At 53.2% G+C, this 60948-nt stretch overlaps 3 protein-coding genes across 4 annotated transcripts in view; 2 read left to right on the forward strand and 1 right to left on the reverse strand.

The window, feature by feature from the left end:
• Positions 1–5893, reverse strand: part of LOC119093580 (serine/threonine-protein kinase PAK 3) — a 6673-nt gene extending 780 nt beyond the window's left edge. The window contains exons 1-2 of one of the 2 annotated variants that reach the window (XM_037216555.1): positions 5849–5893; positions 1–1586 (exon numbers count right to left, since the gene is read on the reverse strand). The exon at positions 1–1586 is cut by the window's left edge and continues 780 nt beyond it. In XM_037216555.1, coding sequence (XP_037072450.1) covers positions 1–1573 — 1573 coding nt within the window. In that variant the 5' untranslated portion in view covers positions 1574–1586; positions 5849–5893. Of the gene's footprint in view, positions 1587–5658 lie in introns of both variants that reach the window. The other variant, XM_037216554.1, reaches the window with a different exon arrangement.
• A 21554-nt stretch (positions 5894–27447) lies between these two features.
• Positions 27448–35760, forward strand: LOC119093676 (uncharacterized). The gene is made up of 2 exons (XM_037216676.1): positions 27448–28019; positions 34174–35760. The coding sequence occupies exons 1-2, from the start codon at positions 27455–27457 to the stop codon at positions 34707–34709; spliced, it is 1101 nt and encodes a 366-aa protein (XP_037072571.1). The 5' UTR covers positions 27448–27454; the 3' UTR covers positions 34710–35760.
• A 22524-nt stretch (positions 35761–58284) lies between these two features.
• Positions 58285–60066, forward strand: LOC119094597 (mucin-1; the record flags this gene model as incomplete). Its single annotated transcript, XM_037217662.1, has 1 exon — positions 58285–60066. A coding segment is annotated over one exon (1782 nt), but the record flags the coding sequence as incomplete, so codon positions are not given.
• Positions 60067–60948: the final 882 nt, after the last annotated feature.

Genomic DNA, 60948 nt, shown 5'->3' on the forward strand with positions numbered 1-60948 from the left:
CCGCCTGCGGCCGCCGCTCCACGTCCACCTCCAGGCAGAGGTCGAGGAAGTCCTGGAACGGCCCCGACAGCTTCTCGCGCTCCTTTACCTCTGGCCGGCCGTTGGTGGCGATCAGGTAGAGCGCGCGCAGCGGGTTTTCGTTCAGGTAGGGCGGCTCACCCTCGATCATCTCAATGGCCATGATGCCCAGCGACCAGACGTCCACCTTGGGGCCGTACTGCTTGCGCGTCACCACCTCGGGCGCCATCCAGTACGGCGTGCCCACCATCGTGGTGCGCTTGGTCTGCTCGGGCGAGATCTGCGCGCAGAAGCCGAAGTCGGTCAGCTTGACGGAGCCGTCCATGCCGAGCAGGATGTTGTCCGACTTGATGTCGCGGTGGATGACGTGGTTGACGTGCAGGAACTGCAGCGCCTGCAGCACCTCGCGGCACACAGCCGCGATCTGGCCCTCGTCCATGCACGTTTCGGTCACAACGTCCGTCAGCGAGCCGCCCGGCAGGTACTCCATCACCACCCACAGCTCCTCACCCACCAGGAAGCTGTCCAGGTAGTTGACCACGTTCGGGTGCTTGTTCTCGCGCATTACCACGATCTCGTTGATGATCAGCTCTTTCTTGGGCTGCTGGGACAAGTTCATCTGCTTGATGGCCACCTCGACGCCGGTGGCCGTCTCAATGGCCGTGTAGACGGTGCCGGACGCGCCCTGGCCGATCTTCTCCATCTTCGTGTACTTGCGGTGCGGATCGCCGACCGTCACGATGCAGCGCAGCCGCTCTAGGATCTCCTCGTCGGTCATCTTGCTGCGCGCGCGGCCGCCCTCACGCCGCGCCGGCGTCGGTGGCGCCGCCGTCGGGTTCTTGTTGGTGTCCAGCGCGCCGTTCGTGGGCAGCGCCGCCTCCTCCTCCTCGATCGGCTTGGTGTAGATGGACTTGGTGCGCTCAGGCCGCGCGGCCACCGGCGGCGGTGGCGGCGACGCGTCCTCCTCCTCCTCGTCCTCGTCCTCTGCCACCTCGGCCGACGCCGTATCGGGTGTGCTGGCCGTGGTCGCCGACGTCGACGACGTGTGTCGCGAGCCCGGCAGCGCGGCGCCGGCCGTGCTCGACGGCTGCGAGGCCAGGCTGGGCCGCGGCGAGCGGCTCGACGACGACCACGAGCCGCCGTGCTCGGCCGCCTTCGGCACCATGTACTTGTGCTGCTCCTTGTCCTTGGTGGACGCGTCGTAGTAGTTGAGCACGTCGATGACAGCCTGTGGGTTCTGCTGCCGCTCCTGCACGCTGATGTTCGAGCTGGAGAGCAGCGATACCCACGAGTCGGGCATACCGCTGAACTCGCCCGTCACCGGGTCGAAGCCGACGTGCACCGTGTGCTCGAAGTTGGTCGGGTACGAGATGGCCGGCTTCTCGGCGTGCTTCTTAGTCTGCTTGGCCTTCAGCCGGCGCTTGCGCTCGTCGTCCGGCTCTCGCGGCAGCGGCCGCGACAGCTGGCCGGCTAGCAGGTCGGCCGGCGCCCGCTCGCCACCAGCGCGCACGCTCGCCATGCGCACGGGCGGCGCCGGCGGCTTGTCCTCCATCATGACCGGCGGACCGCTGCAACATAGCGACAGGTCACGCACAAGCAGGTCCAGCGGGCCTGCGCGGTGGTGGCCGGCGCGGCCGCAGCGTGAGGCACGTCGCAGGCGCAACAGCCAACGGCACAACCCGCCAGCGCCCGGTCAGGGAGGGAAGGACGCAGCCAGGTAGACGGCAACGCCGGGCAGCGGGTCGGCCGTCACCCAGAACACGGCCGAGCGAACCGTGTTCAGGACACTACAGAGTGAGCCGCTGAGACTGACGAACGAGCTGTGACATGAGCCAGGGGAGAGCACGACTGAATCACAGACGGCCGGACCACTGAAGCGGCAGCGGCAGGGCGATCCACGGCGTAACTGGGTTGCGTGATGTATTCGGTTTGTGTGCGGTGTCAACAGCCGCGTTTGCGATAATGTGAGATAGATGGCCGCACAAACCTTCCCGGTGACGTCACACATCAGTGACGTACAAACAGCTGCAAAACGTGTCAATGGTTCGTTCAGAAGTTTAAATTTGAAGGGCCTGTTTAGCACGGTTCGGACGTTATTACCGACACTCGGGGTGGGGGGGGGGGGGGGGTGGAGGGGTTACTCCCCCCCTTTCTCTCCAAGGCTGTCTCGGATTAGGGCTATATACACAGCAACCGCATCTAACCATGTTTTGACGGCCAATGGCAGTCCCAGTTTCGTTGACCAGCCCAGTACCCTTCACAAACTCAGGATCCATGACCATCTCTGGACTCCAGACCATTTCTGTGGTCATTTGGTATATCGGAATGACATAATACCAATATCAATGCTCAGAACCTCTCAGTTTTTTCTTAGCTCTCTATGGACCATCATATGTCCTAGGCCCCACACACTCGAAGGCTCTATTACCAAATGGCATTTCAGCGTCTTCAGTGCCAATTGATCATTTAAGCACTTTGGGCCCAATTACCTCTTGAGGCATATGACTGCACTGGGTCTATCAGCATAGTGAGCTGCCCTCACTTCTGGATGTGTTCTGGACACAAAAGGGCACTGCTACATTTGTGGAGGCATGAGCATGACTGTGGTGCTGGTCAAACCTTCAATGGGGTGTGCTGTTCTGCTGTGGCCTGTACCACATAGCTATGCATCATCACGAAAATACTGCACACTACCTGATCTATTTTGTCATCCTATCGCAATTTATTCCACATTTTTGATCTGATGCTTTACTAAACCTGAGCCTTGGTGCCTCATGCATCATTGCCAACATTACCTTCTTGCATTTGTGAGAATTCACATGCCAGACATAAATTACAACACATTTAGGCCGGATGGAAAATGCAAAAGACTATGCACCAATAATCTGATCAATCTGGCATGCTGAAAATGTAAAATCATTAATGACCTATTCAATAAGACCACCAAGCATGCACATGCATCCATTCTCTACACTGTGTTGCTCAAGTCCACAAGATATATCAGGGCATAATTTTTGTGAATGTTAATGACCAATATTCCACAAGCATCATGAGCATCTTAGTTTTTAGAAATCAGTCAATGCATTTTATTAGTTCAACACAAGTGACCACATAAACACCCCAGGCAATGTACCAATGCCTCACAACAAGTGGGTAGCATATTGTTCCAGGATACCAGGGACGTCGGCGCACATCACTCACAAAGAGCACTCCCCCAGAATAAAAAGGAGAAAAGCCATGTATGTAATCAGGTACTTGCCTTGTGTGTTGTTCAAATGGGGGTATAAGCACAAATGACAGAACATCAATGCAGTCTCAGCAGTGGTGCTGCCAGCAGATCAGGAAATTTCATTATGTGACCCATGGAAGTGCATTATTATGCCTGAAGTTGATGAAAGCTGAACATTAATATCTAACCTTCAAAAATATGGTCACACAAATATCAAAATGGACTGCCTCATCTAAGGAAAATATATATCACATAATTGTCAGAAATTCAATCCAGCACTTCAATACAGAACAATTGAACTTGCAGCAAGTGTTGAGCTGTTTATTCAGCAAAACTAGCAATCAGGGTTGTAGCTCCCCATTCAGTAAGGGGGCTTACAGTGCTCCCTGGATGAGATGAAAGTGGGTCAAGTGGGGAGAGAAGCATCTTTTTGATGTATTTTGTGGCCAGCTTTAGTCATGTTTTTCTGTTCATACCTAATTTATTTTGAAAGCAACAGCCCTGCAAGCAGCCATAGCATGTGTCTTTGGTGATGGCAGGTTAGGTGTCTAATCCATCCATATTGTTACTCCTGATGAACATGAAGGCATTCCTGTTCATCTAAAAAAGCCTTTATGCTCGGCCTTGGAGATGAATTGGTAGTGGGTATCAGTAGTGTCACAGGGGGTAGGGGTGAGTGTTAGCAAGTTATCTATAGGCAAAATGGCTGAATGTTAAATGGAATGGAATCTGTTGAACTGGAATCAGCCAAATCAAAGTCTGAGTAGCACACAATCAGCAACATATACTAAGCTGGTCAGGAAATATGGGTCAGAACTTAGCACACTTAATCTACACAAAGGTCAGACCATGGATGATGAAACCTGAAGAATTCACTTCCTCTCATCTTTGGGAAGTGTCAAAGTCAGTCTTTGCCTCTTTACCAAAAGCACTTGAGAAGAAAATCACATCATTTCCAGTTCAGAGGATCCTCTAACAGTGGGTGAGTCCAATGCAGCAGCCACTTCACAGACACAATGAGATGTCCACTTGACATCTGGCAAACATGCCAGCTATGGGAACATTTTTTAATGCATGTGTAAACAACATTATTAAAAGATATACACTGTCTAGGTGAGTATCAACTAAGTGCAGCATGAAGATCAGCACCTGATTCCTGTGCTGTGTGAAAGGGAGTCACAAATACCTACACATGTGGGATAAAGTTACACAGCAGTTAAAGTTACATAAATTTATACAACCAGCCTGCAAAAGGTGATAGTCCAATAGACAAGATGTTTGGGGCCAGTGTGATCCTGCCCCACCTGGTCTGTTCTGATCCCAACATATAATGTTTTGTGTCACACCTTTGCACCATCATCACATCATCAAAGCTTCTATATGCAAAAAAAAAACACTGAGCACTTCACTATGAAAACAGCAATACTTTTGGAGCCACCACACTAAATCCTATCTGATATATGCTTATTGGCTTGTTAGCTTGTTCAACACAAGCAACAAAAGCTGGTAAGTGCAAAAAGCTTTATACTTGCAGATCCAGTGCTTGTTTTTCATTGGTGGATCTCTGGCTACAGGTAATGCATGGGCAGCTGGATACAGGATTGCACAGGATTGGTGGCAGCAGTTAGGAAAGTGATCACAGAGTTCAGGAACATCTGGTGCATTTAGCCTTTGGGCTTTCCCTTTCTTTTTATATTGCTACTCCTTTGTTTGCTATACACTGTGGTGTGTTTAGAGGTTCTAAACAATCTCTGCTCCCATTCAATGCCTCCCTAAGACACCAGGCCTATCTCCTGAAAAGTGAGCTAGGGGCATTGTTTTGCAAAACAAGCTGGAAAATGTGTGTGTGAAGGGGGAGGGTGCAAGAGGGACTATGCAGTGACAATTTTCATAACCTTCTCCTCAAATTGCCAACAAATTAAGTTTCTCTGTAGATTTGGCCCACCTCCCTCTCTCAGTTTGTCTAAGTCTAAGTTTGAGGGAGTGAGCTGAAGCCTAAGTAAGGGGGGGGGGGCTAACACCCTTCCAGCTGAATAGGAAATTACACCCTCGATGTGAGCTGCCCCAATTGAGGAATTTCTATCCAATTTGTTTTCAAATCTGCCCCAAATGAACATTCTTGCCCTGCAAGATCCTGTGAATAGCTGCTTTTTGGAAGACCAGACAGTTGGACTTAAAAATGTATTTCTCAGCTGGATGATTTAAAGATAACAATGAACTTCAAACATAAGTGGGACAATGTAAAACCCACTGCTGGACCAGCATCATTCCCATATTAACTGTGATGTAGTTCAACTTGGGGCCACCCAATTAGCTGTAGTTCATTTATTTTGAACATGTATGAATGCCTCCACATGGCAAGCATCAATTAACATGATGAAAAAATTCACTCAGCCTGAATAATAACTGACCGTGTGTGCAAGGAAGTAAGGGTCCTTCCAAACCGAAATCGGTTTGAGTGTTAGTCTTAGTGTCGGACCACAACAGCGCGAGCCTGTTTGGTGACTGAGTGTGACATATAGGCGTCTTCAAGAGAGTAGAAGATTAGTTATTAGCATGCTACAAGTCACTCCCTCACCAACCAATACTATGGCTACCCACCAGTGCCCTTAATCAGTAATTCCAATCTCTCAAAACAGAATAAGATCATGGCGTATTTCAATTGCAACGCACATTTGACGAAATAAGGAAAACAAGCTTCTAAAACACCGTTACTAAATAGTAAACATGAAATTACAAGAGAAAAAAAGCTTTTTGCAGGTAAATTTGTAGGAATTACACATTCCACAGTGCAGCACGTATATATAAATATATATATATGCATACACACACACACACACACACACACACACACACATACATATACATATATATCGTATCTCTCCTTCTCTCTCTCTCTCTCTCTCTCTCTCTCTCTCTCTCTCTCTCTCTCTCTCTCTCTCTCTCTCTCTCTCTCTCTCTCTCTCTCTCTCTCTCTCTCTCTCTCTCTCTCTCTCTCTCTCTCTCTCTCTCTCTCTCTCTCTCTCTCTCTCTCTCTCTCTCTCTCCTCTCCCTCGAATTTTAACTTCCCTATTTCATAGCCGAAATAGGAGTACGCACTGTCTCTAGGACTCCGTCTCCGAACAGGCCCTCTAACTGACATTTGAGATCATGACCCAACGAGTGGGCGTCCTCAACATTACCCAGAGCCAGCCCTTTGAGTTCTTTCCCCCTCCAATCGGGCCCTTGGTGTTTGGCCCCGAAGGGCTCGTCGGGCCTCTCTTCGGGCCCTCTCAAACACGGCTCCTGACGTCTCGGGGCCACTTGCCGACATTGGGCCACTTTTAAGGCACTGTGGGCCGTTGAAAAACGCCCTCGTTGTTTCATGGACCCCGACTAGTGGCAGAACAACAATGGCTTTCTTAAAATGATAACAGAACAGCAATGGATTTCTTCCTGCCCCCGAATATGGCAGTACCCCATTGTCCTTGCAGTATGTATATGTATGGGAACAGTACGCCATATGTATGGGAACGTTTCAAAAAGTGGGTGTGCCGAAACCTATTTGGAAGCTGTTTCTTTATACGTGTCGCTATATGATGCATATACGTATAGAGCATTCCCGGAAATTTAAGGTGTGGGTACTATGCTGCCATGGGATTCACACTTTCCTACGCCTACGGTGCTCGAAGATGGGATTCCCCCACTGCGGCTCCCGCGATCCGGTTAGAAGAAGACTTGGAGTGATCCATTGCGAAATCCATCAACTTGGATCTACCAATTAACTTGGAGGAATCCATTTTGCTGTGGCGTGATCCCATATACGTGGGGCATGATCGTCATGATCGGGCCTGGAGTGATTTCCTATCTCCTTGTAGATGCTTGTAGATGCCAGCCACAGTGCACTACTGGGTAGTAACAACCCTACATGAGCCCAAATATGTTAATTACCAATTGAGAGCTCGGGATCGCCAAGGGCGTTGCCAGGCGGAGGAGAGAGCAAGGCTTGGAGCTTGGGAGAGCTAGGAGTCAGGAGCTAGTGTGAATTATGTTGTACCCGCCGTGGCGCGGTGCTCGCGCCCAGCTCTCGGTCAGCATCGTGTTGGCGAACGGGGCCGCTGACAGGCGTTGCCGTTCGTAACGATATGGCGCGGTCCTGGCGGCACAGCTTACCAACGGTCAGCTGATTCGGAGAGTTGACGCCAGGCGGCGGTGTGTTGCTGCCGACTGGCCGGACAGGAGTCGTGGCCGGCTGCCGAGCCATGAGGAAACAGAGGATAGGTAACAAGGCCTCGTCGGTCACAAAGTCTCAAAGAGTTGGTCGGATCTCTCTTCGGGCCCCCTCAAACACGGCTCCTGGCGTCTCGGGGTCACTTGCCAGCATAGGGCCAGCCGTTAGACACGGTGGGCCCCTCACAGACGCCCTCATAGTTTCATGGACACCAACCAATACTGCGTGCCCAGCGTGGTTCGTACTTAAGAAATTAGCCTGTGGGACTCAGACCGACACAGAGCTAGCTGTTCAGTTTTGGTGAGCAGTAGCGGAATAGAGGGTCGCACTGTCCCGCAAGTCCCCAAGCGATGCAAGAGGCCCTCAGGCTGAGATTTGAAGTCACAACCCTACGGGCGAGGACCGTCCTTATTGTGACCCACAGCCAGTCCTTCGGGCTCTGCGGCCCTGCCAGCCTTCCAATCGGGCCCTTGATCTTGGGGCCTTCGGTCCCTCTTCAGGTCTCTTAAAATTAAGCCTATGTCGGACTCGGGACCACTTGCCGACACATGGTCCCTTGTTAGGTATCGTGGACCCCTGACCGATACAGGGCCCGCACATTGTCTCGGAGTCCTGAATCAGCGCAAGAGGCCTTCTGAATAATATTTCAGGTTCGCCCTACAAGACGGGCATTCTTTGTGACCCTCACCAGCTCTTCAGGCCCTTGTGCCCTCCAGTCAGGTTCTTGGTCCCTGATTTCGGTGGCCCCCGGGCCCTCCTCGGACCTCATTGAATACTGCCCTTGGTGGACTCGGGGACCATTGCCAACACAGGACCCCTGGTAGACCCTGTGGGGCCCTGGCAGATACAGGGGCCCCAACCGGTGTAAATCGCTGGCCCAGCTTTATGGCTGCTTGGGAAGTAAACCTTCGGGTTCACACCGACACAGAGCCGACCATACGGTACTGGTGGTGCCTGGGCGCCACATAGGCTCTTGTCAACTCAAGGGGTTCCCGATCGGCGCAAAAGGCTCTCTGACTGTCATCTGAGGCCTATCCCCACAGGCCGGGCTCCTGAAGGAGACTCCGTCTTCCCTTCGTGTCCTTAAGCTCTCCAATCGGGCCCTCGATCGTCAGTCCCGTTGGGGCCTCCAGATTCTCTTTGGGCCTCCTCGAAAACTGCCTCTGGCCAACTCGGGGCCTCTGCCAACACAGGGTCCCCTGTTAGGCATTGGGGGGGGGGGGGGGCTGACAGCCGTTGGGTTCCGACCAATGTAAATTGCTGACCCCCAGCTTTATCCCTGCCTGGAAAATAGGCCCCCAGGCCCATGCCGACGCGGAGCCGGCGGTGTGGTACTGATGATGTCGGACCGACATATAGGCTCTTAAAGACTCAGAGGGTGTCCGATTAACACAAATGGCCCTCTGGCTGGCATTAGAGTGCCTGGTCCTGCGGAGCAGGGCCCCTGAATACGACCTCCCGCTGGCCTTTTGGGCCCTTCGCGCCCTCCAGTCAGGTCATCAATCGTCAGTCTCGAGGGGCCAAAAAGGCCTCTCGGAGCCAAAGAGGGACACCCCTTGTGCCAACCCCTGCCTGCGCAACTGGCATCCACATATGTCACCTCAGCTGACATAGCATGGACACAAGCACTTGGGGTTAGTATCAAAAATGTGCTGGACATACCTTGTAGGAAGTGTAGCTCGAGAAAAAAAACGCTGCGCGTCGGATATCAGACACATAAAGATGCAACATTTGTGTCTCATCTCCCACGTCAAACGGTACAGTGACTGTCCAACAACGGCAATGGATGTCGAGCCGCCGTCCTGGCACGCGCCAGACGCCTGGGGCAACTTTACCTGCGACATTGCATCCAGTACAGGCTTACGTAACACACTCGTCGTGGACCAAGTGTCCACCAAACAGCTGCACGGTGTGGCAGTTATCTCAGCAGAGAAGATCAAGTTCCCGTTGAGAGGAGCACCGTCAGATGTCGGAGGGGAGGCGGGCTCGCTCGCCACACCAGAAGGCTGTATGCCGAACAGCACCCTCGTCCGCAACACATCCAGCTGCTGAGACAACGACCCCGCGCGGGTGTGGCTCGGAACACCGCCACTCGTTTCCCGGCCCAGTCACCGGCCACGCTGACGAACTGTATCCCCTCTGACCACGCCGGAAACAGACGCTTTACAGGTGACGACAGCTGACGACCGGGTGTGCAGGACTGCCGCACCCAAAGCAGGCACGAGCTCGGGGGAGCGCTCTCCGCCGCCTGTGCGGGAGACGCGCGGGAGATACCGTGCAGGGAGCCGACGGCGGATGGCGCGAGTGAAGCAGAGTCCCTTATTGTGGCGATGTTTCCAAACTTGTCGAAGCAGACAGCCACATCTTTGATTATTGGATTATGGGGTACAAATTAAGCTGTTTTACATGCAAACACCAAAAGATTCAAAGTCACGTAGAAAAATGGTTCTGCGTGCATTACATATATTCGCAATGCCACAGTCAATATTTTTTTTGGAATGCCCCAGGCAACGGTAGTTGAGAGCCCAGAAAAAATACTACACGACCAAAAAGGAACTTCTTGCATGCTTGAGGTTAGTCCAACAGTTGGCGCACCACTTACATGGGTGACGGCTCAGGCTATGGACTCATCATAGTGGCTTGTAGATTTCCAAAACCCGTCCGGAATGCTGGCCAGATGACTGGAGATTCTTGGCGACTTTCCATTTCACGTTATGTTTCAGTGCTCAGAGCCCTGCCGCCGATGGGACCCGCCGCAGACGGGTCGCAGAGACGAGCGATGACTGGAGATTCTTAGCGACTTTCAATTTCACGTTATGTTTCAGTGCTCAGAGCCCTGCCGCCGATGGGATGAGCAGACGGGTCGCAGAGGCGAGCGATGACTGGAGATTCTTAGCGACTTTCAATTTCACGTTATGTTTCAGTGCTCAGAGCCCTGCCGCCGATGGGATGAGCAGACGGGTCGCAGAGACGAGCGATGACTGGAGAGATTCTTAGCGACTTTCAATTTCACGTTATGTTTCAGTGCTCAGAGCCTGCCGCCGATGGGTGAGCAGACGGGTCGCAGAGACGAGCGATGACTGGAGATTCTTAGCGACTTTCAATTTCACGTTATGTTTCAGTGCTCAGAGCCCTGCCGCCGGATGGGATGAGCAGACGGGTCGCAGAGACGAGCGATGAAGCTCGTCAGGGTGACTCAGAAGCCAGGTGTCTCAGAGGAGTGACTCAGAGGCCAGGTGTCGACACGTTTCTGCTCGGGGCTGGCCTTCAGGACTGGCTACATTCCGTCTGCTCAGAACGGAGATGAGGCCACCGCAGGGATGACACGTGGCATGACTGTCGGTTTGCGTCCGCAGAGGCTCGCCGCGCCTCCAGGAGTGCGGGTTGGGCTCCGGCGGTGGCCGCAGCTTCCTTTACTGGACGGAGCGTTGTTCCGTGTGCACAAGCGTCTCCCCCACGACACTGAGTGGCTGCAGGTAGTGACTTCCGACAGTATCGTTCCTGATATGTTGACCTCCGTGCATGCTGGGTCGTGTGGTGGGAATTTCTGACCCAAGGAAATGTCGGCTCAGCTGCAGCTCCGTTATTACTGGCCTTCGGCGGCCGCTGATGTGCAGCAGCTTTGTCAGGAATGTGAGATGCTGTTGTCGTAACTCCCTCGCTCCGCAGCTCCGCACGTCGGTCGGGAGCTCTAAGCCTCTCAGCCCTGGAAAACTGTCCCGATCGATTCTGTACTGATGTACCTGTTACAGATAACGGCAACAAGCACCTGCTTGTATGCTGTGATCAATTGCGTGTGATCAAAAGGCGCAGATGACGTGATCAAATCAACAGCGCCACTGTGATAAAAATCATTCTGATTGTACGGCTGGTTTGAGAAGTCGGCTGATTGCCGAGGTATGTCGTCTGGTGGTTATATAAAAGATGAGAAGACCAGCTTTCACCCGCAGAGCAGCAGCCGCTGTGAACAATTAAATAGGACGACTCTGGAAATGCTCTCAAAGCATCTCTCCGAGAACCATTCAGAGTGGGATGAGCATCTTTCCCTTTCCACGCTGAGTCCGTTCTAAGGCTCTCGGTGGGGTACAGTACACTTTTCTTGCCATTTGTTCAGGATGCTCGTTCGCCGGCCACCTCCGGGGTCAATGCCCCTCGCGGGTTGAAATCTGTGCGGAGTTGCGAAGGGGCTACCGGGAAATAGTTCACGTGTCCGACGCCAGTCATGTTGGAAACAATAAGTTGTATCAACAAAAGCTGAACTCATTTGGCTACAGTCCCAGGGGATGAAGTGTTTCAAAGTCCTCCTCGTGGAAGGGCATGTTCTAAGAATTAAACCTGCTCTTGTACCGCGCAGCTGCTGCATCTGAAAAGTAATCCATTTTTAATATCGCAAACGGGGCTTCTCACTTCCTGTAAAAGGTACTGCAGAAATGTATGGATGACAAAAGTGCTATGCCTCATCGCATTTGACAGCGCGCAATAGCTTTTATGTGTGATCTGTCCAGGATCTAGTCAATGTACCACGAAGAAATGCAGCGTGCATTGCGGTGCATTGCGATGCAGGACACAATGTTCACGGGATAATACTACTCGCCTCTCCTCGTCACCCTTTCAGGAGGGTGGCGAGGAGAGGCGAGTATTTTAAACTTATACGCCTCTGTAAGCCAGCGCTGTGGTTTCCAAACTCGGCAACCCTTTCTACGAAATATTTTTGGTGGATGGCAAAACGTTAATGATGCACCAAAGCTGGCTGAAGTCACGCTACGCCCTCCAGCAGAGCTCCGATCAGCAACCTCAGGTTTCAATGAAGCAGAGAGCAGCATCCACCTCGATCCAGTTTCACAGCCGCGACAGAACGTACCATCGGTACGGGTCACGCCCAGCCCGCACCCACGATGAGAGGAGAATGGGGTGGGACTGTTGTACAGCCGAGCCGGGCTTGTGCTTGCACTAACCGATCCCGACGGCTTGCAATGGGACGAGTGTGCACGCGGGATAATATGCCGTTATTACGGCTCCGAGCCAGCCTGTTGCATAAGAGCGTCCGGGATTGTAAGCTCCGATTGCGGCTGTGACGCGATGTTGTGACGCCGAGACGGTCTGAGCGTGTCAGGCGCGCACCCGACCGGCTCACTTATCAGTGTTTTAGGTTGTGCGGTGAAACGGAGTTCACTGTTAGCGTTCAAACGTTACTGAAATGCAGCGTCCGTGCCGCGTCCGTTTGACCGCCTCATTCATCAGCTATGGTTGTTTGCTAAGTTGTGCTATGTAGTGCGGCAAGACGTCAGGCAGTGGGGTACGTTCCTTGTCGTGGTCCTTCATGGGCCATGTACCGCCGTCTGAATGGCATTGTTCGAGCACCGCTGATAAGATGTAGCCCCGCCGAGAGCGTTGGACATCGGATACCGCCGCTGTCCTTTATGATTTCGGTCGGGAGTCGGCCCGTACAAGTGGAATCTAGTGGTCACAGTTGTCACTTTAGTCGTAACCCAGACGAGGTAGCATGACTGAGCTAGCGGTGTCTGTGCTGAGCAGAGTCTGTACAGTCTGTGCTGAACAAAGGCGCTCAACAAGGTGGATATATTTATATCCAAAGGCGCTGCTCATACAACAACGCGACTGTGCTGAACAAAGGTCGTTCAACTTAGGATGCATCTCGGCTGTTTGCAAATGGATCCGGACTGGAACCTGTGTTGCCGATAACTTGTTATCCGCTAACTGGGTCGGTGTCCGTTGGGACACTGACGTACCGAGTATTCTGGTTCGCGGGTGGTAAGCGGCGCCGGCAGACGACTGACCTGTTGTTCGCTTGGGTCACTGCCAGCCGCTCATCCTGCTGCTTCGGCCGACCGAAGAGTATTGGCCAGCCTCGGGATGAACGGTGGCGTCCCGTGTCCTGCGGCTTTTGCCATGTGGGGAACGCTGCGCTGCGGTTGAATTTTGAAAGCGGGGAGGGTGTAGCGCAGGCGTGCATGCGTCACCCGGTGCCCCGCGGGTTGCCTGTGTCGGGGGCGGTCGGCCGGCTCGTGCCCGCGGGCACTGCCGGGTCGAGACAACGAGCCAGCGAGCGGCGACTGCGGGTTGGGCGGCTAATAAAGGCGAAACGTCGTTATAATGTAATGGCAACGTCTACAGTTGCTAGTCTATCACTCTTTGATCCAGCGGGATGGGGGGACCTATTTCGATATCATCGTTTTTCTTGCTTTTCGAACATGCCAAAGAAAAATGTGTAAGTTTCGGTGCAATTTCACATGTGACGGTGTACAAGATGGTCAACCCAGTGGAGCCGTTGATAAGATGCGGCTGTGCGTTCCTGCGTTCTATACTCTACACCGCATTGTGTTGGCTTTTTTGCGTCGGTGAGCACCGACAATAGGCCAGGCGTTTGCTGCACGTTTCATGAGCATGCAGTTTTTTCATGTTTTCTGATGGCATCGCTTCAGTGCCCAGCCCAGCATCTCAGCTGACCGTGTTTGTGTACCCCGGACATTGGTGACTCACGCACGGCACGAGCAGTGAGGCCAGCACCGTTATATCCACAACAAAGAGAGGAATGATTCAGGCGGCCAGAGCGTGACACTGATCATGCAACACTGCGATAGCCTTCGATACCAAATACCAAATACACCAGGTGTAGTCATCTTGATGCGAAGTTCCCTCTTTGCAAACCATTCGTGAACAGCTCACGCTAGTTTGCGTTCGTTCGCGACTGAGACCGCCAGCTGCCAAGTTTTCGTGAACATGCCCTTTCGTCGTTTATTAATTAAAGCTGGTGAACAGCCAACCGTTTTTTTTCCAACAATTGCAGTTGGGTGTGCAATCTTTGTTCCAACAGATTTAGTGGTTTGCGCGCAGTGTGATAAGACGATACATTGTTCGTTGTTCGAGTACATGAGTGTGCACTGTAATGGAAGTCGGGGTATGCATAGTGGTTCAAGGACACGTCGATTTCCAGGACCGTTATGTAGCCATAGCTCATTCTTTGGTTAGCTCACTTATGTGATGAGCTGACATCACACAATTCGGTTGATGTTACAGAGCAGCCCAGGCCTGAGCTGATTTGGCACTTGTGTCACTTGGCTGGACTGTAGATGCCCTTAGGATTTCTTAAGTTATATGTAACAGAGTAAAACTAAGTTTAACTTGATTATGAGTTCATAGTTCTTACGCTGTGTTATCGACCTTTGATATGCCAAGAAACATTAATTAACGACATCATAGAGCAAACATTGGTCACATTGACAGTACACGACGTTTCAAGCCGTACTTCTGATCACGGGTAAAAGAATGTGCATCAAGGTTCAGCGATATAAAAAGGACGTAAGACTTAGAAAACCAATACACATCGTTTCAGAAAAAGCTCCGAATCTGTGCAGACACTGGCACTGAAAGGTTCAAAAACAACAAATCATCCGAGTTGCCACATTCTAAAGTCAGACACACACCCGCACACCGGTTCCAAACTAAGCACTGAACGAAACACAAGCGGCTAATGAGCCATACCTCCGGCTTTACGATGAGCCATACTCTCGGCTTTACGATGAGCCATAATTCCGGCTTTACGATGAGCCACACTTCCGGCTTTACGATGAGCCATACCGAACATTAGATTATATAGTTCCCACGATCATCAGGCACCGTGAGCGTCGCCTGAACCTCACAAACATCATAGGAATTCAGGTTTTCAGGTCCTAGCTCTCAATACACGGCACTGCTAAGAGCTGCCCGAAATACAGGCCGCTGGGCCAAGAGGTTTCGGTATACAAGTGGGAATAAGCATTTCGGCATGTATGTATGTCAGGTATTTTTATAGATATTACAAACTTAAAAATCACTTTGAGAAGCCTTGGAAGGGGTCAGACATTGTCTCTCTCCCCCTCCCCCCCCCCCCCCCCACCGAGCACGTGTTGACAAAATCTTATCTCCTTCAGACACAAAAGAACAGCGTTGTCTGGTTTGAAAGTGGATAAATCGAGCAATCACACTTTTACCGAGTTTTGCACGAAGTTGAAACGTAAAGTCAGCTTCTGTCAGTGGCCCATGGCCTCAAACTGCAAATGATCCGCAACAGAACAGCAAGTGACTAGGTTGGAGTATTTTGTAGAAACTTGTCACCCACCGAGCCATGTTTTGGTCACCTACGCCCTAGCTTCCCCACTTCTGGGGCTATACCAAAGAATGTCGAGGGGTCGAAGGCTTAACCCCGTCGTTGTGACCGCCTCTAATTATGCGAAAAGGCAAGTGCGCCATGGTCCAGCCGGATACATTCTCCCAATAGTTAAGTAACGTATGAAGATCCTATAGCATAACGTCGCAGATATATGACCGTTCAAAACCACAACTCGAGTGAAGGGCGCAGCGAGACGGGAGCACCAGACATGACGCGGACATGCAGCATTTGCTGTTCACGCATGAACAGCGATGTCTATAGAAGCGTACCAATTTCCGGTACAAAGCGTTATTGTGATGCTTCGAAATGTTAAGCGTTGTGCGTTTTGCCATGTCTAAATGCTCATTAGCCCGCCATGCACAGGCGGAGCGACCGCGTGCGAGGCAGACAAGTTCCGAGACGTTATTTTGCCAGTAGGTGAAAGTCAAACGGCCTCGATGTGTACTGGTTCTGGGCTGTTGACATGCCCTAGAATATCCGCTTTAGCTAAATCCTGACGCGAAAACATGCGGCAGCAACCGTTTCACCCCCGTTAACTGCGCCCGGAGGGTAGGGGGGCACTCAGGAGCGTCACAGATCCGGACGCGATAACCCCGTTTCATCGACCCGACGCCGGAAAACAGGGACGGATGTCAGTCAATAGATCCCCCTTCGCGGCCAACGGACCAAACACGTCATACCTGACCTCACATATTGAGTCCATGCGAGGTGCTTTGCGGCGAGATGTTGTTGACGCCGGTTCTGAGCGAAACCTTGCGACACGTCGCTGGGTGACCAGGAAAGAAATGTGCGCGAGAATGTTAACGGGGGTGCCGGTACAAGGAAAACCTACCGGGGAGGGGACACACTCGGGTGCGAAGCACTCCTCGGCGTAAACGCGTGCTCGCTCACACCCCGAAACGCGTTATGCCCTGTAGCGGAGGGTCGCAGGGAAAGGGGCTAGGATAATCAGTGCTCCGAATTTTCCGAGCTCCCAAACTCGAGCTCCCCTAGACGGTTCACCAGATCATTACAGTCAATGCAAACAACAAAGAAAGTCACCTTCCGCTTGGCTTAACAGTGGAACGCGGAACTCCTCATCAAGGACCTCGTTTCGAACCACAGCAAGGCTAAGAGGAAAACTAGAGTTGTAACGCAAGTTGGCAAAACGCTGGACACCATCCAGCCCTTCTCGGGACGCAGTGACGCCTGGCGGCAGTCGGATAATTAACGAGAATTAACTGAAGCAATGTGCACATGCCAACACGCCAGACGGGATTGCATGTCTGCACAATTGTTCCATCCGTCATAACGCTTGTGTGTTCAGCCTCTGACGAAAGTTGCAGGTACGTGGCGATTATAATGTCATTTGAGCTGCCCTGTATTGATGCACTTAATTGCAACGCCGCGCGTCTGTCTGTTGTGTGTTCTAGTGCCGTGTATGTGCACCGTGAACATGCGTCTCTCAGGTGTTCATTAAACCAGTCGCGAAGGAAACGTTGTTTCTCCTACATAATATACCCCTAAACAGAGATTACCAGAGATCTTCTACGTTCCGCTCTTCCACGTGCACATTCCTTTCAGGCGTTTAACGCATTGACATTATTTATCTAGGGAAATGCACTCGGAGGAATGTGAAAGATACGACCTCTCGGTAATTTCGGCCCGAGATATGTTAAGCAGAAGAGACAATATATAGCTTTTGTAACATGCACAATGAGCACTCTGGAGACGCCCGTTTACGAGTGTATACACCACTTAGGCACAGGTGGCAGCCTAACTCGTGGTAATGGAGGATAGTGCGATAAATACCAACTTTAAAAGTAGAGATCAAAAGCAGCAGAAAAGTACAGCATGGATCTTAAGGTAATTGAAACGCTCCATATTCCTTACTTTCAGTCGGGGTCAAACATACCAAACACATCGTGCCTTGTACAAACGCCAACTTCGGGCTCAGTTAATCCAACGCTGTTTCCGTTATGTACGTTTAAGTTTATGCAAGTTTAAGTTTAAGGGTGAGTTTTTCTGTGCTATTCGTTATTAAACTTACGGCCGCTGCCAAGTATCTTTCCATCCATATTCTCCGTGCGTGTCAGAGACATCCTTCTGCTCAGTCGCCTGCTCTTCAGGCAGCCATCAGCAGTGCTGTACATTCGGTGTTTAAACGTGAGTCTGAATCGCTGAAATGTTCTTGGTGTTCGCACCACATTTCTGCTGCCTGGTGCTCGTGGTAAGTAAGGCTTCAGCCTTATACTCGGTGCGGGTCATCGTCACATTCCTGGCTGGGCCGTTGGTGCTGTGCGAAGCCCTCAGCCCTCAGTGCTATCGGCTGTTAAGATGACGGAGCTCGAATGATGGATCGTTCTGATATTTTTGCATGGGCAGCGTCTGCACAGATTGGAACATTTTTCGCACGTCATGTGACTTGGTGTTTGAATGATAATTTGTTGCTTAACATAGTTTGCCCGTGACCATGAGCACAGGTCCGAAACGTAGAGGTTTGTCTCTACAGCCAACGTTGCTTGATGTCGTCTGGGTGCTTGATAGTGCTTCCATACAGATATACTGCCTGTCAGTATAATGTATGCAGGTGTATTGCCTGTGTGTATAATATAGGTGTATAACCTGTCGATTATTTCCCACGTGAAAACTCCCAACTCTTGCACCACATACGTGTTGTTTTACGTGCTTCCGTGTGTCTGAAACAATACATGTAAGGATTGGAAGGGTTCGACAATGCGTCAAGGAAGTATGGTAAAAGTGCATTTTCTCGTCGCCGACTGAATTTTTGCGGTCAAAGTTGTCACCTGCAGCGTAACGCGACATCATATGGCATGCAATGACAATAACGTCCATGCCCAGTAGCGTCATCAGAATTTGGCGTGTCACCGAAAGCCGCTTTCATCACCGCAATGTGCAATGGCGTGCACGCAACCAAAGCGTCCATTTATATAATGGCATTCAACTAATGCCAGAATAACTGCTACTGCGGAGGATGTAGGCACATCGGCCCTTGACAATGGGGAAGTCCACTCACAAACTGACCGTCAACTGACTGACGTCAACTGACGTCAACTGACCTTTACCGCGACCGCTGCCACTGGCCGCAGGCCATACCTGTCAAGGGCAAATAACGAGCGCCCTAAAGTGACTCTAACCCACCCTGCCACGGGTGGTTGGAACGGAAGGCAGGTGCTCTAACCAACTGAGAAAGCTCACTTCACTGTGTTTTCTGCGCATAAAGTGGCTGAAAGTTGTATTTAGTACGCGATTATCGGAAACTACGCTTTTAGCAGTGAAATTAAACCCAAACTATTCCTAATAAATTTGATCGTCAATGTTAATCCTTAGCCTTTCAATGGGCCTAAGGCAAGAGCTCAATGTGACTGCACTCGGATTGTACTGACCGACCCAGTACCCCAGCCTTTCGGCGCACTTTCACGTTGGCTGGGACTCGGTAACAGGGTCACGTAAAAGGCTGGACCGCTTTTGAAAGCAAATAAGGTACTCTTCGGTAGCCAGGTGGCCTTGGAGAGGGAAAATTGGCCCTGTGGAGTTAATAGGTCCACGAGCAGTCAGAGGGTCATGCAGATATAAAGGATTTAGAGCTCCTAATGAGGTCCTGAGGCGACCATGGGTCCTGGAAACTCCGAGATCATCTCAGTAGTCAGATGGTCCCTATCATATTTATCTATTATAGCAACCTAATAAGAGATATTATCAAAGGGGCCTGAGCGCTTATCGCTAAATATATGCTCCAGAGACCAAATGGGTCGCCAGCGGCTAGTGGACCATCAGCAACCAAACGAGCACTGTGATGGTCAGAGGGACTCACGAGCAATAAAAAATCCACTGCGTGGCCAGGGAGTTTTGGGCGACCAGCAAGTCCCTCAGCCGTCAGGGAGAGACCCCAACCACAAGAGACTCCTCGGTAGCCAGAGGAGCCCCTCAGCGGCTAGAAGGACACTGCTCAGGTAAGGCGGCTGGTGAGCGACCAAAGGGGCCCTGAGTACACGGAAGGTCGAGAGGTCAGTGCGGTTCGTTGACAGATGTTACCATTGGGGCTTTACGTCGCACGGAGCTTCCGAGGCTATATGGAGCCACCTGCTTATGTGGCGTCACCCTGGCAGAAAGGGCGGGCACCGAGGGGAATCGATCCCTGTATCTCTGTATTACCCGACGCGCATTTTAACCGCCACACTAAATCGGTCCAAGAGAGCCTGCGTAGTTTCGAGGTTTTTCTACGTGTTGAATGAACTTTTAAATGGCAGAAAGGGCCTTAAATGGCTTTTGAGTCCCTGAAGGGACCCGCACGTCCACCGTGCCAGTTAAGGCCCATTTATGCGTAGGTGCGGTCTCTGGGTGGCCAATAGGTCCTAGTGAGTAGGCGGAAGATGAGCTCTACTCATTCAGCACAGACATTGTTCTTCCCGCTGCACGGAGCAAAAACAGCCCTACGCACACCTTCACAAGACCGAAGGTTTTGCGTCTTACGGGGTCAGCAAAAATGAACGCCCTCCCCCCCCCCCCCCGACCCCACAAGATCTCTATCCATGACCTCAGTCGTGGTTAGATGGTTTTGACGGCCAGCGCAGTGGAGACCCCGAGCACCCAGAAAGAAATGTCAGTGACTGGAGAATTACTTGGGGTCAAAATGGTTCCTGATTGACTAGACAGCCCCCTTAAGTGCAAGGTCACTGAGCGGCAAGAAGGAATCTAAGCTGGCAGGCAGCCTTGAGCATATACTGAGCTCCGGGGTGTCCAGCGCTTCTGACCAGTTAGGGAGTCGATGGAGCAGCCAGAAGGGTTCTTTGGCGATGGAAGGGGAATCCCAGGGGTCAAGAGGGCCTTCAGTAGTAACTTGAGAAGACCCCAAGTGCCCCGAAGATTTTGAGGATAACCAAACCAGTCCGGCGACGGAGCCCTTAATAGCCAGAGGAGTGCTTAGGTGACCAAAAGGATCCAGTGTGATAAGCTTAGGTCAGGCCATGTTAACATAATCAGCCTTTATTGAAACAGTTCTTTCTATTGCTAATCGAAACATTTGTCACGCAATATCAGCACAAACGTTAAATTGCATTCAGGTTTGTTGAAAGCTCCACATCAGTCTGCTACTTACTTCTGACCAGCATATTAACCCGCACCGTAATAGGGAAGTCGGTGCATTTTTAGGTCACATTTTACAACTATTTAGTCTAGTGGGGTCAAGTAGTAATATAAAACTTACTGCGGCACTCAAATTTCGTTGGCAGGAATCCACTGTTATCTTTATGCAAACCCCACCTTCCTTGGCTTGGAAATGGCAGGGGGTCTCATTCCGCTATCAGTCCACGTTATTATATTCATTTTACACATGTTGCTGTAAAAATCCGCATTTCAGACGCTGGAAAAGATGACTGGTTCATCAGAATGACACCTTTCATTATTATCATGCATACGTTGTTAGATTAGCAAACCAAAATCAGGGTAATCGATGCCATAAATAGATAATAGAGGCAAAATAGCCCTTGGCACATTACGTAGCCAACACATCTAAGGATGCCTGTGATATTTGTCATGCAGGAGTGCCAATTCAAATTATTTGGGGGCCCCTCACCACCCCAATGTTGGTTTAGATCTCTCAATGTTGATTTGGTCTAGTCAATCTTGTTGGGCCGCTCAATGTTGGTCCCTCCCCCCATGCTTTTCGCCGGGAGATCAAAAATATTTTTAAAAACAATAACATGAATACCATCTTTTCTAGGATTTATTTACTGGGCATGACCACAAGGTTGCTGGGATAAAGATTTGTTTAAAAAAGACAAGATATTTAAGAAAATGGATTACCAGCAATCGAAACAAAGCACATTAAATCTGTCGACAAATGCATTTGGGGAAGGGAAGGCTCATAGTCAGTTTTTGCTCTTGGAAGGCAATGACGTTAAAGCGTCTACGTGTCCCTGCTGGCAACTAATTCAGCAGGAGCATACAATTACATATTTTTAGTCAAACGTACGCGCAGCCGTTACCTGAAGGGGAGTTTGTGCGAATAGGGGCGAAGTTCAAAGATCATCATCACATGTTACTGATCACTTTTGACTTGAACCAGAAAGGGCCCTTAAAATGGCCTGCATACGTGTAGGCTATCACTAGGAAAGAGGGTCCAGCAAGTCATTATCTGAACTCAACGGGCCTTCCGCGAATTCACCGCAATATGTTGCAGTTTCATCGCCACGTTCGAGTAGTATGAAAGACGTAGAAAAATCTGTAGTCTCGAAAAAAGCTGAAGAAAATATATCAAAGATGCAACGTCACGGCAACACGAAATCGCCACATTTTTGGCAGAATGAAAAATGGAAAAAAGTATTGGTAAAATCGTGGTTTGTTGTGTAGCCAAATAGCGTTTGTCGAGGGCAAGTCACCTGCACGCGGCCTTTGAAGATTTGAGTCTGGTTTCGTCCAACCAGAGCAGGCAAGGACTGGAGGCCAACTGCACGATGATGGCACATGTGCACCGTTTACAAATCACTAGGCTGCCTTAGCACTACTCGACCCATAGGTGTACCAAGAGTAGACCGAGAAGTGGCCAGTGACGTTTTTCCCGGGTCAGCCTCGAACACAGCGCACTGCGGCCTAAACCGAGGGGTATGGAGACTTATTAACTAGTCCAATTTATGATGAGAAATATCCACCACGTCGATTGGCCTTGTAAGCAATATTTCCCACGCTTGCTGAAACAGGAGACTGCTCCAGATTCGTCACTTTCGGCCCCTAACACAAGTTGTGATCAACTACTGTAGGGACACACGCGCAATCAATGCATCATCGGCTAGGTTCTGTTCCATGGCGCTGCCACTTATCATCTTCCCATCACTGAAAATGCAGTTTTGGATTATGGCACCTTTGCCTTCTCTGGCGTTTGTTAAGGATAGTATGCCAAATTTTTAGTGCTTTTCATGTAGGGTTAGATTGGACACCTCCGATTTGGTCTGCACTAACAATTTTCTCTAAATGCTTCTGAATTGCTTAGATCTTGATAAGAAATAACATGCTCCCAAGAGAGAAATACCAATGGACCCCCGTTCACCACTGTAGCAGTGCTACTTCTAATTGCGTTCTTTCGTCCAACGTGTGTTGTGTTATGGTCGCAAGTGATTTATTGACCAATATTTTCGTGCCACAAATGCTACGGGAGCTTATAAAGATATATCTAGTGCAAAATTATGTGCCTGCATGAGGCACTTATCATGCCAATTCAACGAACCTTTATCCTATGACTTTGATTTCTCCCATTTCATGTTTAATATAGTGACTCTTTCAGGAACCCACTTTGATTATTGAAATATGTCGTCCGAACTTTTTAAATGGCGTAATTTTTATTTAGAGTCCAGGCTCAGCAGTGCTTGCTGCGTAACCCCTGAACCCAACTATTTCATTATAAAATTAAAGGTCAGTGGCAAAATTGGGTGGCGGAAGTTTAATTTGCCACAAAACTCGGCACGGTCTACCCTGCCCTTTGACGCCATCTGACCTCTAAGCGCGGTTGTGGGAAACAGTGTGTACTTGGAAACTCAGTGCGTTGTAATGTGGTCCTTACAAAGCAGACATATACGAGTGACATATTGCATGCTCTTGTGGCGCACTAGTTTAAAACTTCCACCATAACACTTCTAGGCTTCTCCGCAAACGGCATACGTCGCCCACTTCGCCTTTCACAGTCATTTCTTCTGACGACATTCGTGCTAGTGGTGCGGCTTTCAAGTCCGCAGGCCCACAAATTGCGGATAAAAGAACTTAATAGAGGTGCTACTGGCCTGTAACAGCTGTCGACAACATGTAGCAGATTTCACCGTTGTCCGCTGCTACCAACAAAAGCTACCACTTGTTAGCCCTTTTCACCAGAGCTTTGCGGTCTTTCTGATATTACTGCGCCTCTACTTAATGCCCACAAATGACCGAGTGCATTCTGACCACCACACGTCAGGAGTGTCAAAGGCCTGCTTGTTGGTGTTCGTAGAAAGCGTTTCTCTTAATCACAACGACTGTTCGCCAGTTTTGATCGAGATCGGCGTGCAATTCTCCTGCACATTTGCGGAGGCTGCGATGAATATCGTACATGAATGTCTTCCGTGCGCCAGGATAGCTTATTCCATAAATGGAATCCGAGGCCACAAAGACAGAAAAAAATATAGTGCTGTGGCGCAATGCTGACTGCGTAATTTAAGCTAGAAAATAGTTAACATAATTGCTGCTTGTTTACTGTGTTATTGTTGCTGTTTGTATTTTCTTAACACTGCAGTGCTTTCCGTGGTGCTCTTTTTTAGACATACTGGTCATAAGATTTCACCAGAGAATGTTTTGAAATATGCCCCAAAGGTAACCACTCCTTTCAAGAACATCGATGTGGTATCTATGCGGTTGTGCTTTATTGTCTCACTCGTGTTTGCATAGCATGTGCATGCGAAATAAATCCATCATAGATGCTTTCGAGTAGGTAAATCCGCGTTTGGGTGAAGTCTACTTCTTTTCACCTTGCCTTCGGCCAGCCTCACAAAAACGGGCCGAGCCCGCCGCATTGCCGAGGACAAAGACAGTCACGTTGGGGAGTCTCAGATATGCGACATGTCAGCGGCCCCCGTCCGTCTGACACCTTCAGCGAACCCTTAGCGACACGACGCGGTTTGTTTTTGCTCAGGCGGCTAATGGGAAAGTACCCAACCCGCTCACTATCGGGTGAGATCTGTCTTTTCATCAGAGTCGGCCTCTCCGCTGAGAGAGTCCGCCTTGGAACCCTCAAATAACAACAACAAAACTTTAGCGGATCACCTGTCAAGATGGTCAGATTCAGATTTTACTCATAAATGAGAACATCTCAGCATCGATAATTTCCTTTTGTGGTGCCAACTTTTATTTGTGATGCACTTGCACTTTTTACTTGTGGTGATCTTTTAATCTTTAATTTTTTGCCGGAACAAATCTCGTGGGTTTAGCGGATGCAACTCCGTTGCATTTATTTTTGTTCGAATAATGCCAGAAGCATTTAGTGGAAGCATTCAAGAAATTTGGTCTAACTGCATCTTAAGTCCTCGTGAACGTAACGCACACGCATGGAGCTCATACCGTATCAGATCATCCATTTCATTTATTATCTCGTTGTCAGAATGATTAACAATGAAAATGTAAAATTCGACGTTCCATGGTGCAAGTTTGGTTCTCCCTGCCCCAGATTGTGTTTCCTTCTTGCATGACTGACCTCATGACATTTCATGCTTCATCCACAGCCGACAGGGCCCCGAGCCGTCCTTCACCAGCGCATCACACGGCTGGGTGGGGTCCCTGCTCATCTTGGACTATCGCAGGTATCTCTCAGAACTGCGCTGAAAGAAAGGCATATCCCGTGCGAAATCACAGCAGGGCTGATCTGTGCACAGAGGCGGATGGGTTGCTAAGTGACCCGATAGGGTCGTATGGCGCTGGTCAGAGGTGTGCGGGGATTCGCGAATATAAAGGTACGAGAGCGGGGGGGGGGGGGCTGTGCATTTACAGCCAGCATTATGTATTTTTGGACTTTTTTAAGTCGGTTTGGCCATCAGAATGTCTTACATGATTTATTGTTGTTCTAATGACGCAAGGATTGATGTTTCAGAAATCAGCCATTTCCTTCCAGCACATGCCTAGCAAAGGAATCCAAGGAATATGTTTGCATTTTCTTCTTACCCTCTCCAAAACCTGAGATGTGGGGCTACCCCTCTGTTGCACTGGCGGAACTTCTGACCGTCCAAGGTGGCACGGCTCTGCCACAAGGAGAAGGACACATAATATTTGAGACGTGCCCCACCTGTCGACGTAACCCATGACTTTTGCGAAATTTAACTCTATACTCATGGCGTTGTATGGAAGCATCTAAAAGTCTGGATGTTCTCCGTGTTTTAACCTGTAACCAAATTTTCAGCACCGATGAAGAAATACATATGGTTCGGCGCGAGAGTTGTCATGCTCGTTACGTCGCGGTGATATGTCGTTCCTGCTGGATAAAAGCTTAAGCGGTTATATAAGTTTCTAAAACCAGTAATTCTTCTAGTTCCTTTCTTGTTTTCGACAGTTTAACCTCATGCATCAACCGACTTGACTTTGCACTAGCAAAGGGGTTCATGCGATGCGCGCCCGCATGTGAACGCGGTCAAAAGTCAGCGCCGAAATGGTGGTCACAACCCATTTTTGTCGCCTTCCTGTGATGGATCGTTTAGTAGCCCAAGCGAGTTATAGCCTGCAACGAAGCTTCTTGCCATTGCGAGCCACATAAATCGTGTGGATAAGGTCGCCTGGTCATGGCCGCGAACTCATGCTAAAACTATCGCACCCGTGATGTTAAAGCTCATAAAGCATGCCTTTCGTTTTTTCCGTTTCCGGGGACGCAACACGGCTATTTCTGGTACAATGGTGCTGAAATTTTCGCCCGATAATTTTGGGTCTGTAACGCATTGGAAGTCGTCCAAAAATGTCGCTACCATTGGGGGTGAAGGAGAGTTTTAACAGAACATAACGGACGCGTAAGACGGAAAGGATAAGTTTTGAAAAGCGTAACGTCGCGCTCGAATATGGCTGCAAATCATGCTAAAAAATTTTAAAGCAAATTAATGCCTAAAAGCCGGATATCCATGGCCTCCTCTTATGAAACGGCACACACCCTCAATTTGTGTCGCATCGTTAGCTCAATGAGTGCCCAAAAGGACGCCACTTTATTGGGACGTTATGCTTAGAGCAACCAGGGGAGTGGGGGAGGGACCGCCCAGCGTAACCAGAACGTAACCAGGGGAAAGGGAGATTTGAACGGTGGCCAGAAATGCGTAACGTTATGTGTAGACAGCCCTTTTAAGATACCTACGGCATCATTACCTGCATGCTATCTGTTTGTGCAATGTTCCTTAGATCATTCTGATTAGGTTATTATACAGATATCCCAGATTCGAGAACTTCGTCCTCATGCAGATGCAGATGCAGGGCAGTTACAAGTAGATTCAGGCCGTCGCAGTTTGCGAAATGCCGCAGGCAGTGAATTTTAGGCTTACGACGCAGTAACATTAAACGAATGACATCGGTATGATAGATACAGATATTTAGACATTCCTTGATATAACACGTGTGCTCCATGTTCCTTTGCTAGAGCCAAAATTTAGCGGTGATGGTGTAGTGTATGGCAAGGTGGCTCTGGGGAAAGAAAGCATGCCAAGTGGATCAGTTGAATATTCTGCACCGTTCTACGCATTTAGCTTTGAAAAAGCATGCACCGCGCTTCACCTCGTTAGTCGTTGATGGCATTGGACAAACTCTATCCAACAAATCAGCTCTGCTTCTAGAAGGTAGGGGAATTCATGAATGTGGTAAGCTCCAGCTTTAGCGGCTGAAATTACCAACGCTGGTTTTACTGCGCAGCTGTTTTTGGCCCGCCCCTGGCGGACTGATGCCACGCCCGCAATTTCCATTGCAATGCGAGGTCCTGCACCAAATGTTCACTGCTCGTGTCTATCTGCCGCGCATCTCCCGTTCCGCCGAAACTCTTACGTGTGTCGCTTCCGGACTGCGGCCGGACTGATTCCGATCGACAATGAACTGCGCGCCGAAATCGCCAGCATCCGCGCGTTCTGCAGTGACCCGTGCCGTGGTGACCAGCACGGCACAACATCCTGGTGGTGAAGGGGAGGGCACGGCGACAGGGCGCGGGCAGCCTGCGGAACTGGCACCGCCGGCCGCGACCAACGACACACGCCCCTCCCCCTCCCCCTCCCGGCCGGCCCGGGTTTTCCAGCGCGGCGCCGGGCGCCGGGCGCCGGGCCGGCGGGGCCCTCAGACAACAAGCAGAAGTGGAGCGATGACGACGTGCCGCTCCCTGACTCTGCTCGGTGCGCTGGCGCTGGTCGCCGTCGCCAGCACCGCCGCTTTGCCGGCGACAACGGCGGGTCAAGATCTCCCACCGAGGGTCGACGGCGCCGGGGCGACGGGAGCGAACGCCTCCGAGGCTCAGCAAGCGGAGCAGGAGGCGATGGAGGTCAGCGGCCGCGGAGCGCCGGTCGACGAGGTCCCGGCGGAGCGTGTCGAGGAGGTCCCGGCGGAGCGTGTCGAAGAGGTCCCGGCGGATGGCGTCGTGGTGGTGCCACCGGCTCCGGTGGCGGCCGTTTCGGTGGTGAATGTAGACGGCGTGCCGGAAGCTGTCAAGATCGCCACCAGCGCGGCCCTAGCGAGCGCGGCTGGGGAAGCGGCGCCCGACGCCAGCGCCCCGGACACGGTTGCGCTGAGAGAAGAACCGGCGCAGGCCGGCGCGTCCAAGACCGACATGAAGCGGCCAGCGGCTCAGGAAGCCACAGCTGGGCAAGGCGTCGGCAATGTGACGGTCGTCATGCAGACATCGTCAGTGGACAACAGCGCCGAGCTGAATGGTAGGTCTGGTGGATCCCATAGAGCTTAAAACTGGCCGATATATCACGGTGACTTACGCCTACTAAGCCGGGGTTTTCCGCTGTCGTCCCGTGGGGGATCATGGAGAGGTAACTTGGAGTGGAGCTAATCCTTTGCTGGCAGGGCACTGATCAGTGCGACAAGCCCCCTCACGTGGCGCATCTAGTATGAAACTAATCCTTTGCTGGCAAGGTATCCATCAGCTTCACGAGCCCCCTCACAGGCCCTCATCCTTTCTGAATACGTCCGTTTGGCTGCGATAACTGTTGGCAATGCGTGATTCACTGACCACATGTCGAGCACTGTTTCTGGGAAAGCACAGGCAAAACTTGACGGTGTGCTGACGCGGGCAGGCGTTTGCAAGATGCGTCCGCAACCCACGCCATGTTTTTTCAGCCATGCCGCACTGAGTTGGCCGAGGACGGCGAAGACTTTCCGTGTGCCGGCTATTGTTCGCTCTATTTTACCCGGCTTCTGATGGCTGTCGATACCATGTCGCGATACGGAGTCCTGTCGCGCTATGCTGTGGGGCCGTAGGCAGGCTGCACCGAAGGCAGGCTTTATCTGTGTGGCGCCCTGTGAGTAGCTGAACATCGTATTATCTGCCAGTTCCGTCCCAGGCGCGGCGGCGCATCGCTGGCGTGACGTCGTGGCTTGGTGGTGGCGACACCTTCCGTCAACCATGACAGAAATGATCGAATGTCTCCGCAGCAGAGGAGCTCGTGCAGTCTGTCCGCTCAAGTCATGCCCCGATTCCAAAAACATACGGAATGGATTGCACGATGCGCGTTCCGACTAGAGCTGGCGCGGTGCCAGTGGGTATGGGCCCCATGCATTCTTCACGTCAGCCGTTACGCCCAGGGTTGCCTGGTTATTTTCGAGCCGACAGGTGCTAGCAGACTGTGCTGGCAACGCTCACGCGCACATACAGGTCGTCGTTTCACCATAGTCAATAATCCTACGTGGGTCTGAGCAGCAGCATCAGTCGCGCTAGTACAGCAGAAACCGCTGGCAGATCGCTGATGGACGGCTTTCGGCGCTCAAGTCTGGATTAATCTCGACACTGACTGATAGAACTGAACTAGAAGACAACACTAGAGCGTTTTACAGTGGTTTAAATCCGCGGATTGTGGTTGTGTCCACGAATCGGATTGGAGAACACCAGGAACGTGTCTCAGAAGTGGATGGGTACCGAATCGGATTGAAAATTACGATTTTGTATGGATGGAATGAACTTAAGTCACCCAAACTACAAAACTGTTTATTGTTCCCTCGAGTTTCACATGCAGATATTGTTGAGGAATGAACGATAGGTTCACAACAGACCTCATACCTTGCAGTGTGCAAACATGTTGCATAATTCATCCACGTATGGCAATGGCAAAATTTCAAATGAATAGATAGCAGACAGATTGGTACAACAGATTGGTACTATCTGCAACGGATTGGTACAACAAATTGGTATCAATTAACTACAAATTTGTTCTGGAGATGAGTACATAATCAACAGCCAGGATTCAGATCAGCCAAGAAATCCTATGAATGATGTTGAATGCATCCAGAAATAATGCGAACACAAATCTCTCCTTAACCACGGCAGATATTGGCTTGCATTTTCAAGGAGTCAGCTCTGGCGCTTACCGGAGCAGGCCCGCAAGCGGACCTGTTGATAACAGCTAGTAACAAAGTGTGTGGCTGATTTAGAAAGTCAAAGCTTTACTTCCTAGTAAGGTAACTAAGCGTTATAATCATAAATCCATCCGTCTAACTGAAGTATAGGCATCATTCTTCATCATGTTGTCAGCAATGTTATTTCGCGTCAGCAAGCAACGTTGCATTCATCGAGTTACGTAAATCACTTGATGCCTGCTTGATAGTAGCCAATGTATGCATCCTGCAAAAATTAACGAGCCTTACTAACTATGTGGGCACCCACAGATCGATGACAGCGAAGTGCTCAATGTTATCGATGGAAACTACTGAGTAAAAAAAGTTACGTTGGATAATTTCGCTGTGAGGTTGTGACGACAAGACTCTACCAGTGCTTTAATTCATGACATTAGAAATTAATGTAACCTGAAATGCTGCGTAATCACGCTTTGGAACAAACTTACACGTAACCAATAAACAGCTTTCGAAATTTAAACCAGGTTTGACCTATGACATTTGAAGCTAATGCGAATCCAACACGTATGTTGTCACACTTTGATTAGCAAAGCAGTCAGTTTATTTGTGCATATTTCTTGTTCCGTGATCACGTTGCTGTCATTGTGTGGGAAATCACACACTGTTCTTGTTCTTACGTCAATTTTTGTCTTTCTATATTCGTATAACTTTTCCGAGACCTTTAATTAAAATACATGTCATCCGGTCGTGCAATTTCAGTTCAGCGACAGAACTTCGGTTCGAAATTTCAACGTGCGCTAAAATGCCCCGCGCGTCCCGCCGGGCCAGTCGGACCTCATGTGTCATGCGTCCTTGAACGACCGCCGGTTCCGAGCGCGGACGCTCCAAACTCCCAATAGCTGGCGCCGAACCAACTCAAACCCAGCCACCCCGCCGCGCGTGAGATTCAGGACGGACGCTCTAACCAATAGAGCTGCCTGGCGGACTCTGGCGCAGGATTCCATCGCGTGCAGCGCTGCCTGTGCTTTAACAACAAGCATGTACGGCTGTTTGTGCGTTGCGTCCTTGGCGCTGCCGCGCTGCGATCTGCTTCCTGCGGCGCGCTCGCTCCTGTCAGCACGTCGGCGGGCCATGGACCCGGCTCCGGATCCCGGCTGAGGTCGCGATTGTGTGCTGTCAATGCCCTGCAATCCGTGCCGCAGCGCGCGCCGACACGATTGCAGGTGTGGCTCGCTTCGCTGTAGGTGAAACGGAAACGACACCAGTCCGCTTCAGGTACCGCTGGGTTCGATGCATGGGAACCGGAAACGGCGTCGGTCCACTCTGTCGTTACGCGATGCGAAACGGGATGCTGTGGCCACAGCATGATGGGTTCCATGCTGTGGTCACGTTTGTCTTGTGCAAAGTAGTATTGCATGGTCCCGTGCATGAGGGGCGTATCAGGAGTAGATCAAAGCAGTGAATGCAAGATGGATGAAAACCACGGCACGTGAAATCCGTGATGACAGTCTGGCATGCAGATAATGAAGGAAGGGTATGAAAATACGGAGCTTTGTGTCATGAGTGTCATGAACTGAGGAGGCGGTTGGGGAGAGGTCAGAAGCTTTGAGAGGAGCGGTCGGAAGGTAAATCCTTAACTCGCCGTCAAATTAGCCCACAATGTATTTCGTTGCGCAAAAATAAGTCTAGGTTGTGGTAACCCTCGCCTGGCGAGGGATTCTCAGAGGACCTAAAATTTTCCGGAATAGCTCCTGAACTCTTTTGGGCATGGCCCTGACATTTTGGGCAGCTGGTCCTACATAACTTTGCCACATGTTGTGAACATTTGAGCTCCCTGATCTTGACGGCTCATCATCTTAATCTCTTTTGAGGTCATGTTGGTAACATTTTGCTCATAAGTGGCAGATGACGCTATTTCCTCGCAGTCAGTACACCGCAAGGGAGTTTTCTAGACTTTTTCACTAAAAAGGGCATTTCTACCGTTTTAACTGTTTTTGCAAGTTAAGGTCAACGAAGGTCAATCAAGGTTAATATTTGGTGTATATGAACATGCCGGATCCTTTGATCATACTAGATCATACGGGTTAATTCTCTTAATGGCACGTATTTTGCAGGTTTGACAAAGCATCATTAACATTTTCTCACCATTGCTGAGGTTTGTTTAGCTCTTGATGTGGCCGTGTAAGCCAATGTAACAAACGCCCTCACCCGTTTGACCTGACATGACATATCACGGCTTGCGTATATTGATAGTTACTATTGTCCATAAGAAATAATTTTCCATAAGCCGCTGAACGCCATTTTTGGCACTGTCGTAGTATGCTTATTTCTTGGGATAGCGGGAGTCATTACAGTGTTTATTTGACACATGTGACATGATTTGGTGGTCAAAAATCATGTTTACTTTTGTTAAGTTGCGTCTGCCTGATGCAGTCTGTCAAGAGCCGCTTTCCATGCCGTTTTCCCGTTGCTCTAGCCTGCTTGGTTTTTGAGGTCGTGGAGGGCCTCTGAAGGTCCTTCCATGACCTCTGAGGCCCCTTCAGACGACGCGTGGAGACGTGAATGCTCACCAAAAATACCGTCAAAACGCAAGTGCACAGGCATCTGTGGCATACTCCCGTGATTCCGACTGTCCGTTCTTCCTGCGAGGGGGAGTTTTCTCTGTACGCGCTAATAATCCTGAAAAAAATCGGTTTAGCTTGGGCCCTGTAAGAGACTGGCATGCGGCATTGGTACTGTCAGTGTGACGTTCTGGCTCGCAGCGTTGCGCTCAAACAAAAGCTCAGGAGTGGCAAATTTCATATGTTCGGAATTGATTGTGGCCCAAAAGCTCTTTGTTTAATTGAAATGTCTTGCGCGTGACTGGAAAAATAACATTAGGACACTCTTGGGCATGCCCACCGTCACTTCTCTCAAACAACTGCTGAGAGACGAAATGGTTGATCGAAGTGGCTTCCAGCTCACAACGCACGCACGTGGCGTCTGAAAAATGGTGTGTATTGTGTTGTTTTCTGCAGAAAAGGTCAGCTATAATAGACAACTGGGTACGACTGGCACTGACCAATTTGTCACAGCAATGCAGTTTACTTTACGCGCTGTTGTATTTTATGTTGTGTGAGTGCTGTATCTGTATTTGCGTGTTGCATAAATACAAATATACGAATGCATTTATATTTGTATTTGTATTACAATTTATGAGTATTGTATTTGTATATGATTTCTGACTATTGTATTGTATTTATCAGTGTTGTATTTTACAAAAGTTGCCCTGACGGGATGTTTGCCAATGACCTGTTGTGTCACCCTATCGTGCGCTTAACCACAGCAGGCACATAGTTCAATGCGAAAACGTTTGAAAGAAATCCAAACCACTAACGTAACTGCATGTCTGTTACTGAAACCGCGCTTCTGCACAAGCAGTCGCGAAGTGCACCCTATCCAACGGCCTGACCCAGGCTGCAATAGATGTTCTTTAGTGAAATTGATCACATGATTGTTGCTGACAGGGTGTTGAACACATCTGGATCGGCCGAGGAGCTATTTCAGTAAATCGGCGGCGGATACTCCTATCCCCTACCCCTACCCTTCTCCTCCCGGTCTATCGACACAATTCATCTTGACTTTTAAAGATCTGAGCCGCAATTTTGAGTGCAAACAGAAGTATCTTCTCAGGCAAGAGCAATTCCTACAATTAAGAGTTAGGGCTTTTGTACTCGTGTTTAAATGACTCTGTGACACGGTGGCTTGTTCAGTAATTTACTTTCGCAGCGCTAGCACCACACAGCGGTACAAGTCTGTGGTTACCCATGGGAACCTGCGTCTTCTGTGGGGTTTAGTGCTGCTACTTGCTACTTGCGCCACCATAGGCGCTGTTCTAAAGCAAACGCTTTCCATAAATATTGGTGGGTGGAGAGTGGATGGTGGTAAAAGGACGAGAAAAATGTGATGAAGTGAATAATATGATGAAGGATAATAAATGAAGAGTACAAATAAATGAAAAGCTCCGCGCCTATCTACGCATTCACTTCAACATAGTTTACAGTGAGGCTCATCCTAATTGTTATGATATATATATATATATATATATATATATATATATATATATATATATATATACGGTGCAGTGCTCCAATCTTCACGCGTGTCACCGTACTCAGCATACTCATCAGTTGCATCTGGTGTATGCATTAATATACTAGCTTGCCGTAGTCACTGCGTATTCGTCGAGTGGAAAGCATCCAGATATAATCATGCACATGTGCTGTGCGGGCATTGCCCGGTATGTTGGCCACCATTATCACCCAGTGAAATAGTTTTTTTGCTGTAACTGTTCACTGTGTGCGCGGAACGCTCGTACTTGCATGGACTGATCACCATTCCCCAACGGTTTTGGGGGCATATGAGTCTTGTCCTGATCTTTCACGGATATCATGACCGCCGAAGTAAGGAACTACCTCTGTTTCGTAAGCGCCGTCTCGCCGTCTGACCTCTTCCCTCGCTTTGCTGCAGCGCGTCGGATGCCGGTGGCAGCGCCCGTCTGCGCCGCCATCTTGGATCGCCTGGCCTACGACTCGTTCCGGCGACAGCACCACGCGTCGTGGACGATGTGCCGCTGCCTGAACCGAGCGCAGGCCGTCTGTCGACCGGAGACCCAGTACCCGACCGTGAGGCCCGGCTCAGCCTCGGCCGTGCTGGGCCTCGAGCACGCGGGCGCCGTCTCCTCGGCGCAGGCCCAGGCGGAAGCCGCCGCTAACCTGTTCGCCATGCGTCACTCGTGCGGACAGCAGGTGCAGGCCGGCCGCATCTGCTTCTTCAGCATCTGGCGCGGCCAGCCGACCTGCGACTGCGCTGAGCGACTGGCGCTGCAGGCCCTGGAGGCCGGGGTCGTAACCCGGCGCGCCCGGCCGGCGGCGGGGGCGCAGAACTCGCCAGGAGAGACGCAGGAGGCCGTGCCGCCGCTGGAGACGCAGCGGGAGGCTGAACACGCCGCCCCACCCGTGCAGGCCCGCAATTTCAACGACGTCCAGGAGTTCATGCGCTTCTGAGAATTCCTCTCTGCATAGCGAGTATCATGCAGCTGCCTGAGACCAGTGTCTTGAGCTGTGTCTGAAATAGTCTAGTGCCTGAAATGGCCGCGAGAGATTCTTCGCATATCTGGATATCTATACCACTTATTCCGTTGGAATTGTGCTCACGACAGAGCCTATAAGCGGCGCGAGATCAGCGAGCCCGAACTGGCGCAATCGGAACGCCTGAAGGCATTGGCAGCAGCGGGCGGGGCGTTCTCCGCTGTGGAGGTTTTCGCATGACGTGACCCGATCGCCCGAAGCGGCGGGTCCTTGCGTCATCACGGGCACAGGGCTGCCGAACAAGAGACACCAACCGAGTCGTGGGAGTTGTTTTCAAGAGCTGTTTTCATGTAGCAGGCCGTGTTTTGACTGTGCGCGTATGGTTCCAGAAAGGCGCAACCAAGTTAAGTGTGAAATATATTTTTAGAAATGTGTCCTCGGAAGGTCAAAAGCCGTATTTGAAAGCGCGTTTGGTCCACTGTTATCTGATGTTTTCAAATCAAGTGCACGATTCCTATAATTCAAAATGTTCATCTAGATCACATAGCTGGGTTCCAACTACGTTCCACAGAAGACCATCTTCAACCAAGTTAGTTTCACAGATGCGCTTTTTGTCAAACAGCATAATAGTCCATATAGCTCACCCCGATCGAAGCAGACAGCCGCAAACCATCACTAAGACACCCAATTCGTCACAACCACACTGAGAGCGGCGTGATGCGCTCGAGATTAACACAGGTGTGAAGGCTCGCGCCCATATTTACAACGCCTCCAGCGCGGAGAGTTCAGGCGCTCGTTGCGGTAGAAGGCTGTACGCGCTATTTTGTAGAAGCGACACTGAGCAGCCCATGTAGCTACGCACAGCTTATAGTGAATGCCGTGCAGGCATTGTGAAGTTTGTGAGAAATACTGGTGGCAGTTTGTGGCAAGTGCTTTCGGTTTGTTCAAGGCGTTATTGCTAGTGTTGCGGATGGTTTGCACAGCTGTGACCATGCATTGTGGATTTGAAAATAAATATCGCCTTTTAGCAATGTTTTGCTTCCCATAATATCGATGCCCATTGTGATGGCTTTTCGAACAGTTATTTGGCCGATTCTTTTAGTTTTTTTCTTAAGAGTCAGTTTCGCGAACTGGGACTATCCCTTAAAGCATTATGCTGGAGAGTACATTAGAACCCGGTTTGTCGCAATGCCACGCTCAGCATGCTCCGCTGTCACCATGTGCGCGCCTCATCAACAGTAAAAGAAAAGCTGGGCAAGTAGCAAAAGTACGTAAAGGCACACGCTTCATACGAATTCTGTGCGTAAGGCCCGGTGAGGACACCTGACACACCGGGCCTGAAAGTGCATCCAAGGGACGAACAGGGACGTGCAGGGACGAACAGCGTACAGAAACGTGGGGGAGAGACCACGCAATGCATGCATGAATACCCAGCGCCGTTGATGCACCACTCAGAAGGTTTTGCAGCGCCCTGAACACTTAAAAAAACGCGTGCACATTAGAGTCGCAGTTTTTCCGGCTTCAGCCCCGCCCTGGCTGCAGATAAACCGGCCCAGCTCCGGCTCCAGAAACGACATCCAAACCACTAGGTACCGTAGAGGCACGGAAGAATGTAAAACAAGCATGGCATAATACTGTACAAAGTTTTCTTACATGTTAGGCCAGTCGATCTAGCAAATGTACTCCTTTGTTTCAAATGCGATCAGAAAATGTCAAGTTATAAAGAAATGATACTTTCACGCCTATTGGTATAAAACGCAGGCCATCAGGGTACAAAAAACTAAGACAAACTTCCGAGAACGATGGCTCTTCTTAGTCTGAAATGCAACTTGCTAATTTAGATGTTTTCTTACTACAAATTGCAATTCAAGTACTGATGTAGGCCGTGATACATTCTACTCACAATGGCACACAACAGTTACTGGAAAAAAGAGGGAAATGAGCCCACACCAAAGCTTTTGGGTTAGGGTTGCCCTGTATCCTAGGGGCTTTCACGGATCGGGTGAACCTACGTGTACCCGGTTTGAACAGGTAACGGGCCGGGTTTGCTACCGATCTTCGGAAAATTCCGTGTATGGGTGTGGGCAAACAAATCAAACTATTGCCAGGTGCCAGGGATGTCAAATTTGTAAATGGGGGGGGGGGGGAGGGGGCTGAGCCCGGGGCCTAACCTCTTCCCACTTTTTGTCATAAGATTTAGCTCACTTTGTGTTGACATGTGAAAGTTTATCATGTAAACTGCTATATCATTAAATAAATCGGTTTTGATTTAAGCTGCACAACACTTCTGCAGGGACGGATCCAGGGGGCGGGGATGGGCACTGGAGGTGCGTGCCCATCACTATTCTCTCCAAAGGGATTGGTCTACATTTTAGGTTACTGAAGCAGGTATCAGACATGATTAAAGAACCTCATTTGCAACTACTGGATACTTTTAAGTGGCAAAAACTACTCTGGACAACGCAGTGTTTCTGCGCATCAGACATACTCCTCAACACGTCATTGTTTGAGTACCTCGTCGTAACTTCCACATTGACTGAGAGCCAATTGTCAATAAAAAGAGGGCCAAAAGCCAATATCTGCCAATTGGCGGCCGTTATGTTTTGAAATTGTGCTTACGAACGTCAAACGTGAACGGCTCGACAATTCATATTTTATTGGCCTTGATCGCCTGTGGCCAATGAAATGGCAAGATTTGAGTGACGTTTTACCGTAATGGATGGCCGAGCGACCTTGAAAAAAGCCTCTCCGACAACGGCTTCATATCTTCGTGAGCGGGTAGCTTAGCAACTAGAGGGATTTAGCTCTTAAGAAGGGTAGGGTTGTGCACTGCACCGAATGATCCTTAAGATGGCTATTTCAATTAAAAACCACATACAAATGTGAAACACTTCTTTTAATGGATTTTTATTCCCGTACGAAGTTTAGGGTCAAGCAACTGGGACAAATTACAGAGTCTACTCCAATCTTATTTGTCGACCTCGGATTTAAGTTGCAAAGCCTTCTGTGTATAATGCTGTTGCTGTATTTGAGCTGCGTGAATTTTTGTGTGGATCTCAAGTGGCGTACGAAAATTTTTGTCTGAATTTGACGCATCACTTTTTTAGTTGACTATGCCATGGCATCAATAATTGCAACCAACAGCATAACCTTTATCAAAATTACTCAACAAAACTCAGCTGTGTGCAACAGCTCATAATCACCGATTCACGTAGGCCGGTAGTCGTGTGGGATTGCAGCTAAAGCAACTGTTTCAAGTCAGTACAAAGAAATATGTCGTAAACATAGCGGCGAGGATGTCTTTGTCGTAACAGTGGGGTAGAAAATGCACGTGCTATTTAAAGGACCACCGCATGCATGCTTAATATTCCATTCTTGTTGCGGTGCCAGGAGTGAGCGTGAATTTTTGTTGTGTGGATGTGGTCTATGCAAAACTATGCACGTTATGTAGCCATTTTGCTATCATGTGGGCCAGTTTTTCATCAGCATAACTAGGTGATAAATGACCAGTCTATGAAACAGAATTGATTTAAATGCGTAAGATTGCGCGCTATTTAATGGCGTCATTGTCTACTGCGCACAGTGAACGGTTTAGGTTCCTGAAATGGTGGAAGAATGTAGCCACAGACCTATTTTAAAACACCTTGGTTGCGCGATGCCAAAAAAAACCATAGTTTCGCTTAGTATTGTTGCGAAATCGTAAGGCTGTCAAAATAATGTTACTATCCCCATAAATCGTGTCATGCATTTATCTGAGTTTAAGCGCGACTCCCTGTTATATCACAGGTGATATCTTTTGACAAAAATGGTTGGTGAAGAGGTAAGCTACAGACATCGCTTTTCTACGAGCCCGTTGGATGCAATGCATAAAATGTTCGCAAAAAGAGCCTGTGTTGCCGTACAGAGACACCAACCGTCGTATCGAAGCCCGACTTCTGTAGAGTGATTAAGTTGTACTGACCGCATTCGTGATATGGCGAAACGTGCAGTGGTAGGTCCGCCTTCCAGAATAAGTGTTCATATATGGCTCACCGGCGAGAGCCATTTAGCCGTTGGCTTGATGGCATCGGCCTGGCTACAGGATAGCCGACAGTCGTGTAGCCGCATGCCAAGGTAAGTGTTCTTTCTTGCAATTTGGATATGGGACCGAGGCAAAATGGATCTGTTGAAGGTGTTTTACATCAGCGGAATGGTGGGTTAAGCGTGCTAGCGATAAACTGTACTCAACACGGAATCTGATGAAAAATCTATACTCGGAAGATTTTCATTTCCGTATAGTTCCTCGTTTTGTAAGTGAACTGGAACCGTAGTCTGTACTACTAGTGCGACGCCAAACAAAAAATCGTTCTCCAATTTTGTTGCATTACGAGATCTTACAAAAAAAAGACCAGTGTCGTCAATATCACGCTTAGTTGCGGGAAAAAGACGTCTTGGCTTACATGTGACGACAGACAGTCAAGGTTAGAATAGTTTAGTCCATGTCTAAAGTTACCTCCCAATTGGAGACTTAACATTGAGGCTGATGCATTAAGTTACCCATTGTGCCCTTCACAGCGACAACATTGCGATTGAGGATTGCAGAAGATTGCCTTTGGGAAATGGTAAGCCCTTTCCCACGTTTTTATAATACTTCAACCCAAAATATTTGGGAGGGGAGGGGGCTGAAACTAACACTGGCGGGTTGTCAGCATTGCGCGAGGTCAGGGCTTTCACAAACGAATACAAATCGACACCCATACTGGGTGTGCATGCCAGACGACGAAAGCACAGTTGTGCTTGTACATATCAAATACTGTATCAAGAACTGAAAAGCTACATGTAACAGCGTAACACTTGCAAAAACAGGCGTATCAAAGAAATCGAACCATACGCATTTTAGCTAAATATTTTGGTTTATTCAACCAAATGTGTTCACATCACGCCAGGAGGTTGGGTCAAGTTGAACTGCCGTCTGAGTGCGTGGTAATGTCAGCTAAAACTTGTCTGTTGGGAATGGAGCTATTTGGTCGTCAGGCCAAACCAGGTATCATATGCAGGTTTTATCAATCAAAGTGTAACTGGCACGGCGCGGTAATGATCATGACATTTATTTTAATTTACATCGGCAGCGGTTTTTATTGCGTGCCATTTCCAAGCGGCGCATTTGCGAACTTTACACATGAGCGTTCTATGCCTTGAACGTACATTTGCGTAGCCATAATCTGGAAAGGAAAGGATATCGACCATGGCACATCAGGTTGCAAAGGTTTTGTTTTTGGTGACTTGACCTAACCCAAAGTCACTATGTTCTGCAAGGGCTAGGATGTTGACTATGACACATCGATTGATGAATGTTTTGTGCCGATCGGTTCCATAGGCTCGGAGTATGAGGTTGCCTGTGAAACTATCTTTCCGGTTTTTTTTAAAGATTTTGGCGATCTTTGACCCGATTCAAGGTTACCATGTTTTGGACCGGATGGGTTATCGGTCATGGCGCATTGATTGGTAGAGGCTTCGTCACGATCAGTCTCGTAAGCTCGGAGCTTAGGGCTGTCGGTAAATAATTTCGGGTAGTATTGACCGTTTTTGGAGACCTTTGGCTTGACTCCAGGTCACCATATTCTGGAAGCTGAAGTTTACCGGCCATTGCATATCGATTTGCCAAGGTTTTGTGCCGATCATTTCCATAGGCTCGAAGCATGTGGTTGTTTGCGAACAAAATTGTTACGGTATTTTGAATTTTTGCTAACGTTTGACGTGGCCCAAGGTTACTGGGTCCTGGAACGGATGAAATGTCGACCAAGTGGCATCGAATGGTGAAGGTTTGGTGTTGATCGGTGCCATAGACTCGGAGCATCTGGTTGTCAACAGTTTTTGCTAGCCGTTTGCCACCTCACTGCATTCCAAACCAGCAGATTGAATAGGCTCAACTAGGCATATTTGTTTCCAGGTTGCTAGATACTTTTTTCCTAGAGTTCTGTAGATATGTGGTGGCATCTTGCGGTTTAGAACTTGACCAAGTTCGCTCGAGCCTCGGCGGACAGGACGTACTGTGGAGCTGGGATCTTGTTTTTTTGTGGCAAATTCAAGATGGTGGTCGGTAAAACAATTGTCGGGTTCTGCATGCATTCCGTTCCTCCTGCCCTGCTCCAGCTCCGGAAAATGGTGTCCATCCGCCGCGTTGAATACGATATTGATGTGCCCCCAACTAGGTGGCTACCCTGTGCCGCCTTGCAGCTAATGGAGAGGTATCTGGAATACAGAGTCGCTGAGCAAATAGTAAGGTACTTGCTTGGCAGGCGCGCAGCCAGGGCCTTGGCAAGGGGGGGGGGCACAGTTGAGCAAATGCCCCCAGCTAGTGAAAGCTCCCCCTCACAAAATTCGCCAGGTATGTGTCGTTTGTTGATGAGGGCATGCTTTTCGTTAATAATTTTTTCCGTTTTGTTGCTTTTGTAACCGCAACAGGAGCCAGAAGCTACCGCCAAGTAAATTTTGCCTGTAGCCTGTAGTCAATTAACTGAAGAAATCGCGCATTTAACGACTGCATGAAGTAAGTCGCCGGCGCTCTTCATTTCACAATGTTCCAGTGGACTCTTTCTAAACCAAAATAACTCAAAAATTTCGTTAAAATTTTCAGCTGGGTTAGTCAGAGATATTAGGGATCCCACGAATAAAAAATGTTGATCGAAATGGGTCAATAATTTGTATTAGTATGGCCACGCCATGTTTGCCTGGAAATGTTCAACATTCAGCCAGAATCGATTAGTGATACAAATAACGCAACGAGTTTCACACATGCGCGATCGCAAATTTAGAACTAAAAAGCTCAACGCCAGACTCTGCAGTCTCCATTGGCCGCGCAGCGACGGCCCCGCGGCTAACACTAAGCCGTTGCTAGCAGATGACAAAAAGCGATGACACACCTGAAAGGAGTACGTTCTGACGCTTCAGAATATCAAATCGTACATTTGCAAGTTAGCCCGGGCGCAAATTTCGCCGGCGTGATTTTAGGATTGATGGTAAAAACGAATTGGCTTTTACAACAACGCAAAGCGATGCTGGAATCTGGTGGTAGAACTGGAGGAGTAAAGGAAGAAAATTGAATTTTTCGTGCGGCTGTAACTGCTAATCTGCCTGGAAGAGAGCCTCGAGATTGTAACATCCGCCTAGTCTTATATTTGAATGGCATGAATTTATTTCGAAAGATATCAGAAATCATTACTTCACGGCGGTCGTTCTCGCGTGCCCGCCGTCTGGTGTTATGTGGAGTGGCCACAGCCGTTCGGCTTTACGGGAAGTGCAGCCCAGACCATTATTGTTCCTGCTCCCGATGTTTCAGGCGCGCAGGCTGAAACCTTCTGATGTAATTTGTTTCACTAATCGATTCTGCAAAACAATGTACGCTCCAAGACAAACGTGGTACGACATTGTTCGTTTCTGAACTCATTCCGATCCACTCTTTTCAATACTAATGTGCCCACTTTTTCTTTCCGGGTAAGGGCCCCTCGAGCTGAACAACAATAGGCACATGTTCCCAGTCAAGGACTGAATGCCCTTCGGGTTGTCTTCCGGCTGCCATTTTGGTGACACGGGGATAAATCCCCTGGTCGATCCAGAGCATCGTAAAGGGATGCTCTTTGATACTCTATATTTTATTGTTTGTACTCTTATATGGATATTATATTGGTTTCCACCCAGATGCGGGATGCCTTCTGAAAACCATCCAGTTGGCCCCAGATCGGCGCGGAAACCCTCAGTGACGTAACAACATTCCTGATCGCCGCAGATAGTTCAAGAATTGGGCCATAGACTTAAGCCCGGTTTAACCAGACCACAGCGGAATGTGTTGGACAGCCCACCGTTCGGTATTGGAAATCCCGACTGGAACAGGCCCCTTCCATTATCTTCATGTAAGCGCTCTTCATAAGTTCGCATGTTTCCTTGCATTGTCGGAGGGTCCCGACCAACGTAAGAGGTTCTCTATCGTTTGGGGTCCCACCCCGTCCCTGTTAAGCAAATGTCCTCCTGATCGACCCGAGGCCCCTCGTGGACACAGAACAGTGGTCGGCACAAGGTCCCTGACCGATACAGGAGCAGGGCATTGCTACAGGGGCCCGAACCCATGCAAATCGCGGTCTCGGCCTTGCTCTGCTTGGGAAACGGGCCCCAGGAGCTCAGACCGACACGTAGCCGACTGTTCGGTGTAGAGGGGCGCTCTGTCTCAGGTCTTTCCTACCGGTACAAGAGGCCCTCTAACTGACATTTGAGATCACAGCCCTACGTGTCTTTAACGTGACGTGCAGCCAGCCCTTCGGGCCCTTCTGCCTTCCAATTGGGTCTCTAATCCTTCGTCCAAAGGGACCCTTGGGACCCTCTTCAGGCCCCCTCAAACACCGCTCCCGGCCGACTCGGGGATACTCACCACCACAGGACCCCTGTAAGGCACTGTGGCCGCTGAGGGACACAGGAGCTCCTCAGTGCGTCAGGGACCCGAGCGTTGCAGATCACGAGACCAAGCCCCGTTCCCGTTTGGGCGTTGGGTCCCACGAGTCTAAACGGATATGGAGCCGAGTATTTGGTTCCGTGTTGAGATTCTGTATAACAGGGAAAGAGGACCATGCCATGCATTTGCTACGAATCGTGCCATATGTTTGGCTTAATGTTTGATTCGAGTCAATGCGTTACAAGTTACGCGATGAAATCGAAAATGCAGCGGTGATGAGAACACGTTGAGAGGCAGAGAAAGGCCTTCAAAGATTAACAAAACAGTTTTTTTCGCGTTGGTCAAGTTGAGATGTGAGCGCAGCACGACTCTGGGAAGTCATAGCGGCCGGCGGCAGCTGGTTCCAGGACGAGGCCGCATGGTTACGCTGAGACAATACTTTACCCGACATAAAAAGCCGAACGGCAGGCGGCCCCAAAGCGCCGACCACCGCCGACCTCGTGATACACTCACTCACAGCGGTCCGAGAGGTGAACAGCGACCGGACCGCCACCGGGGCACGGGGTCATTCAGAGCTCTGAAGATGCCAATGTGGTCGCGGCGTGCAACAAGGTCACTGATTCCGCACTAGCCCAGCGTCCTTACGACCGGTGAAATACGATCTCAACTCCACGCCCCCGAGACAACCCTGGCCGAGAAATTGGTGACCTGGCACCCGGCCAAGATAGCAGGCGACGGCTCGGTGGCCCTGACCGAACCCTAATAAGAGGGCTCCAATAAAAGCCATCGGACAGATATTTCAGGTCACGGTACTATGGTTGGAGAGCCGGGTCCGATTCCAATTGAGCCTTTGATTTTTGGCCCCGAGAAGCCCTGCGGGCCTCTCTTCGGATTCTCGAAAACATGGCTCGTGACGATTCGAATCACCCGCCGACATGGCTCGGACGATTCGGATTCCCTGTTATGTTCTGATGACTCCTGACCAACACCCTCATGGTTTCAGCGACACCAACTAACGCAAATCGCAGGCTCCACCTTGCTCGTGCTTGGAAAATGGGCCGCCAGGGCTCAGACCGACACGTAGCAGACCGTTGGCGTTGGTGGTCGCCGTCTGAAATATAGGTCCGCACCCGAAGGGGTTCCCAATCGATGCAAGAGGACCTCCGACCGGCATCTGACGTCACGGCCTTACGGGTGGGAGGCCTTCGGGCCTCCAATCGAGGGGACAACAGGCCTTCCAATCGGGCTTTTGATCTTTGGTTGCGAGGGGTCTTCGACCCCGCTTCGGACCTTGACAAACAAATCCTGTGACCGGCTCGGGGCCACTAGCCGACACATGACCCCTTGCAGGCACTGTGGGTCCTTGACCGACACAGGGGCCCGAACCATTGAGGGACCCGGGCCAATACAAACCGTTGCGCCCGGCCTTACCTTTGCTTGGGAAATGGGCCTACAGGGTTCAGACTGACAGGAAGTCAATTGTTCGGTGTTCGTGGCCTCTGGCCGGCTGAGACACTCGCAGTCCCTCAACAGGCTCTCAAACGGTGCCAGGGACCTTTCACTGATATTTCATGTCACGACCCTACGGGCTGTGATTCCCTCTGCAATCTGCAGTCAGTCCTTGGGGTCCTTGTGCCGTCCAACCGAGCCCTTGATCATTGGTTCCGGTGGGCCGGGCACGACTCTCTTCGGGCCTTATTGAACACTGTCCTTGGTCGGCTCGGCGCCCATTGCGAACCCAGGACTCTCTGTTGGCAACGTGGGCCCATAGCAGATATAGGGGACCGACCAATGTAAATCAATGGCCCCGGCTTTGCAGCTGATTGGGAAGTGAGCCCTCATGCCCATACCGACATGGAGCTGACTGTGCGGTGGTGCCTGACTGGGATATAGGCCCATATCGATTCAGGTGGTGCCTGCTAGGCGCAAAAGCGTTCTGACTGTCATTTGAGGGTCTGTCCCCGCCGAGTGCCCTTAATCCCACCAATGAGGCCCTTCATCGTCGGTCGTAGACCCCTACCTCTGACCGACTCGGGGGCCCCTTGCCAACACAGGGCCCCTGTTAGGCGTTGTGGGTTTCTGACAGACGTTGGAGTCCCGACCAATGTAAATCGTTCGCTCCTGTTTTGTTCCTGCTTGGAGAACGGGCCCTCAGGCCCATGCAGAAACGGAGCCGACTGTGTGCTATTGATTTGTGCCTGACCGACATATAGGCCCTGATTGATGCAGGGGGAAGGGGCAATGATCAGCGCGCAGAGCCCCCTGGATGGCATTAGAGTGCCTGGCCCTGCGGGTTGGGCCCCTGAATACGCCTTCGGGCTCTTCGGACGCTCAAATTGCAGCTTTTCGTAAGTCCCGAGGGCCTGAAGGGCCTTTCAGAGCCTAGGGGATTCACGTGCCCACTGTGCCCCTCCTACCCGCGCGGTTGGTGACTAGCGGGAACCATAGACGAGAGCGCTGGGGGGGGGGGGGGGATGAGGCTAATCCCGTAAACTTTCTGAAAGTGTGAATATTTGCCACGCCGGATTGACAAGGAAAATAAGAAAATCTTCTTCCCGCTTCCTGCCCACTGGGGAATTCAATCACGTTTAGCACCATTTGGGGGACCACCGAGGACAAAACTGTCCCTTACGCGTCATTTTTGTTTTCTCGGAGCCTGAAAATCGGTTATCTACAATACGTCCGTCAAGCTGGCACCACATTCGCATTCAGATTCAGGCCCATATTCGGGACTCAGCAGACCCCTCAAATTGGCCTGAAACTTTCGTTCTCGAATGCACCATTTGTGCATGCAGCATACACTCGCATTTAGTAGTATCACAATCACATGATTTGGTAGCAATTTGGCAGCATTTCTGGTGAATCCCAGTCAACTAGAACTCCCAAATTTATCTTGATGTGTCTCCTCACCAAAAACCTCTATCGACTTAGGGACAAATATACGCGGCCCAACCAATGCCATCCGAATTTTGCAGTCTGTACACAGGAGTAAATTGCGGCCACACCGGTTATTTTCCTGAAGAAGACCGGGTTTCCGTAATTGGTGCTCGTATTATGTAGTTAGGTAGGTAATTTGCTTTTGCACCTGTTACCACTGGTGTCGCCCCCTTACAGACTGAGCCATGCCATGTGTCAGTATTTGTAGGTCGGAGGTTGATCTGGTTTTTGTTGCCTATCGAGCCCCGCATCATTTGTCTAGGTGCATCAAATTATGCACCTTCATAGCTGTCACCTTCCGCTATGATTTTGTCTCTCTTTGTGTTGGATTCCCTGCTTATCACTAAAATTATTGGGCCCTGCTGTCTACAAAGCTAGGAAAGAGACAAATGGGCCCCTATTTCATCTAAATTACTTGGTTACATGCAATGTGTACTGACCCATTTCTGACAGCACCCTACACTATTTGAACCATGCCTTATTATTGTAATCTAGTCCTAGACTCAGTTTGTTAATACATTAGCCAATGTAGCCATTGAATGTGCATCTATATTGGCCAAGCATGGTGCCTTGTACAAATTGCACAGAATTATGCAGTTTTGGCATCAGCTCCCACTTAAGTATCAAATGGAGCTATTCAACATGTTGGTGATGAGTATGCCCTACTGTTATGCTATCAATATTTTGTTTGGAATACATTTGTGGCATAAATAAATAAGATGTGATCTCTAAACCACAGTGTTTGTGAGATGCAAAATAGCCTTTAGCAGCCTCCAAATAAGCCACACTGGCAGTTAATTTCTTAAATGCATATACAGGCATGTAACAGCACATTTTGGTGGTTTCTTTTGTTTCAAACAGGTCTGCAGCAGAGGTTTGATCTACTGGATGCCGCAGCAGAGATGGGTAGTCCAGTCCAGCACTGGGACAAGCCTCTTACTACTGATGAGATACGCCAAAGAGCAAGCAGCTGGAATCTTGCAGCAGATGCTGGTCTGCTTGCTACTCTCCAGAGCTTCTCTGAGGTTCATATTTGTGGTCCTTGATCTAGGGTACAGATTCTGTGAAAGTGTTTAGTTATCTGCATCCACATATATCTTATGCAGAGTCACATGCAAGACTTTCTCCATGTGATTGTCCCAACAAAAGCACATGCAAAGGATTGTCAGTGGGGCCTAGTTCCCCCACCCCACAGTGTTTGGAAGTTGTGATGCACTTTTGTCCAATTAGGAACCACCTCACACAGGAATCCAAAAAGAGCATCATCAATCCCAAATAATGCAGTGCCTCCACCTCCTCCAGGCCCAGGTGAATAGGTGACAGTTAATCCAGAATGAAGAGAAAACCTTAACTAAGATAGGTGTTTTTAGTCCAGTAGGATGTCTGAATACCAGCCAAAGCTATGTCCCAAGCCTGAACAGAGAGGTTCCATGCTAAAGAAGGAGCATGAAGCAGAAGCATGGTGTCCCTAGCTTTGGTAAAGGCTGGGACACCATCCCGTTGTTTTGGCTGAGGGATGCCCCTGGCTGATGTAAAGGAGCACCTGTAACCTCAAAGTGGGTATCGCCCCCCAAGTTGAGGTGCAGGTGCTTCCGAAACCCTCTTGAGAGATATCTTCAGGGTTCATTTTGAGCAGCACATTACAAGCCAAAGTAGAGGCATGCACAAAGTACCACCAGATCGGAGGTTCCAAGCCTAAGGGCATGATCCTTGAACTCTAGTAGAGGCATGCCTCCATATTCAGGTAGTTGTATGCTTGTAAGTGTAGGCAGAGAAGCACCAGATATGATTGGTAAATGTTTTTCCCATAATCCAGGGAGTATATGTCATTGTATTATTTACAGCATTCCAATATACTATTGATGTGGTTACACACAACTTAGTGAGCTCATGCATCTCGTAATGTTTAGCAGACTCTTGTTATGTTAACTTGCTTTGGAATGTCAGTTAAATGTCCAAGGTAAGCCCAAGGGCTAGGATCCAGATTATGGATCTAGCTATGGGGTTTGCTTGGGGAGAGAGGGGGTAACTGCTCCTGGGTAACTGCTCCTGCATCCTTGGAATGTGTACAGGAGTGAGGTAACTGATTGTGCACCCATCCCGAGGCAAGTGCGGGAGCAGTTACCCACTACATGATGGTCTAAGGGCTGCTCATGCTTTCTCTAACAAACATGTTCTTTGTTGTCTCTTTGTCCAGTAAGTGTTGTCATGATTTAGCATTGGTAGTTTGTTTGTCAGTAGCAGTCCCCTTCCAGTTGGAGTCCAGGGCTATCACTGTCATCACTCACTGAGTCACACTGTCACTGTCTCACCTGATATAAACTTAGTGCATGTTGCCAGCTCAATGTGTATATGTGTGATGTGTGCTATATACTAAATACTTTCATACATCCATATGTCAGTCAACTGTGACCAGTCCATATGTCAGCTTGTGTGCTGACAGTCGCCTCTGACCGGTGTTTGGTGCCAGCCCAGGCCGTCTTTCCCCGCCCCGTGTGTCAGCGCCGACCGCCGCGTGTCCTCCCACGCCGCGGCGTCGGCGCCGCCCCTGACGTGCGGCCGTGGCGTCGCCAGGACGTGGCGGAGCGGGCGGACGGCCTGCGGGCGGACGTGACGCGCCTGCTGGCCGACGCCGCCGCCGCCCAGTCGCGTCTGGAGACGGCCGGCAGCCAGCTGCTGCTCGTCTCCAACAGCCGGTTCGTCGAGTCGCGCGTCTACGACGACGAGGTCACGGCCGATACGGCGACGCCGCCGACCGAGCCGGACGTACGTGGCTGGTGGGCTGGTGGCGCGCGCCGCTTCTGACTGGCTGAAATGGGGCTGTGGTGGGTGTGGTGTTGTAGCCCTGGTGGTGACGTAAACGCTGATGAGGAACAGTATCGTTACGTAGACAAACCATTAGGCTATCGATACCTAGCTGGGTCGCAAAACCGACGACTCAACAGTTTGAGCACTGAGCTGAATTGAAGGTGATTTGAATACGTCGCTGGTATTATTGGATGGCTATGTGCACCGGGGCAAAACGAAACAAAAAAATGCAAGGGTATTATGGGAAGCGATGCATGGCGGCTCCTGAAACATTGGTTTGCACGTGGTGCGGCGCGCGCTGCCGGCTGGCCGTCGCGTCACATCGGCCGTCGTGTCTCCAGGCGCCCTCGAAGGAGGAGAGCCGGCGGTCAGCCCACGGCCGGCTCTGCCGGGCGCTGGCGCTCGGCGGCCAGCTCCTCGACCAGGCGTACGAGCGAATCGAGCTCTCCGACTCGGACAGCGACGACGAGCCGGCCAGCGACAGGTGAGGCGCCCGGGCGTCCGTGGCGCGCCGTCACCGGCGGCCGACGGGTGCCGGGGTGGCGGTGCCGGAGGGGGGGGGGGGGGGGAGGGGACGAGCTCCAGTCCCGCTGCTGGCCGCTTCACCCCGTTATGAGAAGGGCAGTGCTTGGGCGCTGACGGTTCGAGTTTCGTTGAAAGCCTGAGTGGATGGGGATACTGGCAACTGGCAAGTGACAGGTCTGCATTACGGTGGTGTGTTCGACTTCCGGTCGCATGTTCGGCGCCGGCGCCGGTGAGGCCGGAGGACCTTGACTGAACGTCTCGCGGCGTGACGCTGCCGCAGCCTGGCGCTGGTGGTGGAGCCCAAGGACCCGTACCTGCACCGGCTGCTGCCGTACGTCATCTCGAGCCGGCAGTTCGAGGACGATGACGCCGTCGGCCTGCAGCTGGGACCCAGCGCCTCGCTGCCGCTGTCGCCCACCGACGACGACCTCACCGATCAGGTATGGCCTCGGGCCCTCTCAGGTGCGCCGGCGGCCCCCCGCACGTGCCAGCGAGCCGCTGGTGTCGCTGCCATTATGGTGTGTCTTGAGATCAGCGATGCGTCTGTCATACAGGCGCGACTCGACCTGTGTTAGCCCGGTAGCTCTCCTAGCTTACGTCACGACTTCGTTGTGTGTGCGTTTCGCATCAGACGTCACTGCCTGCTGCACTGACGGGCCTTGTCTTGGGGTCTCTGCCCTCTGCGCTGCTCCATCCACCCACATCACTGTGATATGATGCGCTGCCCATCCTGCCGACTTCTCACTTCACTTGTTTCCACTGAAGAGCAAGTTTGCTCCCGCCGTCCTTGTGGTGTCAAGGTCCGCACTGCCTCTGCTGTGTGCTGGCTGCTGACTGGCTGTTGTGTTGCGTATCATCTGTTCATTGTGTGCTTCGCGATGTCATGTTTTGCGACGCCGCCGCCGGTGTCCTCGGCCGTGCTGACTGACTACGTGCTTCCGGCGCAGGAGATGGTGGAGGAGGCGGGAGACGAACCCGTGTCGCGCACAGACCTCCCGGCGCTGGCCGACGATCACGTGACCGCCGCCTGGAACGGCCCCGCCGACCGGCTCTCCGCCTCCAGCGGCCAGGTGACCAATCACACTGTGGAGGCCGGCCGGGTCAGGTCAACACTGCGGGCGGTGGGGACATGGTCAGCGGCCAGGTGACCGATGAGACTGTGGAGACCGGCCGGGTGAGGTCAGCACTGCGGGCAGTGGGGACAGAGTCAGCGGCCAGGTGGCCGATCAGACTGTGGAGGCCGGCCGGGTCAGGTCAGCACCGCGGGCAGTTAGGACAGGGTCAGTGGCGCGCGCCGTCCAGACGCGTGAGCTGCACACTGATCCCCGCTTGTCGGCCGTGTCTGGGGACGGCGGGATGCAACAGGCGCATGACGGGGACTCACGCCGGCAGGTGGCACCGCCGGACGATGAGCCACTTTTCCGGGAGTCCCGTGAGCCGGCTGACGGGCGTCACGCCAAACCGCCCCGCCCGACCTCAGGTACCGCTGCTGCAGCTTCAGGTTCATTCTTGTGTTCCGTGTTGTGAAGCGACGCCGTGTTATCCCCCGCTGTTGAGTGCCCAAGCCTTGTCGTTTTCCCCGTGCTTCTCTTCGTTGGCGGGTGCGCGTGCTGTCTGTGACTGCGTCGCTCGTCATACCGCCGCCGTCTGTCTGCCAGCACGTTGTGCTGTACCTGCGCGTCACGCTCGACGTGTGGCGTCTGATGTCGCCCTCGAGCTCAGTGAGCCGCCGCCCGCAGGCGACATCTTCGGCCCGGAGTCGGAGGTCAGCTCCGAGGAGCAGGACGACGGCCGGCTGTTCGGCGGCGGGTCCCGGGCCGCAGCCAGCCTGTGGCGGGACGGCGCCGCCGCCGAGGACGGCTCCGTGTCAGGTGAGCCCGCGCCGCCGCCGAGGACGGCTCCGTGTCAGGTGAGCCCGCGCCGCCGCCGAGGACGGCTCCATGTCAGGTGAGCCCGCGCCGCCGCCGCTGCCGCCGAGGACGGCTCCGTGTCAGGTGAGCCCGCGCCGCCGCCGAGGACGGCTCCATGTCAGGTGAGCCCGCGCCGCCGCCGCTGCCGCCGAGGACGGCTCCGTGTCAGGTGAGCCCGCGCCGCCGCCGAGGACGGCTCCATGTCAGGTGAGCCCGCGCCGCCGCCGCCGCCGAGGACGGCTCCATGTCAGGTGAGCCCGCGCCGCCGCCGAGGACGGCTCCGTGTCAGGTGAGCCCGCGCCGCCGCCGAGGACGGCTCCATGTCAGGTGAGCCCGCGCCGCCGCCGCTGCCGCCGAGGACGACTCCGTGTCAGGTGAGCCCGCGCCGCCGCCGCCGGCTGGTGTGAAGCCTGCCGACCATTGTCCCCCGTGTCTGAAGTGGATGTGCCCTAGCAGCGCCTGCCGTAACAGTGAAATGTCTTCATCTGCCGTTGGTTGTTCGTCCCATTCGTTTTAAGAGGGTGCAAAGTGATGGAAGTATTTTGTGCGCCCTAAAATCCCAATCATCATCATCATTTGTTTCGGACAACATTTATTCAAGTAGGTGGCGAAAGAAATAGGGGAATAACTGTTTTCAGGGGGGGGGGGGGGGGGGCGCCAAGTGGCCTAGGGCCAACGCACCCTCTTAAAACGCCAGGCATTACCACAGACATGTGCTCGGAAAGGTGACGCGTGGGAGAAAGCGGACGCTGCCGTTTCGCTGATCTGTTGGCTGATCGCAGACGGCTCTGCACTCGACATACCGGTGCCGGTTCCCGAAGATGAGGGCTCACCCGCAGAGGAAGCGGCCTTTGAGAGAAAGGTGGGTGGTGGTCCGGGCGCACCTAGATTAGGTTCATAAACAATGTTTTCCCTGGACTTCCCTGCGCCCATTTTTTACGTAATGTCCTTGTATGACGGCGGCGTCTGTCTCGCAGTGGAAACCATTCATGTACCAATACTATGATCGTGATACGTTCGGTGCCCATGCCCTGTGTCCATTGCAGGTTTGGTGGTGGTAGTTTGTATATGTTCTTTTCAGCATTGTAGGTAATTTGACGCAGCAACCATATCACCTATAATGATTAATATTAATATTTTCCTATGTTGTTAATTTTATTCACGTTTCATGACCACTGATTAAAGTACTGCGTGGCATGCGTTCCATAATGGCCTGCAGGGGGGGATAGGAAGCCACTGGTCGGCACCGAAATCCCGCTGATTGGCTCGTAGCGATGTTGTTCGTGGTAGCGGTGATGGCAGCGTCCCTTGCCCCGGCGGGCCTGGCCGCCACACCTGCTCATATAATCTCTGGCCGTGCTGCCAGCTGCCGGCCGGCGCCGTCGCCATGTTCGGCGGACTGGACCCGTTCGCAAAAGGTGCCGGCCGTGCCGGCCGCCGCCCGCTCGCGCACAGCGGCTCCTCCTCGGACGACGACGAACTGCCGGCGGCGTCTCAGCGGCGGCAGGCCAGACCACGGTACGCCTCGGCTTCGCCGCGTTGCTCTGGGAGGAGTCCGAGACCGAGTGCCGCCTACGTTCCGTGACCGTGTTTTGTCTGGTGCTGATACCCCCAGGTTTCCTGTGAAGTGGGTGGCCGCCTCGTTGACTGGTTTCGTCAGTGTCCGCCGGAGTTCGGTGACAAGCTGGCGCTGCTCTGAAGCGCTCCGCTCGCTCTCCGCAGGCTGGCGTCCCGTCCCATCAACTCTGAGCAGTCGCAGCTGCTGCTCTCGGACGACGACGAGGGCCTGTTCCGGCCTCGCCGCGCCGGCGCGCCGCCGTCCGCGTCCGACCGAGCGCCGCCCCGACCGAACGCTGCGGCCGTGACCGAGCGCGGGCCCGGCTCGGACCGGGCTGGCAGCCAGCGGGGCGGCGGCGCGGCGCCCTCGGCCGCCGCCGCCGCCGCCGCTACTGCCACGCTCTTCTCCAGCAGCGACGACGAGGACATGTTCCAGCCGACGCCGAGCGCCGCCGCCGTCGCGCCGTCGTCCCGGGGCGAGCCGGCCGCCGAGTCGGCGAAGCCGGCGGCCGCCGCGCCCAAGGGCCTGTTTGACAGTGATTCGGACGACGACATATTCGCACTCGTGACGGCCGGCCGGCGGGCGCCCGACGCGCCGTCGGGCGGAGCGCCGCAGCCGGCGCCGCGAGCCGCGGCCGGGGTCGAGCCGGTGCCGGCGCGGCTGTCTGTCTCGGCCCGGCACGGAGTGGTGGCGCTCGGGCTGCCCGATCGGCGAGCCGACACGGCCGTCCCCTCCGCCGAGGCGGCAGCCGGTGCCGACCGGGTGGGTGAGACAGCGCCCGCTGACGTGGCTGAGGTCCGCGCCGCGTCGCACGCGGCCGGGCCGGACGCGCCCGCGAGAGCACGGCTGGCGAGGCCGAGTCTGTTCTCCTCCAGCTCGGAGGAGGACCTCTTCGCCACTGTGCCGGCCGGAGCCAAGAAGGCAGCACCAGCGCCCGCCGCGGGTTCAGCGCCGACAGCTAGGGCCGGCCCGGCGTCGGCCACAGCTGCCCCGGCATCAGCTCCAGAGCCTGCCCCGGTAGCCGCGTCGAACACTGCCGCGTCGTCGGCCGCAGAAGTCCGCCAGCGTCGGGCGATGGCGCCGGACGCAGCGGCGCCAAACACAGCGGCGCCAGGGCCGAGTCGAGCCCAGCCAACCGGCGCCAGGCTGTTCGACTCGGATAGCGACGAGGATGACTTGTTCCATCCAACGGCCGGCAGCGGGCGCGCGGCGGGCGCCGCCTCCACCGTCGGTGCGGCACACAAAGCCGCCGCTGCCGCTGAGAGCGTGGCAGCCTCCGCGGCCGACGTGGCGCCGAAGACGGCGATCACCCCGGGCGGGGAGACGGGCGTGGCGACCGCGCCCGGGCGAACCATCGCCGCCTCCGAAGACAGCGACGACGACGACCTGTTCCACCTGGCGACTGCGGCCGGCCGCGCACGAACGGCGGCCGACTCGGGAGCTGGTGGTGTCGGTCAGAGGTCAGGCGCGGTGGAGCAGGCGCCGCGACACTCGAAACCGGCCGCTGCCGCTGCCAGGGCGGTCGAGAAATCAGCCGGAAGCGAGAGGCCGGTTAGAGCTGGGGATTCGGCGGGAGACGAGGAGCCGGTCAGAGACGAGAAGCCGCCTGCGAGCGCGAGTCCGGCGAGAACGGGCCGCCTGCCGTCCGCCGGCCTGTCGGCTCTCACCGCCTCCATCGCGCAGCAGCTGGAGCAGTCTGCCGGCCGCCGCGGCCCGGCCGGCAGCGTGGCGCTGTTCGGCGGCCAGCGGCCGGCCGGCAGCCCGCCCGGTGCCAGCAGCCCGCCGTCCAGTCCCGGCCCGAGCCCGGCAGCGGCGCCGGGCGGCGTCACCGTCCGCCCGAAGACCCGGCCGCCCCAGCGACCAGGTACGCGCTGGGCGTATGAGTGTCGGGCGAGCTTCGGTTTGCTTGAGTTTGTCGCTCGCGGACGCATGCGTTCGAAGTTGGAAGAAAGCTGCACTTGGCCCGACTCGATGTTCTCTCGTCTGATTTGTTTGTTTGTAACTCCCGAGCAGCTAAGCACATCGTACTGAAGTTTGGGCCAGTGTTGCTCCAAGCTGTTTGACCTTTAAGTTTGAATTGCGTGCTGTGCCGGGTCTCTGCGCGAGGATCTTGCCCGATCCGATCTCTGGTCAGATCAAAGTCCGGCGCGGCGAACATGGTGGTGATCAGCGGTCATCAACGCAACTGGACTTGTGTACTCAGGCTCTTTCGGTCAGGTAGTGTCGAGCACGGAAGTTGGTTGCACTATGTACGTCATCAACGCTGGTAGCGTTTGTTGGGTCTGATTGCATAATGTACGTCATCAATGCTTGTAACGTTAATTGGGTCTTTCGGAATTTAGATGACATGAGCTGTTTGAGAATGGTATTTTAGATCATCCCTCAAACGTGTTGAAAATGCATCAATGGGTTCTGGCCAAGGGCCGTTCATTGGCAAGCTCAAGTCGGCCAACGCCTTAGCCAACGCCAAATCTTAAATAGATGATGAGCTCCGTAAAACGCGCTCCTGCCATCGTGCATTCATATCCGAGTTTATGGTAAGCGAGGGCCATTCAATGGTCTTAGAAGGCCTCGCTGTACCCCTGCGACGTAAGTGGTGGTACGCTTTATCTTGCATCAGTGCCATGCAGGTTCGGTGAGGCGCCCGAGGGACGGGAATTCGGGGTTTGATGGCTGTTGACTCAGCCTGACAGACCGCCCTAATGAATCCCGCAACATGACTTGGAAGCTTGGATAATCCAGCATGCGTCGACGGCCCCGATTTATTATTCTTGCCCCAGCGGGTCGCGTGTGAAATCGTGAAGAGGGTAGCACCCCCGCCCCCTCCCCCCACCCCGCCCCTATGATGTCGCACTTGAAGTATGGAGCTTTGACAATAGTCAGGGTAGGCGGGACGTGCCGGTTATAGGCATGTACTCGTCTTCAGCCACGTTGTGAGCATGGCCGTTCAACGCTGTGCCGGCCTGCGTTGGACATATGTGTTGAAAATTTTCTGAGTGCCGCAGCTTCATTTATAAATCGTTTACATACTGTGAGGCGCTCGGCCGCTGGGAGCCACTCCTCTGCCACCAGTTCACTTGCGGTGACAGTGGCCAGTGTTGTGGCTCTGGCTGCTGCGATGAGTGCGGCTCCGCACGAGTGTGGGGCGTCTGTAACCCGTCCGACCGCGGCCAGTGTCGATGCCGGCTACGGCTCCGCACGAATGTAGAGCGTCTGTAACCCGTCCGACCGCGGCCAGTGTCGATGCCGGCTGCGGCTCCGCACGAGTGTGGAGCGTCTGTAACCCGTCCGACCGCGGCCAGTGTCGATGCCGGCTGCGGCTCCGCACGAGTGTGGAGCGTCTGTAACCCGTCCGACCGCGGCCAGTGTCGATGCCGGTCGGCCGAGCGAGCCCTGCCATCGCCGCGGAGGACGGCCTGGCTGACCTGGAGCGAGCGCCGACGCCGGACACCCTGCCCTCCCTCACCAAGGTGCGTGTTTCCAGTCAGCGGCCGGGAGCAGCCGCCGCGCCGTCTCTGGCCCCGGGGCGTATAGTAACGTGCTCGGGTGTGTTATGGTTGTGCAGTAAGTCTCGCGCCATCTTTGCTTCCAGGCTAAAGAAATACTCAGCGTTGCATGGCAACTTACGGTTTGGAATTGCATCATTAGGTAAATGGCTTTGAGAGTGGGCATCTCACCTTCCCATGTCTACTTATCTATTTCACATTATCATTACATTGAAATTATGCTTCAGTATGGGCGGCAACCATCCGTTTACGCCTTATTTATCATTTAGGGCTGCCGCCTTGTACCGGAAGGGTGAATTGTTCTGATGCGCTTATCAAGCAGACGTTTGGCCAGTGTGCAGAACTGACCAGACACACGTCCGCTACTTGGCTGCACTTCGCAGGCACGCATTGTTGTTGGTTGTTTTCGTCGCTGTCGGTCTGCGTCGCGCCTGGTGCGTCTCCGAGCTGCCCACCTCGTGGCCTGCCGTGCCCGCCCGTCGGCCACTGACGGCAGCCGCCGTGTCGCTGCAGGCGCGGCCGCGAGGCCCAGTGAAGCGGAGGCCCAGTCGGAAGACGGCCGGCGCCAGTCGGCTCTCGCTGCCCGCCGCCGGCCTGCCGGAGCCGAGCCCCGCCGAGCAGCGCACGCCGCAGCGCGGAGCGGCGCCGCCCGGACAGCGGCGCTCCGCCAATCCCGGCGGCCGGCCGGCGGTGCCGGATGGCAGCAGGGAGGCAGCGCCGGCCTCTGTCGGCGAGGCTGCCATAACCGTCCCAGATAGTCCAGACATCGTTCCTGAGACTTCGGGTCATGTTTCAAACACTCGGGCGGCGTTCTCGAAGAATCCCCAAGTGGTGCCTGAAACACCGGCCGCCATCCACAAGACACCAGGCGTCTCTGGAACGCGAGCACCTGCTGCTGAAACCCCATTACTTGACCCTAAGACCCCGCCAACAGTCGTGAGGACGCCAACAGACGGCTTCAAGACCCCAGCAGTCTCCACAACCGAGCCGAAGCCGGCGGCTTCGGCGACCAAGCCAGCACCGGCGGCCGTCTCCAAGACCGCGGCGGACGGCGCCAGGAACCCGGCAGCGGCGGCACCCGAGGCGCCGGCTGACACGCCGGGCCGCGGCAGGGTCGGCGTGTCGCTGTTCGACAGCGACAGTGACGAGGACCTGTTTAACGAGGCGCCCGCGCGGACCGGGCGGCCCGCCGCGAGCTCCGCCGGCACGATATCGGGACGTGAGCCCGGCGTGGCTACAGGGCGGCACAGCACTGGACCGGAGGAGACCGCTGAGGAGCTCGCCGCGGACCAGCGGCGTGTGCGCCGGCCGAGTCAGGATGAGGGCGTAGATGACGTTCTCGTAACAGGCAGTGAAGACGGCAGCGCGGCGCCAGGAGGCGATGAGGCTGCGTCGGGTCGCCGCCGGGACGTTCTCCAGGCGGGCAGGGACGGACGCCGTGCCGCAGCCGGCTGTGGCAGCGCCTGGTCCTGCAGTGGCCGGCGCTGCTGGCTGGCGCCGGTCGGAGGACGGTGACCAGCCTCCACCAGAGCCCGGCTGCGGGAGCGTCCCGCCAGGGCGAGACGCGGACGTGGGCTCGCCTGCCGCGACGGCTCCGAGTCAGGCGGTCGAGGAGCCGCCGTCCTCCAGTCCGGAGCCGGAGTGCGCGACGGGCGATGAGACTGGGCCGGCGCCGAGTGCCGCCGCCGCGGGCCGGGCGGAGAGCGACGCTCCATCCGCAGAACCCGACCCGGCGGGTGGGGGCAGCGGGCCTCCGTCGGCGGTTAGCCCTCGGAACAGCGGCCGGGCTGCGGCCGCCGCCCCGCCGGCAGGGAGCGGCCCGGCGCCTGCCGACATCGAGCCGCCGCCGGCGCCGAGCCCGCCGCCCGCTCGCCGGACGGCGGCCAGCGCTCTGTTCGACAGTGACAGTGACGACGAGGACCTGTTCCACCCCGCAGCTCGCCCGCTGTCGGGTCGGCCCGGTGTGGGTCGGGTCGGCGCCGTCGCCCCGCCGCCGACCTCTGCCAGTCCTGCGCAGTCCGTCAGTGCTGTGCCGCAGACTGCCAGTCCTCCTGCGCAGTCCGTCAGTGCTGTGCCGCAGACTGCCAGTCCTCCTGCGCAGTCTGTCAGTATTTCGCCTCAGTCTGCCAGTCCTCCTGCGCAGTCTGTCAGTATTTCGTCTCAATCTGCCAGTCCTCCTGCGCAGTCTGTCAGTATTCCGCCGCAGTGTGGCAGTTCTCCGCCTCAATATGACAGTCCTTCGCTTCTGTCCGGCAGTCACCCGCCACAGTCTGACAGTCTTCATCCTCAGTCGGGCACTCCAACACCCCAGTCTGTCAGTCCTCCGCCTCGTTCCGTCAGTCCGCCTCAGTCTGGCAGCCCAACGCCTCAGTCGGGCAGTCCTCTGCCTCCGTCCAGCAGTCCTCTGCCTCAGTCTGGCAGTCCAGCGCCTCAGACTGACAGTCCTCTGCCTCAGTCTGGCAATCCAACGCCTCAGGTGGGAACTCCAGCGCCTCAGTCTAGCAGTCCTCCGCCGTCCTCTAGACCCGCTCTCCGGGAGCTGGACAGTGATGATGACGGCCCGGTGGTGGACCCCGGCAGCGCGCTCCCGCCGCCGGCCGCGCTCCAGTCGGCCAGTGGGGAGCGGAGCGCTGATGGTGGCGCCACGCCGCGGCACGGTGCCGATGCGGCCGGTCGGGACGCGCTAGGCGGCCTGGAGGTCTCTTGGGAGGCCGGACGTGCGAGTGGCGCCGGCGAGGCGCCGGTGGGAGAGAGAGAGGTCAGCGAGAGGTCAGCGTCGGGCGATGGCGCGCCGACCGCCCCTGGTCCGACCGTCCGCCAGGGGACCCCGGGCGCAGCGTCGGCACCTGCTGCTGGTCCGGGGCCTGCCAAGGTCAGCGGAGGTCTGTTTGACTCGGACAGCGATGAGGAGGACCTGTTTCAGACGGTGAGGCCCAGACCCAATGCGTTCGAAACACCCTCCTTCCCTCGAGCGACACAAGTGGAGAAGACAGCGGCGCCAGTGAAGGAGCCGGTGACGTCAGTGAAGGGGCCGGCGACGCCAGTGAAGGAGCCGGCGACACCAGTGAAGGAGCCCTCGCCACCCCTATCAAAGCCGTTCGGCTCGCTCAATACATCTGGACATAGTCAAGACGCAGGGGAAGTAGGACGCAATCCACCTGGTGCAGTCGCCGCTGGAGCTGTGAAGAAAGGGCCAGCGCAAAGCAAGTCTGTAACTTCTACGAGTAAGTCCTCGCCTCCGCCATCCGTAACGACATCGGCGGATAGCGCGCCGCAGCGAGGCAGCCTGCGCTCCCGAGCGCAGGCCAAGCCAGTGAAGACGAGCAAGAGCTTATTCAGCTCGGACAGTGACGAGGAGGATCTGTTTGATTCACCAGCCAGCCGCGACGGACCGCCAGCCGCGGCTCCAGCCCCCTCCAGGTCTTCCGGCACCAGCCTGTCCGCCAGGCCCGGCGCCGAAGCGCCATCCGGTGTCAGGAGCACGCCAACTCCCGCCGCCGCCTCCGCCACTAACGGCAGCGGCAGCCGGGGTGCCGGCCGCCACCCGGTCGGGAAGCCGGGCAAGGCCGCTGTCGCCGCGCCGCCGGCCGCCAGCGACGACGACGACGACCTGTTCGGTAACAGCCGGAACGCGCCCAGCGCCAACGGGCGGACGGCGGCCGACTGGGAGGCGGCGGCGGCGTGCGCGTCCGCCGGGCCAGCGCGCGTACCGTCGGCTCGCGCTCGCGCCAGACCCGCCCCCAGCAGCCTCTTCTCGGACGACGACGACGACGCCAATCTGTTCGGAGCGACGTCGGTGGCGGCGCGAGCGCCACCGGCCGGCGCGGGCCCGCCGGCCGGCCAACCGCCGCCGCAGCCAGCTGGCGGACGCACGTCCAGCCCCCCGGCCGTGGCGAAGGCGGTGCCGCGGCCTACCGGCGGCCTGTTCTCGGACAGCGACGACGACGACATGTTCCAGCGGACGGCGCCGAAGCCGCCGGCCGCTGCGGCCGTGCGCCCTGCAGGTCAGTCGGGTGACCCGCCGCCGGCGCACACGGGTCGGGCTGCCGGCGCCTGCCGTCCGCAGCTGGGCTGATGATCCGGTTGGATGTGAGTGGGGAGGGGCGAGGAAGCGTTGATTGCAGGGCCATGCAATGGACACGGAGTTTAATCGTTCGTCGGTGTTTGAAATAGATTGTAGCCTTGTTGAGCATGAGTTGCTGTTGGTTTGTAACAATGTAGCCTTTTTGAGCATGAGTTACTTTGGATTTGTAACAAAGTACTGCGATCCGTCATAGCCTGATGGCGCGGTCGTAAAAATACTTTAATCCTGTTCACATTTCATTTGGCGTGTTTTGCAGACCCGGTGCTAAGGTCGTTGTCTGTGTTCTGCAGGTGGCGTCCCGTCGCCGGTAGGCGCCGCTGCAGGAGCTGCGGCGCGGCCGCTGTTGAGGCCTGCCGAGCGGGACCCGCTGTCGGGCGGCTGGTAGTGGCCCCAGGGGCCGGCCAGCCGCTCCGGTGGTTCGCCGCCGGCTCGGCTCGAACCGGCCGGCGGGCGGTGCCGCTTCCA

Source organism: Pollicipes pollicipes, unplaced genomic scaffold, assembly GCF_011947565.3.
Source record: "Pollicipes pollicipes isolate AB1234 unplaced genomic scaffold, Ppol_2.1 Scaffold_4002;HRSCAF=4701_pilon_pilon_pilon, whole genome shotgun sequence".
Lineage (NCBI taxonomy): Eukaryota > Metazoa > Arthropoda > Thecostraca > Pollicipedomorpha > Pollicipedidae > Pollicipes > Pollicipes pollicipes.

Coding starts and splice junctions, on each gene's coding strand:
- LOC119093676 (XM_037216676.1), top strand. CDS start 27,455: ATGACGACGTGCCGCTCCCTGACTCTGCTCGGTGCGCTGGCGCTGGTC. Junction 28,020..34,173: donor CAACAGCGCCGAGCTGAATG/GTAGGTCTGGTG, acceptor GCTTTGCTGCAG/CGCGTCGGATGCCGGTGGCA.